Below are 56,716 nucleotides of genomic sequence, written 5' to 3'. Positions count from 1 at the left end.
CAGAACGAAACCAAGTAAGTCCAGTTGCATAAGAGTTTTCTCCATGCCATAAAGTGTTGCAAATTCGAACTATAAAAGCTATTTGTGAAATACAAAACCCGTTACAAACTATAAACAATGTCAGTGATTAAAGTTTAAATTGACATTTTTGAACATTCTATAATTTAAGTATTAGTTTAATTTCAAATGTTCGTAGTATAAGTTAATTTGTTTGAAAAACGTTTAAAATAATGATAATTGGTTAACCAAACATTTTCTCAATTATGATAGGTAGAATAAGGCATTTCTCAGACAATTATTCATGTAAAAGTATATAAAGAAAATTTTAGTTTCTGTGTTCATCAAAAGGATTGTTTGAAATTGAAAGAAAAATAAGTAATAAATGTCATCTTGTGTAAATCTTTCAAATTTTGCTTTTATTCAATGCTTCCTACCAAAAATTAAATAGTAAAGGTTAATTAAAAGAGCATAGAACCGCCCCTATGAGGTAAGGACTCATGCTATTGATAAAATAAAGTGTTTTTTCTTGAGGGACAGTGTAGAAAATGAACATTCCTATCTACACTAATAAAATCCTGTCTACACTGTGAACATTATTTATACAAAGTAAAGCTGCCGGAGGCGATGTTAGCAATGATAAGGTAAGAAAGTCTAGTTCGTCTATGTTTGTCATTATTATTATTAAAATTTCTTATCAGAACCTACACTCAATGGAAAATTAGATATAAATACACCCAAATGACATTTTACATAAAAAAGGCGCCCAAACGGATAATTAATTCTTATACACACACAAAATTTACACACCAGAAACAAAATTAATCACCAAATTAAATAATAATTATAATATAATAAAAATAAATAAATAAATATCAAAATAATAAATACACCGCTACCAATCAAAAATTACATAATAATACATATATAATGTAATATCAAGTTTAGTTAAACTATTCAAAATATCTTTTTACTTACACTAATTTGGCTAACCCGGTATGGTTTTCCCCCTACGACCGTTATAGGTAGCGAAGGATTCTCTGGATATTGAGCAGTCGGATCTAAAATAAAATATAATTTATGGTCTTGGTATCATTTCAACATTCAAAACAATGGTAAAAAAAGTGTGCAAGGCGTTGCAATATTCCACCGCTAATATTGTTTTCAGGTGATTCGCTAATGAGGAATTGAGAAAAAAGTTAATATCAATGTAAGTCTCCAAACGCTTTATTTTCGGTATATATAATAGGGCCAAGTTTAATTACTGTCTTTAAGTTACTCTCATTTGTTTTACTGGTAGATGAACTGGACAATTGACACCATGTTCTGAACGTTATATCAACAACCATACAAAAATACTTCACTCCAAAATATTGAATGTGTGGAATTTGAAATGATTATCTTAAGGAAACACGTAAATAAAATAAAAATAATATAAAAAATAATAAAACTACATCTCAAAAACGAAGCATCTAAGAAGTAACGAATCGACACGTTTTTAAAAAGTGGAAGCTTTTTTGAAAAGAAGTTATATTGGATATGACTAAACAAATTGAAAGCATTGTTAGAGACATAAGTAGGTACATAGATCTCGTGTATTTTTTCATGTTGAATTCGAATCCGCAGGCCAAAAATCAAATAACGCATGTTAATGCAAAACAATGTGAAAAACCAAAGATAGAAATGTGGGTTGATAGACAAATATACCAAAGAATATAAAGGGTTGGAAACTATCTACAAATCCAGGGTCCTACTAAGTCACACATTTTCCTATTGAATACTTTTGCCTGAATTTTGTTACCGCGGGTTTTTGGGATCGCGAATCCGAAAATTGCTGAATAAAAGATAGGGGATCCAATATGATGGATGTAAAAATCAATTTAAAATTTGATTATGGCTGAAACTTATTACTTTATGGTTTTCCAAAGTCGTCAGTCATGAATATACGGTTTTAATACGGAAATTTTTAAATCCAAAATAGCAGACCCATAATTGCAGAAAAGAAAACTATAGAAATTGGTATTTACAACAGAAAGAAATGTATCGTGAGTATTTAAAAAATTGAGATCATTTGAGTAATAATAGGCCAAGGTCCAAGAATGAGAAACAAAGAATATAAATTTGGTTTGTGTTGTCTCTTTCAAATAATCATACTAATCCAGGCAGGGAAATATAAGATGAACAAAATGAGTAAGATTTTATAGCTAAAAATATAAATTTGATAATTGAAGTAGCAAACAAATCGAATTTATATTCTTTGATTGTTGCTTTTCATTATAAAGCCATACCTTATCCTTACTGTTTCATCCTATTATAGGGGATATTTTAGCGGTTTACTAAAAAATGGGCATACGAGTGCCTGTAGATCGGTTTTTCGGCTGTGGATTCGGATTCAGTATAAAAAATACACGAGAGCTATGTACTAGTATCTCTGGTACAGAACTTTGTTTTGTGGGACTGTGTTATCAGTTGAAATGCTTTCAAATTCATGAAAAACACTTATAATTTATATATCATTGTAACAACTACACACAATTAACAGTATTCCTTGTTCCTTCTTATAATTTTTTATTAAGTACAAAATAATGCGGAAAAGCATATCTGTGATTATTTTATCGATCCAGTTCAGAAAATTGGGAGACTATTTTTAGTTCATTTAAATCAAGGCATTAAATTTTGGAAATGTCTTTTATTACTAGATAATATGCTGAGTCTTCAACAAGAAATTCATCAACTTACGAACTTCAACGGTAGTTGTATGCGAAGCAACAGGAGCTGTTGGTTGAGTAACTGGTCCAGGTCCTAATGGTGGTAAAAGAGGTATTATGCGATCGTTCCTCTCACAAATAAAGTAAAGTAGATTAGTACAAGTTAAATCGTTCCATAATAATCCCTCCTCTTTCTTTTGCACGAGTTCAAGGCACTGTTCGTTCACGTTATCTGGTTGGCCAGACAGCCAGTGTGTGTATTCTACTTTTATCCCGTATGACAGCCAAACCCAAGTTTTTCCGTCGATGGCTTTGGAACCTGACGACCAAAAGCTGTCTACAACACCTGAAATTCATCATTTTTCTGGTAATATGTAAATCTGATATGCGTTGTCCTTTACTTACCGGTATCTCGAAGATATTTATGTATTCTACTATTTTCTGCGTCTGAGGTAATTGAAACTAGTTTCATGTTAATAATTTCACAGAACTGAAATGCTTGCAGATATGTGGCCTAACAAGAACAAAATAGGGTGTAAGAACTTAAGAGATTATGAACAATATTAAGTTGTATGTTAAAAATTTATCTGAACAAAGAATGCCTTATGAAAATATCTGTTATGTTTATGTAAACCCTTTATTGTTTTACTAAAAATGAAACGTTTTAGTTTTTATCAAAGATAAATTGTATATTCGAAAGTCTTAACCCAAAAAGCATAATATCTACTAGAAACTTTTAACTTGATTAGTGGAGTATGGGCGGGATAAGACAAATACAATGTATACATCTTAAGTTATCATTATTTAGTTATCTGCAGGTGCTATGAAAGAAATACCTATGCTCTACTTAACGACTGTTTAATTAACAATGTTGAGGAAAACAACTACTCTGCTGACTAGTGTTCTAGTGACTACATCAAAATAGCTAGATTATTTTTTTATTATACAGATGAGAACTGAGATCGAAACCGGTATATGTTTGGTCGTGCTACTGACGAATAATAATTTTTTGTGAAACATTACTGGTGCAGTTTAATGCGATCGGGAGATTAATCTGCAGAGTAGTTGTTTTCTAGAATATCATTTATTAAGCTCATTAATATACATGCGGCTAAAGTGTATAGATATAGTACGCAATAATAAGTACTAGCAAAAGTTAACAAAACAATCTTATTCATAAGGAAAGCGGTTCTAGAAAATAATTAACAGTTGTCCGCGGCTAATAGTCTTCAGCGATCGGTAAGTACCAATTTCAAAAGTTTTTAATAGATATTAGTTTTTCTAATTCTAGTAATCGCACTATCTGCGTCATTGTACAGTAATAATATGTACATGTCTGCCTTTGATCTGAGGCTTCGCATCGATCAATTTATTCGATACGTATCCAGCAGCATCCTGGCATATTCCAGGTTTTTTGCTGAAGGACGTTGGCCGTGCATTTCGTTGTCATTTGTGACTGAGTTTGACGCTTTACTTGGTCGAGCATATGGCACGTGTTTTTATGTCAGTCAGTAGCATTTCGTATTGTGAGCATAGAGCGGTATACGGCTTGACCACAGATTTGGCCTATTTAAATACACATTTAAAAATATTTTTTGTTTCTCCCAATTACTATGCAGTTTAGTAGGGTTTTGTTTCTGTGCTGTATTCCACATATTTGTTGTAATACATCTGATACAACTTCTGTTTTAAAACATTGATTTTGTCATTTTCAACAAATGTGTTACTAAATGTTGCATTGAAGTGGAAATAAATGTTTACAGTCAAAAATAGATTTTTTTAAATGTGTTGCGGAGTTTATGCAAAGCATATTAATGATACATGATGAGTCATTAATAATGGTACACAGCTCAATGGCAGATTGTCAAAATATAGTGATTGAGCCAAACATGCCTTAATCAATTGCTGCTTCTTTTCGTTCTACAGGGTGTTAAAGTTGAAAAAATATTTTCGATTCTTTGCTATATTTTAAGTACGTTATGGTTTTAAAAATTTGTAGTTTTACGTTTTTTGAGGTGGCAAACACGAATATACATATAGTGTTGGGGTCACGTCTAGGGGGCGCTAGTTGTACTATCCTGTCAATGTAAAAATATGTCTAACTCACCCTGTATATACCGGAATATAGAACTGGCTTTTAATTATGGAAATATGTCACATTAGGACCGAAACAAATCAAATTCCTATTCATCTGAATATATAGTGATGGATTTTACATATACAGTTTTAATTAATTATGTCCACAAACAGCGATTCTTTATGTGATTTTAAGCCAGAAAGATATACAAATAATTAGTTTTGGAAATACACGGTGTTGAAATAAAAAAGTATCTTTTCCAAATATCTCTGATACAGAATGACAAAACGAAGGCTTATTACCTACCTAATTATTGGTAAAATATCACAGAATTCAGAAATAAATTCGTGTATCAGCGGAGGAGATGTCTCTCTCACTGACAATCAGAAATCTGATTTATTAGGCACTTTTTTAAATTTTCATTAACGTTGCCAAACACTCCACAAACTGTAAAAACTTTAAAATTACTTTTTTCTTTAAAAATATTTAAGGAATATTTTACTAGAAATATAATTTTAAATATATACAAATTAATCACAACAAATTCACAAAAAAATCAGTGTGGAGTGACATTTTGCATTTTCGTTAGAAAATATAAAACATCAGATAAACTTTTTTGCGAAACGGTTGATTTTGGAAAAGGATATTTTTGTTTTAGTTAACTCTGTATCTCAAAACCTACTGATTTGCGGACTAGTGCTTACATAATTTTTTTTTGTATAAAAATCGTACAAAATTTTATAGGTGTGATATAACCTGCAAAGTATGTCATATGCTATTGACACAAAACACTGCTGGCAAAGATCAACTTACTTATCTGTAGATACTACAGAAACATGACATGATCATACAAGGCTCCGGAACCGCTCAAATTGAAGAGAATAAAATTACCAAAAAAAAATTTTTAAGAAATACAAAAATTTACTTTTACTCAAAAACTGTCGCTAAAAGAATAAACGTCAGATCCGAAAACTAGACACTTGAAGTTTCAATTTCCTTTTTTTGATTCCCTCTACGACCATTCCCTCCAATTAACAGCTCTTTGAAAATCACCCAAAATTTTGGGACTTTTTTAATATCTAAATGCCATATGCACGACATTTAGTCTCTAAAAGTGTTAATCTTTGTAGGTTATATACCTCTAGATTTTAATACATTTTAGCGACATTAAAACGGTTAGTTTAAATAAACTTTCCAGGTTTTTGCACCAAAGTTCTTTTAAATTTTCGTTAAAACCGTTATATTTTTATTTGAGAAATCTCCCATTAAGCTTGTCTCTTATGTTTAATCAAGTACATTGTATTACAATAATTGCTAGCCTACCTTAAAGTTCGTTCCAAAGTAGTAACTCTTCCCTTCAAAGTGTAGCAGGTTAATATTTGGCGACACACTTGGATTTTGAAAAACTGCTGGCCAGTCTGCAATATTTGCAAGTAATCAATAATAGTGGATTAAGAAAAAAATCACTCCTTACTGGAATTACTTCCATGGGAAGACCCATTTTGCTGATGCTTGTTTTTTTCACAAATAAAAGGAAACTTTACGTTGCAGTCCCTGTCATTAAAATACAACCCTTTGCCTTTAAACAGCCATAGTTCAAGGCACAATTCAGTATTTGGGTTATCTGGTTGTCCACTACCCCAATTGGTGTAGTCTATTATCTCTCCAGTGGTCATCCAAATCCAGTTTTTCTTGTCCAATAACTTGGAACCAGCAGTCCAGAAGTGATCTTGCTTAGCTGAAAAATTGAAAAAGTTGCTGTAACCATTGCCAAAAGAGATAGTTGCTACGATGTCGATAACTTCCTTATTAATATTTCTTGTATATGGAATTGCCATGAATATTTGGCCGACTAATATTGGAAAAAGGTCTTCATAAAAAAAAGAATAAGGTTTAAAGATCACCGCTAAAACGATATAAGCGTACTATCTTATGGTACGAATATAAATGCAGTTATTTCGGTTACAATGTCACCACTACACCAACACTAGCGTACCAAGTTTCATGTAATTCAAAAATAGAGATATAGCACCACTGCCTCAGTGCTTGAGCTTATTGTAAATGATCCTGGTACTAATACGAGAAGAATTTCTGTACATATTGGACAAAGTAGGTCGGCTGTGCAAGACACTTTGCGTGAAAACGAACTGCATCTCTATCATTACCAACCGGTACAAGAAAGTCTTCTCTCGGATCTTCCCCAAAGAGTTCGTCTGTGTGAATGATGAAGCAGTCATCTGGATACTCTTTCAAGAACGCTTTTCTGTGACGAGGCTACATTGACAAGAGAAGGAATCAACAATTTCCACAACGATCATGTGTGGGCAATAGAAAACCCTCATGCTATTCGAGAAACCCATTTTCTTGGGCTGGAATAATGAAGTTACCGGACCACATTTCTTCGACAGAAATTGAACAGCGACATGTACCGAGTTTTTTTGGAGAACGACACTAACCTATTAAATGGGAGCCTAAATGCAAGGATCAACTCATTGAGAAGATTCATGCAGCGTTTGATGAGGTGAAAAGCAATATAACTAAAAGTGGTAACGAGAGCTTCGACAGAGGAATGAGTTATGCACTGCACAAGGCGGTGGTCACATTGAGCTGCTTTAATAATTAGGTTTTTATTAAAATAAACCTCATTTTTTTCTAAGCCCTCTAGTCGCAACAATGTAATTGACTCTTTAGCAACTACTCATACGACCTAGAAACCTCAAATTCCGATATTTCTAGAATCATTGGGGAAATGTGAATAGACTAATTTTTGCTTAAAATTTGTCATAGAATTTACATATGAAGTACGTGATATTTCGGCGACCTGCATACTGAATGTACTGTTCATATATATTTTTTTATTAAAACAAAGTGTCGTTCTTTATTTAACCCAACCGATGACTACGCACTCTTGAAACAACACGTTTTGAGTTACTCATGGAGCAAGTTTGAAAGTAATTAAAAAAAAAAGATAATATAGAATGATTCGTTTGTGTTGATTCTTCCTACAGCTCAACGAAATATCTTAGATAGGTACAAATGAATGTAAAAACTAATCTTAAACTTCCAATGAATCTGAAAAACTACTATTCGATTATAATATATGAAACCAAATTATTTGTGAAAATCATATGTAATTCTGATGACAGACAATTCCATTATACGAAAATGATATTATATTGTTACTTACTTTGTTCTTGGACATATTTATAAAGTTTGTCATTTTCTTCGGAAGTCTGCACTCTTACCAAGTCCATATTAATGTCTCTACAAAACTGATCTGCTTCCAAATATGTGGCCTAAAAATATGTTGTTATATAAGTCTGATAAAAGCGTACCTATATGTAATTGCGTTTTAACGGTATATTAGGCACTGATATTGAAATCCATAAAAAGTTAAAATTCCAGCAAGTGCTATTTCCTACGATATCGTTAAAATGCAATTTTATGTTTGTTGTAAGCATAAAATGTTTGCATATTTTATTGATTACCTACTTCTTCAATATTAAAAAGTACATTTTAAAATTAAATATTCTGACAAAAAAACAATGATTTTGGGGATAGTTTAATTAATAGAGACTTTACAACAAGTGAAGAAAATGCCGTTGAGTGAGACAAATTCGAGAACGAAAAGAAATATTTCATCTCGAATACAAAATGCTATTTCCTTTTCTAGTTACACGGTGGTCCCGAGATAATGGGCCAAAATTCATGGGTAGATTCCCCAAGTAAAAATATTGCAATTTAGCCGAACTTAGTCCACAAGTTGATAGTTAAAGAGATACAGGGTGTTAAATGTAAAATATTATTTCTGTTTTTTTTTTAATTTATTCCTTAAAAAATTCAAATATCCTCACAAAATTTTGGGGACTGGAGTTCTTTGAGTAGAGGAATTGAAATCTGTTCACATTTTGGTTAAAGTTCATAGAGGGCGCTAGCTACAGTAGATTGAATGTATTAAAAACGACATAACTTTTTTGTACTTTAAGGTATCTCATCTTTGGTAGCAAATTCTTATTTTTCAACTTTTTTTACACAAAAAAGGTATACTTTATTAAATTATCTATCTCGCACCGTTTTCGAGATATTTGGCTTTGAAACTTCCAATGCTGTTGCATTAAATTATAATTAAGTACCTACAGGTATTATTAATTTAGCGATAAGTTTCTTAAGTAGGATTTGGACGAAAATCAAATAATTAATGTCTTCCACTTGTCTTATTGCTGTCATTTGTATGCTAATTTCTATTAAGTATTATTCGTATCTACTTAAAATTACATCTTAGCTTACAAATTAAATTGTATACTCGTATACATAAATGTGAGATAGAATGCCGAGGTTATCGTTTTTGGAGTTACATGAAATCAGTTGTTTATGGAGAAACTATAAACACTTGAAAATAACTTTAGTAGCAGGTTCTAAATGCTGCAGTCATTTCGCATTAAGGATTTATACTTTAAAATAAGACAATCTTTTAATAAACGTGTTGATAAATATATTGAAATTAGAGGTGGACATTTTGAGCAATTATTGTCAAAAAGGCATATTTTTTTACTAATGTTTACTATTTTACTGTGCATTACAATTTTTAATTCTAAATAAACCGTTGTTTTTTACATTTGTAAATTATTTTAATTATTTCAACTATTAGCATTGGAAGTTTCAAAGCCAAATATCTCGGAAACGGTGCGAGATAGCTACTTTTATAAAGTCTACCTGTTTTGTGTAAAAAAAGTTGAAAAATAAGAATTTGATACCAAAGATGAGATACCTTTAAGTATAAAAAAGTTATGTCGTTTCCAACATCTTCAATCTATGGCAGCTGGCGCCCTCTATGAACTATAACTAAAATGTGAACAAATTTCAATTCCTTTATCCAAAGAACCCCAAACCTCAAAATTTTGTGTAGATATTTTCATTTACTAAGAAATAAATGGAAATAAACTAAAATAATATTTTACATTTAACACCCTGTATCTCTTTAACTATCAACTTTTGGACTAAGGTAAGTTCGGCTAAATCGCAAGATTTTTGCTTCGGGAATCTACCCATGAATTTTGGCCCATTACATCGGGACCACCCTGTATAAGTTTGTATTCAGTTTACTTCTAAATGAACACAACAAACTATTAATTTTATTATTAATTATACACACAAAAAAGTGCATTTTCACTTCAAAAAACCGAATCTGCTATTGGAAATGTTTTTAGTTGTTGGAAGAACCCCTAAAATCTAAAACTTTGCCAAAACTCTGTATTCTTTAAGTTTTTCTTTGGATACACTACAGTTTGTGTGTTCAGAGACTCAATTAGCCCTTGCAATTTTTCAGAGAGTTTATTTAAGAGACCATGAGTCTAAATTCCTAACCTACAGAAACTCAAAGCTCCAAATTCTGCTAATGGATGAAAAGCCTAATGAATGCAGAGAGGTTTGGCTGCTTTAAAGATTATTTAAAAGATCAAAAAGTAATGGAACATTTAATCCCAGATCTGTTTTATGGGATTCAAATAGGATGGTATGGGTCTCATCCGTGCAACAGGCCAAATTTTTAAGTATTACAGTGGCAGTTTTTTCTAATCGCTTCCATAGTAAACCATGCCTTCCTTTCAAATATCGCTGTTGCCACATAGAAAACATACACATATATGTTAACTGAAATATTATGATGTTATTTTATTTTTAAATATTTTATTATGTACAAAAAACATAATTAACATTATATAAATTTATTAAAAAATCCTTCCAGATTTAGTTCATAAAGATCATTTGTTTTAAGAGAGAAAAATCAAGATCAATCCATGGTAAAATCCTTAGTTTCACATATACCATTTTGTCGTGGGTAAACAACTTCTCAAGTTCACAAATGAAAAAATTATAATAATGAATTAATGCTATTATTGAATTTGAAAACACAAGTGGACCAAATAATGTCCAGCTGTTTATAGAAACTTTAATGAAATTATTTATATTCTTCTAATCAAAGCCTACTGTGATGAAGTTTCGTTATACATTAAGAATTTATTTTAGGGCAAGGGTACAAATAATTATGAATACAGAAAGAATAGGGTATTTAAAAACTCTTGCCATATTTTACAGAATTACAATTATTTTTATTTCAGTATTCTTTTAAAAAAAACTTAAATTGACTTGGATTGTTCCATTGTGTAAGGTATTAATTCGAAACTCAAAAATACGCGTTTGTGCCTTACGGACGGAAGAGCCTGAAACTATATATTAAGTTTTTGAAAAATAGTCATTTGACAAAAATTGTTTAGAATTGATCGTATCGGATAAACCTTGTAACAAAGTTCCTGCCAACGAAAAATTTTTTTTCGACTTCAACGCCATCTCCAATTTGCTCTGAAAGAAATCAAGTTGCACTCCTTGACGAAACCAAAGGAGCTCTATCATCTGTTTTTGAAAAAATCAACATATCTCTTTCCGCTGCCGAGAAACGTGGCTGAAGACTTTTATGTGGAACGCCCGGCATACTTATATACATAATATATACCATACCGTAAAATATATTCCAAAATAGTAACTCTTTCCTCCAAGATTAACTAGTGGAATCAAAGAAGACTCATTTGAAGAAGCATTTTCCCAACCTTAAAGTAATAATAACATTATATGATTATTATATCCTTCCAATTTCTTTTTTTTTTTAATGTAATTAATTATACCTGCTACATTGTATAAGGAAAGTGTCAGAATGTGGTTTTCTTATCCAAATTTAAGAATAGAGTTCTTGACGGTATGTGGCCTATTAAACGTTTCAGAGGAATCAAAGACAATATTACTCTGAAATTTTGTTTACGGGAGTTACCAGATATGTTCGCTTCAATGAAAATAATGCCATCAAGGTAGCACTTCCGGTTATACCGGAAGTATATATCAACTTCGTTATTTTAAATGGAACACCCTATATGTTATTGCATTATCGATAAGATAAATTAAAAATAAGTCAAAATTGTTAAAGCTTCTCTGTACCCATCATTTTCTAGATAATCAACATTTTATAAAAAAATTGATGATAATAATAATAATAAATGACTATTCACATTATTATTTGTACAAAAGAAAGAAAAAATATTAAATAGTAGCGGCGTTCGATTCCTCGCTCTTCCACGCAACCATATAAAGAAAAGAAAAATAGTTACAAAAATTTACAAAGAATATTAGAAATATAAAAATAATATTTCATCAAATATATAATATAATTTTTTATTGACTCTGTGTGCCTATAGATTATAATAAGATGATAAGTGCAGACAAAAATAGTATGATAAACCATAACGAGAGAAAATTTAAAAAACTGGACAGAGGGACAGAAGTAATTAACTAAAAGATACAGATTATACTATATATGTGCACGCCTATAAATCTCTTCGTGATACGAGGAGCCTACGGAACGACAAAATACTTGGTGCTCCTTTTATATTGTTAGGGATTTTGTTAAAAATCTTCGCAGCGTTATACGAAAAAGAACCTTGAAATTGAGCAGATTTGTGTTCTGGAACCAAGTGCAGGTGTTGGTATCGGCTGGTACGGTTGTGTACTTCACTGCCTTTTACTAGTTTGTTGCACAGATAAACAGGAGATTTAAATGTTTCAGTTTTATAAACTATGCAAGACAAATGTAGCTCATACATTTGTTTTAAATATAACCATCTGGATTCCAGAAACTTTTGAGTTATGTGATCAAATTTTCTTAAGTCAAAGCAATATCTGATGCAACTGTTCTGTATTTTCTGCAGGGTATATGTATCTGATTCTAATAGACAAGGCCAAAAAACACTATCACAGTAATGTAGTAGAGATAAAATTAGCGAATCACATAACTTTAGTTTCACATCAGTACTGAGTGAATCTTTATGAATATTACGCAGTTTTAATTTCCCGTACGATTTTTGTACTAAATAGTTGACATGCTTTTGAAATCTTTAATCTTAAATCTTGATAGATGCAAGCGTTTCGAAAATTCCTTATACCTTTCTTCATTCTGGGAGCTTTCACTTGCTTTTCAGAAGGCACAAAGAACATAAGATGCATTACCTTCCACTATCAAAATTTCCTGAAAAAGATTATATTAAGTGTCTCATTTTTCGCGTTGTTCTTTGTGTATTCAGAAAAGCAAGAAAGATATAACGAATTTTCGAAACGCTTAGTCTGTCAATTTTTTTTTGTAAAATGACGATTATCTCGACAACGGTTAGATTTAGGTACAGGGAAGCTTTGAAAATTTTCTTATTTTTAATTTATCTTGTCGATAATGCAATAATATATAGGATGTTCCATTTAAAATAACGAAGCTACTTCCGGTATAATCCGAAGTACTACGTTGATGGCATTATTTTCATTGAAGAGAACATATCTGATAACCCTAGTAAACAAAATTTCAGAGCCATATTGTCTTTGGTTCCTCTGAAACGTCTAAAAGGCCACTTACCGTGAAGAACCCTGTATAAATATTTGTCTCTGTAGCCCCAATTTTTGAAATGTTCTCAAAAAATGTATCTCAATATCTTCAGAGTAAATGGACTAATTTTTTTAATGCACGATACATTAACAAAGTAGCATTAATGAAAAAATGAAGTTTCAACTGAAACCGGACAGGTATAAAATATTCTCTACTTCTTAAGATGCTCTTATAACCTATTTTTCGGGACCCTTAACACTTTATCAAGGGCTTCAATAATAAAAAATATTTAAGTAATAAAACATTCCTCCATATTTGGTACATTGTAGCATGAACTCCGTATATAGAAATTACAAACAGAAGCTTTTTTGGATTCCAATTTCCTGCTGATATACCTACTAAAACTTGTGATTTTTTAATTGGAGTAAAAAATAATGAAAAACTCCAAACTAGTAAAAATATTGTACAAAAGAATATTTTCCTTTTTCTTGTTTTATAAAATTAAATTGTTGTACCTAGAATTCAATCTAGACAATTTTTTACCGAAGTTGAATCACTGTCTCTCAGTTCAAAGCAATTTTTTAATTATATCTCTTACGTTTTAGAGAAAACAAATAATACTTACCCTCTACTCTGTTCTTTATTTTTTTTCTCGAGGAGGTGGCTGCTTCTAGGTTGCCATACAAATAAGCCGAGAATACTAGTAAGTAATTGAAAAAATGCATCGTTCTTTCAGAACACTACGAAAATATTTATTTGTAGTATAATCTGTTTTTCACTTACCTTTATACTTATTGTAGATATGTGTGAAATTTATTGTAATCAGCATATAAATAGATTTTTATAATTAGTTAGTCGTTAATGCAAATATATACATACTTCAAAAGTACTATGTGCGACATGACAGATTATACTATCACTAAATTCATGGTTATAGAAACCGGAACTATTTTTTGTGCGGTATGTACAAATTGACATTGTTATTTATTGCAGAAAAACTATGCGTCAGAAGTGTATATAAGCATGTGAATTATTTTTACTAATTATAATGAAATTTTAATTTTGATAACATAAACAATGAAAGTAAATTTTGTATTTCCACAGTCGTCCGCAAATTTCTTAGGAAAAAAACTGTAGATAATTATTGAGAACTTGTGATGAGTTTGTGAGGTTGTTGAAGTAAATATAAACTTTATATTAATATATCTGATGGTAACTTACTTTGCAATGTTGATGTTGTTGTAGACATTTAAAGTTACTTTGAGCATCGCATATATTCACCACAATGAACAAGATTTCATATTTTTGCTCAATTAAGAAAAATATACCAATAGCACATTTTCTGAAAAAGACATAATGTTATTCGCATATATTTTCTTCGATTTTTCTGGTAATAAATTACACTCTGTTTGCATTGCTGATTCAATAAGTTATTTTATGGATTTAAATAGGAACAATATGGAGATTACTCTGTACCTAAGTTATATACTTAATAACGCTTGCCTCATAGCAACCACGGAAGACCTGATGGAATTATTACTCGGTGAAAATATTGTATGTTTAACTTGGAAGTAATAGTATATTAAGTATTAAGAACGGTAAGGGTAATTTACCGTTCGAAGATGTTTGGAGGCTGAGCGAAGCGAAGCCTCCAATTTTGTCTGAAAACGGTATAACTCTTAACGTTCGTGATGCTTATACTATTTTTTGCACGATCGCAATAAATGAAAACGAAATTATATATACGTATTTAATTTTTTATGTAACTTCAAAAATGATGTTTCTGAATAAATTTGCGAAGCAGGTTTTTTGTAATCTACTGATGTTTATTGTTGTCACGGCTTTCTTAATTGACGAAATTGACAGTTCTAGAACCGGTAGCTATGGTGTTATTTATTAATAATTGATAGTTCTCAAATGGTAAAATGAGCGATTCGTCTTTAGATGCAAAGTTAGAAGAAGCGTGGAGTGTTGGACGTTCCACATTAATTCCTGAGAAATCAAGGGAGCGCTATGAAAATACATACAAGATTTTCAAGAAATGGTGTGAGACAAAAAACCAACATATTACCGAGAAAGTTATGGTGGCGTACTTTGTCCAAAGGAACGAAAAATTAAAAGCTCCATGAAGCTTATGGGCAGAGTATTCAATGTTAAAAAGGACAATTTTTGTTCATGACTCGCTTGACATTTCCAAATTTTCGACATTAATTGGCTACCTCAAACGGAAAAATGTTGGTTACAGACCAAAAAAAGCCAGTGTGTTTACTAAGAAAGACGTGTCGCAATTCCTAATTGAGGCACCAGATGACAGATATTTAATTCATAAGGTAAATTTGGATGATTTTAGATGAATAGGTGCTAAGTATCGCTTTGCATTTTATGTAGCATTGATATTAGGAATATCGGGAGCATGTAGAAGGGAATAGTTATACAATATGACCATTCAGGATATTGACGACCAAGGAACATATATACTTAGTTGTAAAAATTCAGCAAACAAAAACAAATATTCTACGAATATTTACTGTTACAAACAGACACGATGAAAATATCCATTATTTAGAAATTTACCGCAAGTATATCAACTTGCGGCCAACAAACACAAAATCTTCGCATGCATTTTTGAATTATCGCAATGGAAGGTGCTACAACCAGGTAGTGGGAAAAGGAACAATTGGGCAGTGGTCGTCGAAGATAGCCGAGTATTTAAAATTACAAAATCTTACAAATTATACAGGTCATTCGTTTCGCCGTACTTCAGCCACCCTCCTAGCAAATAGAGGTATGGATGTGCTCGGGTTAAAAAGGCATGGGGGATGGAAATCCCCAACCGTTGCCGAAAGCTACGTCGAAGATTCCCTTCAAAATAAACTACAGTGTGCAGATAAAATTCTTCACGATAATGACAACACATCATCCTGCAATACTTCTGAATCCTGTGCTGAACCATTATCTGCTACTATAGCTTCGACTTCACTGGCCTCGATAGCTAATTTTACTTTAAATAAAAATATAACTGAAACCGAAATTGAAAAAACATGTACTGCTCCAATTTCTGTAAGCAATTGTACAAACTGTACATTTAATTTCAACATTAATAAATATATTTAAAATACATCTTTCTTTTATATCAATTACCCACATTTAAAACTGAATTCTAGAAAACTCATTCCAAATCAATGCGATGTTGAAAATGTCTATTTTGACAGTTATTCACTTACCGTTCTAGACCGGTAAGTGAATTACTTACCGTTTTGTTAGCCTTAGTAACCAATAAGCGCATCGTACTGTCGTAGAAACAAACATGGTAAATGAACTAAAAAAGCTTGATCGTGCAAAAAGTATATTTAATGCCTTGGCTGCTTTAATAGATTCGGTGCGCCTCGTCTATCAAATACCAACCGCGGCATTAAATTTGTACTTTACTGCCTAGTTGAACAAATAACTTAAAATAGAGGTATAACGGTAAACATGCATTAAAGGCAAATAGACTACAGTCAGTTACTTTAATAATTTAATATTTCAACTGTAGCAGATTTTATTTCAGATATGTAAACTGTATTGCCATAGTAGGATATACATTTTTTAATTGTGGTAGTTAGTATTATTAGAAGTATTAAAAAAATTGCCTGTCGGAGTTCAGGTGGACTTAGTCAAACTAAGGAAAAACCCACTATTCAACCCAGTAATGCTGTGGCATGGCAAGTAAGTTATGAAATACGCAGAAATGATTCTATATGTTGAGAGTTTTTTACTGGACACCATGGATGCTCATTGACTACTTACTCTTTGCACAATACATGACCTAAATTCCCACATAAATATAAAAAAAATAGTTCAAGTTCAAGGGATATCAACTTCCAAACCATTTTTTCTAGGGGACTCTGTATATGTCTACAATTTTAACTTTTACATTTACAACCCCATTCTTGCATACTTGAACACCAGTAGAATTTTTGAAATAGAACATTTTCTCATGAAATCTTCAGTGTATTCGTTCCAAAATTATCTAAATTTGAAAATGTGGAAGACTTTAAATTTTTAAATGAAAACTCCCAATTTTTTAACGTATTCACATTCTGTACTAAAATAGAGTGTAACTCTTTTAATATTTCCCTATACGTAAACCCGGTCGTTTTCATTTTATTTACGAATAAACATCCCCTTTTTCTAAAATGGTGTTTCCATTTGTTTCGCACATTAGATTGACCGTGACAGGTAAGTAACAATCAACATGACAACTGTCACGGGTTTTTAATTGTCAAATTTATTTTAATAAGTGTTCAAAATATCTTTCTTCAACTTCTAAACATTTTTCACACCTTCGGATTAGTTCTTTGTGGGTCGCTGCTCTAATAGAATTCGGTGATAGGTATTCAAATGCTTGCCTTACTCTATGCATACCTTTTTCCTTTGTTGTTACTGGAGTAGGTACTATACACACTATTTACTATTTTTTATTGTCCCCCAAATAAAATAATCCAACACAGGTAAGTCTGGTGACCGAGGCGACCATAAAAACGGTCCATTGTTGGCAATCCACTGTTCATCAAATAGTTGTTGCTAAAAATTGCTAACAATGTAACTGTTGTGAGGAGGGACATTGTTATCTTGATAAAATACTATCTAAATAGTTATTTCAAAATTTTGTAAAATATTTAAATACCTACAAAAAGAAAAGTTTGAAATTTAAAAAATACGTTCCTGACAGCACAATAAACGATGAATTGCCAGTTGTCTTGAAAATTTCGTACTTTAAATCTATGTGGGTTCAAGTCACTCCAATAATGAGAATTACGTCTATTGAAAAGTCCATTTCTGGAGAAGTTCATCTCATCGGTCTAAATAATATTATTCAAAAATGATTTATTTTATTAAAACCGTATCAAAATAAATACACAAAAGCAAATTCTTTTTATAAAATCTGTATATTTTAATTACTGAACTACTGAATACAAATAGGGCTTTAATTTGTGCTTTGAAAGTATTTTCTGTATTAAACTCTTATTAATTCTTGACTCCAATTCAGCTTGTCTCAAAGACAATTTGGGATTTTCAGCAAAATAAACCAAAATAGCTATTTCTATGTTTTCATGGTTAACAATTGATTTTTGTGGCAATTTATCTTAACAGACCCGAAATTTTTTAAATTCTCTATTATCTCTTTCACAGTTTTTTTGAGATGGTTTCTCTTTTACTGGATATCGAGTAGCAAACGTGTCACAAGTTTTTGAAATACTAATGAACAAATTTAAATAATCTTCATGAATATAATGTAATCTCTCTGGCATTTTTAAAGGTGAAGGCTATTATTGTCATGTTGTTTGTTACTTACCTGTCACGGCCAAAAAAATGTGCGAAACAAATGGAAACACCATTTAGGAAAAGATATTTATTCGTAAAGAAAATTAAAACGACTGGGTTTCGATATGGGGAAACTTTAACAAAGTTACACTCAATTTTAGTGCAGAATGGGAATACGTTAAAAAAATTATTGGTTTTCATTTAAAAATTTCGAGTTTTCCACATTTTCTGAACTTCATATTCGATCTTTGTTTTTTTGACCACCTTGTATAAAAATTGGAAAATTTTCATGTCAAATCCGATAAATAAGGTCTTAAGCTACAAAATATGTATAAAAAAATTAACCTGTTTCTGGGAAAATTAAATCTGTCAATTTTTGCCTAAAAATCAAATATCTCGGAAACGGTCAATCCTAAGTATGGAGTGTAGGTACTATATGTTTTCAACTTAGAAATAATAAATGCTCTTCCCAAAAATAGGCAATAACATACAGGGGGTTCAATTTAAAATAAGAAAGTTGATATTGACTTCCGGTGTAACCGGGAGTACGATGACCATGAACATATTTTAGCTTGGTAGACCCCACGTCCCGTATCACACCACCACAATTAAAAAAAATCGTTTCCCATATACCCGTCGATGGAGTTCGTGGTGAGACCCTTTATAGTTGTTTCTCATAATATCATTAGTTAAAAACTATAGAATTGTTAAAATCACTTCTGCAATGTTACTGAATAAATACAAGAATGTTATAAATATAAAATATGAGAATTTATTTTAAAATATATACAAAGTATTCAAAACGTATTAAATAACAAAGTTACACTGTAACACCATACATATAACCAAGAATGATTTTTTTAATTTTAGATAAAATTTTACTGCAAATTGTTAATTACATACTGTTTCAATATATCACAATATCCATCTCAAATATCAGTTCAAAACAATATCGTTATAAATGTTTTGTAACAAAAACACGTTTGGTGCCGATTAGCTACTATTGGTCACGTTGATACCTTCACAGATAAAATACTGTTCTGTGTCACATGGTTTAGCACTCCATTCGCCAGAAGGAAGCAACTGTAGACACAATTGACCCTTCTCGGAGTTGCTAGGTTGCCCAATATCCCAATTGAAGTAAGTTACAGGTAATTTGTACCACCATATCCATTTTCCATTGGGTATCTTTCTTCCAGATGTCCAATATCTCTCACCTATATGTAAAAAATTGCTAATAGAACAATGAAAGAGTTCAGTGAAGGATCGTGATCTAGTCACAAATGGAAGCTTTAATACTAGCTGTGTTGATTCTTGCCTGAATCATGAGAACCTGCCTTGACTGAGGACTTGAAATGTGGTTAATTTATTTAAAATTACTTATATTTTTTTCTATGGTAAGTTTATGGAAAGTCCCTTTACCTGAACTAAGAATCAAATTTGTGATGATACCATTCTTGTTTGCATCTGGTATGCTGACAAGTTCCGTTCCAAAAATTTTACATACTGCAGAAGCTTTCTCTTGAGTAGCCTAAAACAAAAATTGTTATATATATTATATGAGTTTAACTTTCGAACAGTGGAATAAGTTCTGATATATTTGTTTTTTATTTAATTTATGACGTATATACCAAACGTAAGGAGTGAACTTAAATTCTTAGATTTTCTTACATATTTCCACAGACAATATAGCTTCGCTCCAGACTGCTACTGGAATAGGACAGAAGTTTTAAATTTCCGAATTGCTGATAGAGTACACGACCAGTAGAATTTTAGAAAGAATCAAATGCAGCGGCCCGCATTTCTACGCGTATCCTAGCAACATATAAACAACAGTTTGGCAATGTTGTCACGCGTACTTACGAATTTATTTTGTACACTTCTTTATCAATGCCTATTTTTTGCCTTGCTGTATTTACTTAAATGTTTGATGTAGGTATTTATAAAAATGTTTTAAAGAGTCAACGAATACCTATGTAGTTTCATATGATATTCTGCAGCGGTGTCATAGTTAGGTTATTTAATCATAATTTCGTTAATTAAAAAAATAAAAAATATAAATATATTTCCAAAGAAACAATATTCGTAATGATATTTTAAACATAATAATTTATAATATAATAATATAATTTTTTTAATATTTGATGATGATAAATTTATTTAATATACAAGGTGGGTTATTAGTACGTCGCGGAATGTAGATATAGGGTTTTTTGTATTTTGTCATCCATTTATAGGTTTAATAATTAAAGATAGAAAAAACTTTAAATACAAATGTACGACTTTTCCTTTATTTCTTTTGACATTATCAAAATGCTGAAATAAAATATATGTTTAAAATAAAAAAATCATTAAAAAATTAAAATAAATCCTTATTGAAATAACAAACAGTGATTTTTATAACTAACATTTACAACAAGATAAGAAGAATACCTAAAAACGAAATAACATTAAAATACCTACCCATTTTGACAAATTTTCAACATGCAAGTAATTGTGATGATACAGTTCAAAATATGCTTTAATTTACTATTTATTGCAAACAAATTCACAATTATCAAACAGTTCGTCCTGTATTTTTTCTTTCAATACTTAAAATTTTGAGGTCTTTAATAATATATTTTGTTGAAGTGTCCCCACAAAAATGGAATGTCTAAAAGACTGAGACCGGGGCTGCTTTCTAGCCATGTAGGGTTTCTAATAATATATTTTTTACAGTGTTCATTGATGGAATTCGTCCTCCAAAATAAATTTGCCGAAATTCCTGAAGAACTTTTGCACATTATTGTTATTTGAATAATACAGTTTAATTGTTTTATTTTTATAAATAAACGGTTTTTGATCGTAACTCGGAAATGGTTGGAAATATAAACAAATCTCCCCTTGGTTCTGAGTAGAGCACTCGGTGGGTGAGGCAGAGCGGGGTGTCACAAAATATGAAAAAAAAAAAAACAGTATTATTTGCTTGTACCTCAGAAATGACTCGAAATATCAAAAAATCTCCCATAGTTCTGATTGGTGATCGAGTGAAAAACGTCCAAAGTCCGCAAGTCTTATTAATATATTTTGTTGCAGCATCACCACAAAAAAATGTCCAAAGGACTAAGATCAGGACTATTTTCTGGAAACCTAAGGTTTCTAATAATATCTTTTACAGTGTTCGTTTACTGAATTCGTTCTCCAAAATAAATTTGCCGATATTCCTTAAGAACTTTTGCACATTATTGTTATTTGAATAATACAGTTTAAAAATCTCCCTTTGGTTCTGAGTAGAACACTCATTGGGCGAAGCAGGGCGGTGCCTCACAATATTTAAAAGAAAAAAAAAGTTTTTGCTTGTACCTCGGAAATGTTTCGAAATATCAAAAAATCTCCCATGATTCTGATTAGTGATCAAGTGAAAACGCCCGAAATCTGCATGTCGAAAAAAACAAAATTCGGGACCAACGGTGTGTGACATCATATAATAGAAAAGTGGTTATAACTCGGAAACGGTGCGTTAAATCGAAAAAATAATTTAAAAAATCTCCCCACACCTCCGGCTCTGATTATCCGTTCTGCGTTGAATGCATATGGTCCGAAGTTCGTATGTCGAAAATAAATTTTGGAAACAAGAGGTGTGTGACGTCATATAGTAAAAAGGCTGTATACCTCGGAAACGGTGCGTTGAATCGAAAAAATAATTTAAAAAGTCTCCCCAACAGTCCTGGTTCAGATTGTCCGTTCTGTGTTAAATGCAAATCGTCCGAAGTCCGAATGTCGAAAATAAATTTTGGAAACAAGAGGTGTGTGACGTCATATAGTAAAACGGTGCGTTGAATCGAAAAAATAAAAAAAATCTCCCCACATCCTTTGTTCTGATTGTCCGTTCTGCGTTGATTGGGATAGATCCATATGACGAAAAACAAAAAAGTTTGTCAAAAATTGGAACAGCAGTAGCGAACGCATTATCTCTGTAAGGGAACATTGATTGATGATTTGTTTTTTTTTTTTAAATAAAATTCGTAATCCACCCCTTGAGGTTCCAACAATTTCATTCATTAAATAAAAAAAGGTACTGTTCTTAGGGAAATTTTACATTTTTTAATTCTTTTGAAATAATATATTAATTAGGTAAATTCATAGTTTTAATTCTAACTTGATTTATTTTATGTAACATTTAACACAAACATTTCCAAGCAAAAGATAAGTTCTATATAACTCTTCAATTGCACAATAACTAAATGCATTAAATTTATTTAGCAGTTATTATTTGGCAGCAAAGCCACCGCTAGAATTGCCTCCTGTTACCGAGTGGAAGAGTTACCACGCTAAATTTTATTGCTGGATGCCGGCTAACAAGACCCTGCATCCTTTTTGCCAATTTCCAGCATTTAACGCGTGGTCTGAAGCGATAAGCTGTATTTTCTGTAATATTTTGCGCCTAAAACCTGTGACAAATATAATTCTACATAAAAAGCTTTTTTGTATAATAACACATAAAGTGTATTTTATTGAATTCTGCAATTTATACATATGTACCTCTGCATTTTTAGTAGGTAATAGTATAATATTGTGAACATATTTACAAAAACATATTTAACACAATTAGTTATGTGTATCCTATAGCAAAATGGAAAATGAATATGCATAGTGTTTCAGAAAGACCTCCCGTAAAAACAGGGAGTGATAGTATATAAATAAGAATATTGTCTTATGAACTATACGCCTACCTCCTCTTGTTTTCGAGATACAGAGTGACAAAATAAAATGTTTAAAATAGAATTTTATGAAAATTTCTAAACGGTGAGAAATATTGTTCTGAAATTTGATATTCGGGGGATTTTAAGGACACCAAATACGCTGGTCTATTATTTTTTGGATATTACATAGAGTGCGCCAGTTATGCTACATTCCTATTACATTATAAGTTCAAATTTTTTTAAGGTTAGGCGTCCTGAAGAACCCCGGAATACTAAATTTTATAAAAATGTTTCTCACCGTTTAGAAATTTTCGTAAAAATTCCATATTAAAAATTTTATTTTGTTACTCTGTATCTCGAAAACAAAAAGAGACAGACATATAGTTTATAAGACAAGAAATTCCTTTTTTTATGTATTATCACCCCCCGTATATCTGTAATACAATGTATTTAACAAAATTCTAGTAAAGTTAAATATGAAATTTTATGTACAATTTGTTAAAAATATGTTACACAAATTTCGCCTTTTCTATATATAAACATAGTCAACAGTACTACTATTATGTACATTTATAATACAATATTTTCCAGTGTATACAGGGTGTCTCACGGCCTATTAGAATTATTTCAGAGACTACTTCGATTTGAATTTTGAAAATTTGGGATATCGGGTTTTCGGGCATGACCTTCTCAACTAAAAGAATGGCATCCACGTACCACTTCTGGTTATACCGAAAGTCGCCATCAACTTGCTTATTTTAAATGTAACACCCTTTATATTATTGCAATTTTGGATTCTACGTGTTATTTTAGGTGCACTTTTATGAAGTTTCCCTATTCCTAAAATTAACCGTTTTCAAGATATTTAATTTTTTAGAAACAGTGACCAGCTTCAAACCATGTATATTTTATAGTAAGAAAGATAAAGCAACAATATTTATAGGGGGCATAGCTAGACCCTGTTGCCTTATGAATGGACAGAAGCAATATTATGTCCCATATATAAGAAAGGAGATAGAAGTTATTGTCACAACTATAGGGGAATATCATTACTTAATGTAGCATACAAGATCCTAGCAATACACATAAAAATTAAGTTAACGGAACAAATGGAGGATATTGTAGGACAATACCAGTGTGGCTTTAGAAGAGGAAGAAGTACGATTGACCAAATATTTACTTTAAGGGAGATACAAGCTGAGAGTTTCGAATGCAAAAAACCAACATTGGCATTATTTGTAGATTTCAAACAGGCGTATGACAGAATAAAAACACTGGATAGATCAGAAAATAGAGTACGAATAAACAATAAATTATCTGGTAAATTTGAAGTTATGGAGGGAGTAAGACAAGGTGGTCCGTTGTCGTCAGTTTTATTTAGTCTATGTCTTGAAAAAATTATAAGGGATGCAAAAATTAATAGGTCGGGTCTGATATATCAGAAAAAACACCAATGCCTGACCTTGGCTGACGATATAGTTATACTGGCAAGAAGTAGGAACGAAATAAAAGAAGTGGCAAAGAGATTGGAAGAGGAAGCTGGAAAAATGGGTTTGGTAATTAACGAGGACAAAACTAAGTTTATGAATTGGATGGATCAGGATTAAACACAAATAGTCATTTAACAGTGATAACAAATAGGAATAAGTTATATAGATTTGAAGAAGTTGAGAAGTACACATACCTTGGCACTGTGTTTACACGAAAATCAGAAGTAGCAGTGGAAATAAAAAATAGATTAATGGCAGGAAACCGATGTACGTGTGCTCTAAATAAATTACTAACAAATAAAATCATATCCAGAAAAGCGAAGGTGAGAATATATAAAACTGTTATTAGGCCGATTGTCATATATGGTAGTGAAGTTTGGACTCTAAGCAAAATGGAGCAAAAAATGATGGAAGTGTGGAAAAGAAAGATATTGCGTAAAATATATGGAGGAGTTAAGGAAGGGGATATATGGAGAAGGCGGACAAATAAAGAATTACAGGAGTGTTACAACGAACCAAATATAGGAGGTATAATTAAAGTACAAATATTACGATGGCTGGGACATGTCCAAAGGATGTCGGAGAATAGAACCCCAAAAATGATATTAACATGGACCTTCTAGGTCTGTAGAGCTACTATATATATTGTATTGTTATTTTTTATTAGTCGTGTTATTTAATTTGTTTATATAATTTATGTTTATGTATCTTTGGATATCTCATCTTCTCAAATGGGAATATCTACTTACCTTCAATTGCTTAAGAAAATAGACACTAGTCTCAGTGAAATTTATATTTCTCTTTATCACAATTATTCTTGAATATAATTTTGGTTAATATGAATATCTAGTTATTTTTGAAAATAAAATTCTTCAAAACAAAATAAATTTTAAAGTAATTTTTTTCTATAGAATGTAAACAAAAATTATTCTATTATCTCTAGGGGTGGTTCTTTAGAAGAAACTATCACTGAATGAAATCCTTCTTTTCAAAAATTTTATATTAATTTTAAACTGATTTTTTTTTATTTGACACAATTTAAATAAAATTATAATTTTCCTACGCCCAATACTATTTACTAATTACCTTATTTCTAATTATAATTATCGATCAAATGTCTTACAATAATTTTCCAATTTTGGACAGTTTCTATCCTTCCGTTCACTTTTTGTGCTCCTGTTTCAATTTTTCTATACCTATTTCTACTTCAATCATTGTACTGACTGCTATGCTCCACACTTGCTACCATCTATCGGCTCCTCTATATTACATTTGGTACTCGGTTTGATCTTGGGTATCTGGTCTTCCACCGAAGACTATCCTCTGGGAAATATTGAAATATTAATGTTTGTCAATGCTTTACCTTTTTCAATTCCTGTTAATGTATCAATTTCTGTCTTCTTTATTTATTTCGGAACCTTTTTATTATTTAAATGCTCCTTTCTTAGTATTTCTCTCAACTTTATGATTCTAATTCTCCTTCCTTCAAATTTTCGAAAATCAACTAACTCCTTTTTTTTTCTTTTTTGGTCTCCTAGAAAACAGAAGTGCGGTACTTCTGTTTTCACATTTTAATTTTTCATTGCTCACTATTTTTTTTACTTAATACTATTTTACAATACTTTCACATTAAAAAAAAATCAATTCAATTTTATCATTACATTTTAATTTTATAACAAGCGACTTCTGTCAGATATTTCCTTCTTTCAATTATACCCCTTTCTCATATGCAATTTTTAATGCAATCATAAGTTGGTTTTTTTAATTGAAACACCCTGTATGTTTTTCTATATTCTGATACACAATTTTATTCTCTTTCGAAAGGTATCAGAGTTCATTAGACCCCTATCTCTTCTAGTTTTTAAGTTATATACTATTTTTTGTGTAATCACCTAAAATCATGTAATTTCTTGCGAGTACAGCTGTGGAATTTTTAGCAAAACTTCAAAACAAACAACTAAACTGTCAATTTGTCTCTTGCAATGTTTAATTTAGTGCTTATAAGAAATGGAAAACAATACATATTCAAATAATGATATTTTAATTTTATTATTCATTCACGGACGTTGCTATGAGATGATAAGCAGAACATGTATAGTTTTTAATGAGACTTATCCAAATTTGCCACCAATGAGCAGAAAAAAGTTAAGAAGAATTTTAGCAAATCAACTTGAGTATGGTCGAATTTGTGCAGAAAGAATGTTACCAAATCCTATAATCTCAAATGAAGAGAATGTAATAAATGTGCTAGCCTATTTTAATGTTCATCCAGAATCCTTAACTCGTGCCACAGAGTATGATTTAGGCATTTCACGAGCGTCCGTTCACAGGATGCTAAGAACTAATGATACGCATCCATACAAATTTAAGCTACTTTCTGCTCTTCATCCGGGTGACGCCGTGCAACGTGTACAATTTTGTGAAACGATGTCCACAATTTTTGCAACACATTATATGGACAGACGAGTCAAAATTTACGAGAGAAGATATTTTTAATAGACATAATACTCATTTGCGGTCATCTGAAAATTCTCATTTTATCCGGGAAAGAAACTTTCAAAATAAATTTAGCGTAAATGTTTTTTGTCTAATTAAAGATAACCAAATTCTTACCATATCTACGAAGAAAACTTAAATGCCGACAGATATCTCAATATTTTGCAAATGGTTGTGGCAGATTTTCTAGATGATATACCTTTAGACCAACTAAGGAAGTGTTGGTATCAATTAGACGGGGCTCTACCTCATTGTCACAATCAAATCGATCAACAGCTGACTGAAATGTTTGAAGATAGATGGATGAGATGCCTAGGACCGTGGAATTGGCCAGTAAGGTATCCCGACCTCACTCCATTAGATTTTTATGTTTGGAGAGTAATAAAGCAAAAAGTTTATTGTACACCCGTTGCTTCAAAAGAGGATTTGTTTCCTCGAATATGAAGAGCGTTCCATGAATTGCCTGCAGCTGAAATAGCAGAAAAGGTGACTGATGGTGTTATATCTAGAATCCACAAGTTCTTAGCTGTTAATGGGGGTCATATTGAACAGTTATGACTTGTTAAGTATTTTTTTATTTTAGTGCATTATTATTATCAACATACATAATTAAAATTGTGTATTACGATGTATTGTTCATTTTTAGAATTCTTCTTAACTTTATTCTGCTCATTGGTGGAAAATTGGAATATGTCTCATCAGAAACTGTAAATGTTCTGCTTAGAATCCCATTGCAACGTCTGTGAATAAATAATAATAAATAACTGGTGACAGTTTAGTTGTTTGTTTTGAAGTTTTGCTAAAAATTCCACAGCTATCCTCGCAAGAAATTAGGTACATGATTTTTGGTGATTACATAAAAATAGTAGATAACTTAAAAACTAGAAGAGATAGGTATAGGGAAACCTAATACCGTTCGAAAGAGAATAAAATTATGTATCAGGATATAGAAAGACATACAGGGTGTTCCATTTAAAAAACCGACTAATGAAGGTTTGAAGTTAACTAAATTTGGCATTAAATTTCTAGCACCCTGTATGCAATTAAGCCACTTTAAAAGTATGGATGGGAATCTTAGCGGTCTAGCTATCCCCCTACTAAATATTGTTGCTTTATCTTTCTTACTATAAAATACACATGGTTTGAAACTAGTCACTGTTTCTCTCCATTTTTTTTTTTTAATTAAATATCTCGAAAACGGTTAGTTTTAGGAATAGGGAAACTTCATAAAAGTCCACCTAAAATAACACGTAGAATCCAAAATTGCAATAATATATGGGTGTTCCAATTAAAATAAGCAAGTTGATGGCGACTTCCGGTATAACCGGAAGTGGTACGTGACGCCATTATTTTAGTTGAGAAGGGCATGCCCGAAAACCCGGTATCCCAAATTTTCAAAATTTAAATCGAAGTAGTCTCTGAAATAATTCTAATTAGCCGCCACCGTGAGACACCCTGTATAAACAAATAAACATAGTCAACTACTATTATGTAAATTTTTAATACAACAATATTTTCCACTGTATATGTCTCCAGTGTAGTATTTTTCATAGATTCATTTACTGTAACATATTGAAGAAAGTTCATACCTATGTATTAAAATTAAAAGCTCTTACTTACCTTTAATTGGACAACATAGTATTTCATTTCTGGTAAAGCAATTGTTAGGTCAGCTACATCTGTGAGTAAAAAGACATATTAATTTAGCATAGCCAAAGACTTTTATTATAGAGGGTGGTTAAATGATAATGTCAATAGTTTTAAGGGAACAAGGGGAAAAATGAGTAGAATACGAATAAGCAATTAAAAAAAATTTTAAATGCATATTTACACTGACAAAAAATATTTTCAAATCATTATTTAAACCCCTTTTTGGACCGCTCTTAACCGCTGGCAGCGTTGATGATGATTCATTTAAAGTAGGTATGGCGGCGGTTTGGATCGATCTGGGGTCGCTGGGCCTTGATCGGCTGGCAAGTACAAAGAAGTCGGAACTTGAGATTGGTGTAAGGTAAATTTATAAACATAAGACAATTAATTCATTTTGCTCGATCATAATTAACATATACCCGGCACATGATTATTTATAATTAATATAAAGACACACAGGTAGTAGAATAATATTTCACGAATTGAAAATAGTTATTTATTCTTAATAATTTCATAGCTACCCACATTACGCCTTAATATATACGGGTATACGTTAACAATTATTTTTACAATGCCCAAGTCAACTTGATGTCGGCCTGATGTGACGTTGCCAAATTTCAACATTTTCCTAGTATCATCACCATAAATAAAGGTTTTATTGACTATTTTAGAAAGTTTTAGGTTTTTTCTTGCTCACTTCAGCCACTAATAATTTAAAATGTTAAAATATGTAATAAATGATATAAATTATTTTTTAAAAGTGTGCAACTAACATATCAAATTGCCATGTTTGCCCAGCAAGGACCTCGAGGAGGTATAAGTATGCCTTGCCAAAAAAAAAAACAGTTTTTGTTAGCATACTAATGTTAATTTTCAGGCAATGGCGGCTGGTGAGATTTCAGGTATGCCATATCTCAATAACCAAACATACGACATAGAGAACTTTTGTAGAAGGAAACAGCAACAACACGAATATGTGATTAAAATTAAAATGACTGAATCACCTTGTATGCACACAATGTATTTCTGAGTCAAACCATTTTCCCATTATATCTAAATTCTGATCTCATTTTTTGCACGCAAAAATATAAGGCAAAAACCAACTTAAATTTACATTTAGGACAATGTCTTCAAGTACCTATACAGGGTATAACTTGAAGTAGAGGTTATATTTACACATAGGCTACGTTTGACCTTTAAAAATATGTATAAATAGTTTATTTTTTCAAATTCCGTTGTGAAAACTTGATTTTTTAACCTTTTTTAAATAATTTTCCTACCCGCCTCTGTATAAACTAGTGTGATTTCAAACAACGGCACGTATTAGTAGCAGCGTATGCCCAATTGACATCTGGGCTATGCATTGTTGTCAAATCTCATAATTTAAAGAAAATATTATTAAAAAGCAAAATTCACGTCACCCGCCGTGAGGTACTGCTTCTTAATGGTTTTTCAAAATATCACTTAATATCACCGTCGCTAAACACTGAAATAAATAACTTTATAAGGTTATACATTTACTCCACACAAAGGTACTATACGAACAGCTTTTCACAAAAAAATATAGTCGAATACTAAATAAGAATGTAAGAGACGATATATTTGGCCAATCCCGTTCCGCCGTGTTAACGTCGCAGTTTGTTTTTAAGGCATTTACTCGTCATATCAGAACACCTACAACATGTAAACAGAACCGCGGAGTTATATTGGTTAGAACGTAATCACGTAAAAATTAAATAAAAGTTTAATACTATTTTTTTGATGATTGGCGCTTCATAATCATTAACATCAAAAAAAAAAAAAATAATTGTGACTAAAATAACACGTCGTTATCAGAGAAAAACAATCTGTTCTCACAAAATTATTTCGCCGTGCCGCAGTTGATTAAAAAAAATTACAAACCAATATTAATATTTAATAAATCACGTAAATCTTTATTTCTTTAGAAATAGATTTTTTCGGCCCTTCTACCACAATGATATCAAAAAATGTGATGACTTTAAAATAACAAGTCCGTAAATTATACAAAAACAATCTGATTTGCTAAATTATTTTTTAATTTCGCACAATGTAGTTGGTATAAGAGCGTTTGACATCGTCGGCAGTGAACAATACAACTGCATACGTAAATTCCGGTTTATTCTGTTCAGTGGCGGCGTACACAATGCAGTTTAAAAAACTAATTATAACTCGAGTATTTATTTGAATAAAAAAAAAGGATTTACTACTATTATGCCCGTAAAAAACTGACCTCCACTTAAAATACACCCTGTATAGAGTAAGTTCAGGACATATTTAGATTTCTTAGGCTAAACTTTTTAAAATCATCACTTTTTTAATTGTTAAAATATTATAATAATCTAAAATATCACAGAAGTGAACGAAGAATAATAAGTGCATTTTTAAATAACTTTTTTTACTGTGTCTTGTTGTTAGATTTTGTTCTAAATAGAGTACCTTCATTGTGCGACAATGGAGGTGCCCTATAAATTATATCTCCTTCTTCACCTTCTATTTTATCACATTTTCTTTTCCTGTTCTTTATTTTTGACAACACAATAAGACGACAAGAGTAGCATTCTTCTGTTGCGTTTTCCTTTTACCATTGTAAACTTTTATTTTTACAAAAATTAATATATACCTTTTAAGAAGAAGTAGGAACTGTTTAGTCGATATCTGGTATTTATAAGTAGTACAAGAATGGTTATCTATCCCCACGGATTTCTTAAGTTAAACTGGATCGCTAATAGTATAGGGTGGGGGAAATAATAACTCCAACTACGTGGTCGCCATACTGTGCTATAGTTTAGGGATTATAATTATGATGATTGGTATACCTGTGAAAATAACTAAATATAAAGCATTCAACACATTCAGCAGAATGTTACCGTTATGAATTTGCTATATCGATTTGATTAAAATCGATGTGCTCTAGTGTGATAGGACATCGTTTTATCAATATTTTATTTGACTGCTAACTGCTTATTCTGATGGCAATTGTAATTCTATTCTGTTTGAAAAATGTTTTTGTAGATCAAAATGTCATATAATAACGTTTTGGTTGTAATTTTGAATCTAATACCAGTGCCAGAAATCCATTAGACCTAGTTTTTATTTGAACGCATCTAAATTCCTACATAACTACATGATATGTGTACAATGTACATGTTATGGGCATTTAAAAATTTGCTATATGATTTCAATAGCTAGTCACAATTATTTTTGTAGAAGAAGTATTCACAGGAAACAGGAAAGTAGGAAAAATATTGCGCAATATGTATTTAACTGTTTACGCCATAAATAATTTCATAATTTCCCGCGGTAATCACACTATTGTTATTGGATAAAAGTCCACCAATTGAGTTTTAGCACAGTATGTCTGCCACCTGGAAAGTGACAGAAATGCTATTAAGAAACGGAGATCCAGTTTACTTTAAGAAATCCGTGTCTATCCCGAACTTTCCCTAATAACAAAAGACTAAACACAACAGAGTACTGTTTCATTTGCAGGGTAGGTACGTACCCATTGTAGTGCCGGGAGTCACAGCTGCTTGCAAATATCCCCATATGCAAGACGAAAGAAATAATAAACTTATAACGAGACACATCGTCACTAATGTAGTACATTAATAATCCTGATATAAAGTCTTAAATATCTTATTGTTATCACTCGATTCTGTGAAGAACTGTTTCATAACAGGGAAATTTTGCTATAAATGTAATGTACTTCATTATTATCCTACAGTTATAATTATTAACAGAGTACAGATAACGATTTCTGACTTTAATGGGGTTAAAGGCTATGTTAAAATAATACGGAAAGTGAATAAATAGTGAATCTTAATTTATTAAGTGCTCAATATAAACATTTTTGATATTTCTTTATATTTTTCTTTATTATATTTTTTAACATTTTTACGTTCTGAATTGGCAAGGAACAAGCACAAGATTAGCTGTGAAAATTCAGAGGGGCAGTGGGTTATTTTGAAACCTGAGATTGTATAGGTAAAGGCGCTAGGCGCCACTATATCTATTAGACGTAGACATAGACATTTGTTCGATAGATATTATTTTGAGTTTTGAGACAAGAGGACAGTTCAATTAAATAGAGCAAATCTATAAAACAATTTAATACAGAATGTTTAAAAGAGTTAACTTTTACAACGCTCAGATAGTCTTTATAATATTTAGGTCAGGAGAATCACATTAACTTTCAACTGAACTGTACAATTTAAAGAGTCTTACCAAGGATAATGATGGTAAACGGGTCTTACGTAACTCAAGCGATGCTGAGGATTCGAAGAGACGCAGAGTTGTCGAATGGAGGTTGCCTTGTTGGCCTTTTTGTCCTGCTGCTGTATGTGACGGTAGGAGATGATCCTCTGTCCGCCAAAACAGTATCGGCTTGGCTGGAAAGTCCAACAAAGACTAGGTTGAGTTGTCCTGAAGGGGTGTCCTGGAGAGTTGCTTGAAAAAATTGTCTTGAAGAGATGCCCTGAAGAGCTGCTGTAAAACATACCTTCGTAGTTTGATTTGATTTTCTATATCTTTGTTACCTTTTAATTTGTGGTGATTTTAAAGTACACCTGACACCAAAATTGTAATGTGTGGTGCAAAACACCTGACACCAAAATATATATGCACAAACCACCTTGTGACCAAATTTCTACATTCCAATCTACAACCGTCGGACAGCTGCTTACCCAAGGACTATTCCCCCTCGGGCACCAATAAGGTCGCGGCTCCCGGTTTTCGACTACTGTGCGTACCTTCGCCCCGGCTTCCTCCTGGTTGGTTGTCGAGCGGCTGACAGACACCCGGATTCGGCTCTGGCTAAAGTCGAAGCAGAAAACTTCTCGCAGAGACTTCTAACTAGCGGGAATGAGTCAGGCGGTTGTGAGAAATCAAACCTCGCATTGAATTAATACTAACTATATATATTGAATAATAATAATCAGACAGACAGTCTACACGCTGCCGCTCTGTCTAGAAAAATGTTACAAGCAAAACAAAGAAAAACCAAAATTTGCTAATTGGTACTTAAATTGAATATTGTTCAGAAAGACAGTCTGATCGCTGCCGTTCCGTCTAGAAAAGTGTTACAGACCAAAACAAAGAACAACAAAAAAAAATACTATTTGGTACACTTACCAAAATTTCCTAAACAGAACTGGTGTTAATCCACTGAGAAAACAGGACACTAAATGGCACCCACCGTGCACTATACGCTCCGTTGCGGTCACCACAATTTTTCTAACATCAAATAGTTCCAAAAAAAAAACAATCCCGGTTGACTTGTAACGACTCTGGAAAAATACCGTTCAAATCAAGACCTAGTGCCCGGCACTAGAAAATAAACTTCCAATTCCGCGAGCCCCCGTACGACTTTAGACTCCCGGAGTCCTGCAACTACTTTTGGATCCCGGATCCTCGCAACACTCTCTCGATTCCCGGAGCCCCGCAACGACTCTGTAGTCCCCGCAACGACTCTGTAGTCCCCGCAACGACTCTGTAGTCCCCGCAACGACTCTGTAGTCCCCGCAACGACTCTGTAGTCCCCGCAACGACTGACTAGTCCTCCTTCAAAGTCTTAAGCTCCCGATTTTTCCGATGCTTTAATCCCGCCCTGTATGCTAAAGCTCTCCTAATTAAAATATGGCCGAATCGATCCCACCAATCAATTGTTTTATTTTTCAATAAATTATTCCCACTTAAGAGTGTTGCCTTTTATCATAAAAAGAGGGTGTAAACTATACCGTCGACCATTACTAAAAAGGCGTAATGGCTCCTTTCTGCAACCGTAGCTTTTTCCCGCGGCACGAAAGTTCCCATGAACAGTTATTTTTCAAAAAAAGTGTTAAATTGACAGTTTTCAAAAGGAGTCATGTTAGAGATAAAATTTATCACCTTCATATCCGGCGAGATCCCGTAACTTTGGAGCTTTGTTTATTTTAAATCACAACGAACTACTTTACAATGCCGCGCCTTTCATCCAAGTCCGTGGGAACGGCTTCTTTCTCAGCGAACTATACCATCGCCTGTTTTCTAATCCTTGGTTTAACTTAACTAGGTACCTACTATACAGTATGTCTATATCTACTAGATTTGCGATTTACTACACTGCCCTTGTGCACTTAGTGATTACAATGGAGAAACAGAGTAAAATCAGTTGACGCCAACTATCTGGTGAGTGATGAGAGTAAAAGCTTAAACTGGATATGTTTTTATATTCAGAAGTTGCAAAATTTAAACTTCTACAAAATTAATAACTAAAAATTGACTTAGTAAGTAAATAACTGAACTGATTAAACAATAATTATAATAATGTACATTATTCACAATGTGCTGAAAATTATGTAAAATGCAAAAGATTTACAATAAACAAAGAAAAAAATTACTAACAAAATAGCATTCCTTATGGAAAATTGCTAATCAATTAGCCAAAAACTCGAAAGAGTGCTGATAGCACTTGGAAATGCAAATTTTTTTATAACCTACTTCCACACGTGGTGTGATTAGGTTTACAGCAAAGAAAACGTCTATTACCGAAACCTAAATAAATTTTAATAAAACTGTTAAATAATCAAAAGTAGAAAAAAATTCAATATAATAAAAATGACGGATATTTACAGTTTAACAATTTTCTATAGAAAAACACATGTAACACTCACGTTCTCGAGTACTACATTTCAAAAATATTTTTTGTGCCCAAACCGCTTATTTAATCAAAATTCTACAAGAGGCCCAAAAACTTCCAAATGGTATCACCTATCAAATAACAAATAGTTGTCATTATTGCCCAAAAGAGGACAAAGTTATGAACGGATATTAACACCATACATCAAATTTGTAGGAGTGCTAAGTTTTCAAAAAACACTCTGTATAACACCTAAATATGTAGATTGAAAGCAAAAGTTCACATACCAAAAATAATCAAAATCGATGAATACATATTCCAGTTATTTACAAAATTCAAAAATTTTTCACTAACTTTGAGGCCATCTAGCGTCCAAACGAAGCGATTTCGCCTAAATCTGCCTATTTTGTCCACAAAGTTGTGGTCTTCCGTTGTACACGTTATTCTGTGACACCCTGTATAGGAATTTAATTAAAATTCAACTCAATTCAGATGGATACTAATTCCATTTTAAAAACGAAAGATCCCTTAGAAAATGCCGAGTCTGCAGACTTCCTCAGAATAAACTTTGAAACCGGGGATTAATTCCTCTGGCCGGTATTTGCATTTGAAGTGTACTGACCTGTGACCTTCCTGACCTTGACTTTTAATATGAGTCCTTTCCAAATTCCGAGTAGCTCCAAACTCTGATCTCGGTTGGCATTATTTAATCCCGATTTATATTGCTTCTGAATGTTGGCCGAATTCTAATATTATTTGCTTTGTGATTGTTTAGATGCATGCTGTATTTTATTTATTTATTTACATAACAACTATAGGAAATAAACAAAAGAATAATATTAATAGAAATCCATCTGAGTATTTCCAATGTCTATTTTTTTACAAATTGACTTTATAATAAGATAGACGAACAAAATGAATGAAACTTATTTTTTATTACATTATTATAACTCTTGTTATACACAATCATACAATATATGTACATTCAATAAACTAGTAAATGTGATGTTAAATCTATGCTTGATATTGAGAATTAAAACATATTATTGCTTATGGTAACATTTGTCAAATCGAAACATCAATTCTGACAGAGCAAGACGCTCAACTAAACTGTTATATAAGTAACTTGTAAAGCATGATTTACGAATGCGTGGTAAATTTATTTAAAATGAAACAGTAAAGGCCCGAGACAGGAACCCTGTGGGGTAGCAACATCGAACTTTGACGAACTGTAAACACTCAGGATTGTAGGATGTTAATAAACAAAACAAGTTATCAAAGACACCAGTCGTATCCAGTTTATTAAGCAGAATACCTACCGTATTGCAGTGTAAAATACTTTACTGAAATCGTTATAGATGACATTGGCTTGATTGCCGAACTCTAAAGCAATACAGAGATGCTGAGTTAGACATAAAACCCTTCATGAAACCATGTTGAATTGGTGTAATTTTTCGATGAATGTTACTATAAATTATTATACAAGGTGTCTGCAAACTTTATCGTCAACGTTTGATTGCATATTCACGATAAATTTGTGTAATATTATCTTGGTTTTATAATTTTTGATATGAACTTGTGGATTTATTTTATGAAAAAACTACAGAAATAAAAAAAATTTTTTGTTAAAAATGTTTTATCCAAATTGGTATTTTTTTTATTAGTCGCTATACAGTTGTGCTAATTACGTTAATGATGTTACGTTTGTAAATTCTTTGAAAGTAGGGATTACATTTAATTAAATTGTATTAATCCGCTATATAAGGAAATAAAATATTTGATTAGGCCTTACAAACAATCGCATCGCCACATAGAAAGCCATAAAATTTGATTAAACTTTATAATCAACCGCACAGCTGGAAAAGGAAATGTAATAAGTCCGTGATAAACTTAACTGGTAATAAAAGGAGAACACACCGGAAAGGCTAGTAATTTTAAGAATATACTTTTTATGAATATATTTATAAATGCATTAAAATAAATCCCAAAATTATGTTAATGCACAGAAACAACAGTGCTTTCATCATTTTAAACAAGCAACACGTATTAATAATAAGAAGATATCGTAATACTTAATAATAGTTATTATCATTTAGCTGGGCCTTTTAAATAAATAATCAAGTACCTATTTTCAAAGAGCTTACTAGTCTCATGCTAGAAAATTATTTATTTCCTGGGATACTGATAAAAAACACTTTGTTTATAAAACTATTTTTCATCCAAAATTTTTTTATTACGATCGTTTCAGATTTTACCCCATCTTCAAATAAAAGTATCAAAACGTGAATTATTATAAAATTTCTTTTACAATTGTTATTATCTAATAAAATAAAAAATTTTACACGTACAACTTAGGTTAAAATATTGTTTAAAACCTTTAAACATATTATGCCAAAAATAGTATTAATAAATTTACGATTCTATTGTATTGTTAAACAACCAATATAATTTAACTAAGTCGGAGGCAAAATGATATGTGAAACAGAATATTTTCACAATTTATTATTTTTTATTATTTTGACCTATGTAAGTTTTAAAGTGTTTTACTTTATTTTATATATTTTTAGGTATAAATTGGCCCATTCGCTGCCCCGTTCGAGCTTGCGTTACCACCACCTGATTTTTTATTGTGGAGCTACTAAAAAAAATATTATTTATAAGGAAATATCCAATACCATTGAAGAATTGATGAACAGAACAAGAGACGCTACTCAAACAATAACACCTTTAATGATTAGAAATTCTACTGCTATGGTTACAAAACGTCGTCAGAGTTGCATTGCAGAAGAAGACAGACAATTTTAATATCTAAGACAACCCGTGTCAATTTTCAAATATCAAACATTTTACTAAAAAAATTTTCATTTTTTCAAGAACTTTAGTACCATATTTTGTGTAACACCACTATTTACTTTTATTTGTCTAGTTGATCTAATTAGGACCTTGGCTATAGAGCATCATTTTCTTACTCTTCCCCATATAGAGATGCGGTTTGTGCTGTTGTTTATATTTTCTCGAAAAAAGGGCTATAGACTCGTCTATCAGATTTGCTGTATCTATGACAGATTCGCAGTGACCCTTGGAAACAAACAAATTTCTACTACTATCAAAACGTTTTACGTGAAAAATTTCGCAAAAAGAGACAGAATTGTGGCGACATAAATAATGGCAATCATAACAATGCGTCCGCACACTCAGCTTTGTCAATTCATCAGTTTGGTGCCAAAAGTCAGGTTACTGTCTTCTCTCAGCCTTCTTACTCGCCAGATCTGGCTCCTTGCGATTTTTTCTATTTTCGAAATTAAAATCAGTTCTGAAAGGACGTCATTTTCAGATTATTGATGATATGAAAGCAAATTTGTGACAGACTTTAAAGGTCATTTCAAATGAAACTATCCAGGACTGTTTCGCGAAATGGAAACAGTACTTTGAAGGAAACAAATACCAATAATGTATAAAATTAATATAGTTTAAACAAATAAAGTTCGTTTATTTTGTTAACAGACCTCGTATATTTAAAACGATGCGTATCATATGCGTAAAATTCAGTCATAAACATTAAAGGCTATTCCTTGGTTATAAATTTATATAATACGCAAGTGCAAACACATACATTCTTTAGATAATTTGATGACATTTTTTTATCCATATCTTTAAGAATATAATCAACCAAGAGACTGTAAAACAGTGTAGTTTCTGCTCATCAGTCATCACTAATCATTTACTTGACAAAATTAAGATTTGCAAGGCAAGCTATATAATAGAAATTAAATACTTTCTTAAACAAAAATTCCTACAAAACTGAAGAAAATCTGAACATGTAAAAATATTAATAATTACTGACCATTATTAACAACTCGTTCAATATGGTGGTTATTTCAATATTTTTCAGTCAAACTAAAAACTAAGTAATCTGAAGGAATATTGAAAAACCTTAAAAATTTTCCACTATGTCCAACAATGTAGACGGCAGAAATATTAAGATCCTTTTCCAATAAAATTATCGCAGTAATTTTATATTCGTTAGTTCGTGCCAACAAACAAAGTTAATCTTGATTTTTTATTAACTTACACACCTATAAAAGAATAATGTTTAACAGAGGTTTGCAGAAGGGTGTTACCAGTGATTGGTTTGACAGTTATAGTGCCCAAAAGGTTGATATTTGTTATACAAAACAATAACTTCCTTGATATGTTGCTAATTCATTAAAGTTTAATTCAAGATAGGATAGTTTTGAATTTCTTTCAAAGTGAACCATTTATGCAGGGGAAAATTTGTATAAAATATATTCTTTCAACTTCACCAATATGAAGCATTTCTTCTACTATGTTATGTTTTCCTGTTGTTTGTGGAAATTCTTAGAAGCATTATATTATAAAAATGAAGGTAAGTGCATTATTTATATTCATGGAGATACGTTTATTATTATTTATAATACATACAGTGTGTACAAAGCAAATATATGTACATAATATAGAGAAATAAACAGTTTACATGTCAAAAGTCAAACTTAAGTTTGAAATATAAAAAAATGAAATAATAATGTATAGTTTTTTTAGTTTTGGAAAACACATATACAAATGAAGCTGCATTTATTCCTATCTTTAAATTTGGAGAGAAAAGTTATTATGTTGGAGAGTTAAAGGTATGAATATTGATATAAAGCAATTTCAAAAAACGTAAAGTTATTTAAAATATCTTAAAAGCTTTAGGATCTTGAGTGTTCAAGTTTTTATATTCTTGGAAACAAAAAAATGGAAATATTACGGATTTAATCTTTTTTAGCTGACTTATTTCGAAGCAGATCAATTTTGCAGAATCATCGACATGACATTAGTAGCAGTTCACTCAGGTGAAGAGTTAGAAGCATTGTGGGACTATATTAAAAATTCGTGTAAGTGCCATAGTATATTTAAAAATATTTTATTGTAAAGTCGTGCAGCATGTGTGAATCGTGCTGTCGTCATTTGAGTAAAATTAATCAATTATTTAAAAACAACTATATCGTTACTTTTTATGAGCAATAGTCATAAAGCGACACTGAAGATTGTGTTAAATATTATAAAAAATCGTGCTTTATTTCTTTTTCAACATGACATGTATTAAAAGTAAAAAATGAAGGTAGGTAATACTGATAATATTCAAACCGAAAAGTTAGTTAGTTTTTAATAGTGCTTTTTAATTTGTCTGTGAACTCATTTAACTATTCAGTGAATATGTTTATAAAAGAAGTTTCCGTATAATCTAACTATTTCTAAAATTTATTAATACTTTACTAATGACATGCAAAATACATTAAAATTCGTGTCCAAAGAGTAGTAGTACTGGATAAAAACAGAACAAATTACACAGGCACACACAAAAAAGTACAAACCCAAGAGACCCACATATTGTTTCCGAAGGAATTCGATATACTGAACACGATCCTGTAGTCAAAATTCATTACTTGCCCATGAATTTCGGAGAAAAATTAAATTATCGGGTGAAAACTCCCATGTATGGGTCAAAACTGATTGTTTCCTAAATTTTGTCCAAATATATTATTTTATAGGTATTTTGAGGCGCTGAACACGATGCCATTAGTAAAATTTACCCATGACCTCAGAAAATCCACTATTTGGGTGAAAACTGGCCAGTATACTACGAAAATGATTTATTTGGACAAAATTTAGGAAAAAATCAGTTTCGACCCATATTTGGGCCTGTTTTCACCCAAATAGTGCATCTTATGAGAAATTTCGAGGTTATGAGTAAATCCCTAATGGCATCGTGTTCAGTGCCTCAAAGTACTATGAGAATGATATACATACACAATATCTAGAAAAAAATCAGTTTTGACCCATATTTGGGCGTTATCAACCAAATAGTGGATTATCTGAGAAATAGAGAGGTCAACGCTGCAAAATACTACGAAAATGATAAAATTTTATACATAATTTAGGAAAAAAACACCCAAAAATTTCACTTTTCTCCGAAATTCATCGGCAGGTCATGAATATACAAGATCTTGTTCAGCCCATCGAGTTCTTTCTGATATGAAATGTGGGTCTTGGGTCTTTTTTTGTGTGCTTGTGTTATTAACGTGTAAATCTAATCAGAAATTTCTAGGTAGCGAAAGGAAATTCTGGACTTCCGGTTCAAAGCTACTAGATGAGAACAACTGGATTTGGATGTCGACTTTGGAAGTTGTGGAATTTACCAAATGGAAAATTGGAAAACCTAATAATCAATATAATGAAAAGTGTCTCGAGTTATCGAGTTTTGAAAACAAAAGGTTTCTATTTAACGACAAAAATTGCAAAGAAAAGCTTGCCTTTATTTGTGAAAAGGATGGCAGCAGAAAATTGGTACAGGAAAACAAATCAAGTAAATATTATTATATATGTAATAAAGAATTATATCGGGCTAAAGGCAAACTGGAAAATTAAGGAATTACGTCAATTCATCGTCGTGACAAAATACTGCATTAAATAAACATTTGTAAAATTAAAAGGCATCACATATATATTTACTACATGCCAGAGCAAAGCCGTCAATTCTTTTTGTATATTTTTGTGTATATCAACTTAAATTTAAACTTAAACTTAAACTTTTCATCATCAGTTTATTAAAACTGTTTTGCGAACAGAACCGAACATCTAAATTTGTCCTTTTTAGCATTATGATCTATTTAATGGAATATGATGTTTAAATTATGCTGAATATTAAGTAGACAGGCGGCTTGATAGAATTTCCCATAGCGGTGAAAAAATAATAAACCATTTTCCTTTGCAGAACAGACATACCTTTTTCAAAACTCCTACGTATCACCTAATATTAATTTACTACATTTCGGCAAGAAGAATTATTATATTGGCAACAATTTTAAGGTAAGTAAAGGCAATACCTAAGTAAATTGCTTAAAATAAAACTAATCAGTTTGAGAGTACCACATTTTGGAATTATCAAAACAATATAAGTACACTCGCATCAAGATTGTCCTCAACCTCAAAATTGACTTTCTCTCCTAAAACAGCTTGTACTTGAATGATATTTTAATAATATATTTTCTGAATAATTTGTTTTCTGTTTCACATAATTATTTCTATTATTAATTGAAATATCCAGTTGAATTAAAGCGCATTAGTTTAGTATAAAAAATATTAAAAACGTAAAACATAGTAGTATTAATAATACCACATGTCCCATTTAATCCATACACGTGAATATCTCGTCAGTGAAGCCTCTGGTCCAAAGATGACCTAAATGAAGGTTGTTCAGTTTATGGGGGAAAGCGATTGCTGATCTAGAATTTGATCTTAACCGTGATATTGAAGGTCAGTTGAAGGTCAATTTCATAATTTTAAATGACACCCTCTATTTTTTATCCTAGGAATGGATTTGGCAGAAAATGTTACAGCCGGATGTGTCTCGACTTTGACCTTGCGGTCATGATCAAGGTTACAGCGAGTTCAAATGATTCATCACCCCCGAAACAATCTCGGAATAGGATGTTTGCCCCCAGAGTGATCTTGACCTCCACCTTCGAAATCATTTGAGGTCGACTACAGAAATCCACTTTGATGACTTCTACAAATGTTTTTAGGGATATTCGGGACCATGGATCGGTGATTTTAGATTTAATCTTTAAGGTCATTTGAAGGTTGACATTGTTTATCTTTATATAGGTATTGGTATTTCAGTTTTGCTTGAACATGTAATTTTCATCGCACCAGAAACATATCCAGCTTTTCCCAACTTCTCAATTATCTCTTTCTTTTGCCAGTACTTTCTTTTACTCTTTAATCTCATGCTGTGTGTTTTTTGTTCCCTTGATATAATAATGTTTACATTACGGACACGAATTCAAACAGTTGCGTTTCCCTCATTTTCCAATAATCCAACTTTAGTTGCATCGTCCCATTTTTCGAGTCTTTATAGATCCATCTAGTACCATTGATAACAATCAAACACTTAGAATATATCCCTGTTCGACACCTGTCTTTATCTTAAATTCTTTTGATTTCTTATTGTTTATCTTATACATACTCTTTATTATCTTTATCGTCCTTACGTTTTCTTTTTCATTTTTCCAATACTTCTTTCTTAAACCCTGCTGGTCAAAAACTTCCTCAAGGTCTATGAAGCATATATAACCTGCTTTTGTTTAGAAAATTTTCTTCTCTTATGAGAAAACATTAGCTCTTTTATCCAGTTTAAAGCGACATTTCTTCAATCGTTTTCACTTATCGTCCTTTTCAATATTTTAATATCTTTTCCGGTAATCTAGATTATTTTTCGGTAATATGATTCAATATTCCAAACTTTTGGTATCTGTGTATAATAATGTGTTTATTATTTCATTTAAAAATGTCTTCGTATGTGCAATTCCTTCTGGATCCATATACCTCATGATTTCCAAAGTTATTTTATCTCTTCCTGATACTTCTTTAGTCCTCGCTTTATTGAATCAATTAACTCAAATTATCAAGGTCAAGAGAAAAATTTTGCAAAATCATTTTTTTAAAGTGGCAGGTTACAACTTTTGGTCGTCTGGCACCAAGGCTGTAGACGGAAAGAATTGGATGTGGCTGTCGACAGGAACAACCATAGGATATACTAATTGGCAAAAGAATCAGCCCGACCATTCTGATGAACAATGTCTGGAACTCATACAAAATAACTATGATGGATTATTTTGGAATGATGCGGAATGCAGCAAACAGTTTTATTTTATTTGTGAGAACTACGGTGACAATTCGATTTACGAAATTGAACCTTCTTATTCCTCAAGTCATATTGTGACTAAATCTGCTGATGGACATACTTATTCATATCAATACGGTTAGTACCAATCAAATTTTTTTATAATAATTATATAAAAACAATTCAATTCAATTCAATGTGAATGTAATTTTTATTTGTGACACTTTTATTTTAAATCAAGATTAGTAGGAAGTCTTTATAACATTATGATACTATATGGGATTACTTAAAATTGGACGTATTGTCCTTACATACCTGTCTCTTACTTCTCTCGAAAAAGTGATTTCACATCTTCGGACCATTGTTGGTAATGTCAAGTTGACAAATTCTCTGTATTAAAAGTTGTTTAAGATGTTTTCCCATATTCTCTTAGATGGTTTGCCCTTTCCTGTTTAATATCAATTCTTGTAACGTCTAGAAATAATTAAGAATGAAATAGGTTCCTTGGTCAGCAGTTTCCTTAATTTTTGTTTAAGGATGGAAACTGATGCACCCCTGGTTGCCTATATTATACCGAAAAGTAGTAGAAAAGAACCCTTTTTTATTCCAATATATCTTTTTAAAGCAATGGAAGAAAGTAGTAAAATTTCATATCACATTTGGCAAAGTATAAACGAAGACAGTAAAGCAAAAATTAATTGGGATAGGTAAATAATTCGTGAGAAATTAATTTCTAAATATAAAGTTTTTTTGGACTTACAAACAAACGATTATTTCTTGTTCAACACTTTATTATTTAAAAAGTTATATTGGAATAAAATTATTAAAAAATATTCAATCATAAATCACATTATCACATTATATACTTTTTGTGGATGATGTCGCAGTAACGGAAACGTTGTGTAATCTACTAAGATTAGAGTAGTATGATCTTTTGTTTGTAACAGAACAGTTGTGTAAATTGTATGGTGATAATTGGGAGAATAAATAACGTCTTAACAAGTTCGCGAGTGTATCATTTGCAAAACTAGGAATTAGATTTTATCAGAAGTGGGATACTAAATCCGGAATCTGCGTGTTATTTCTGGGTGGAATTGGTGAAGGCATTATGGGAAAAAACAGAAGGAAACAAAAACATCAGCGTTGCCGTGGGAGCAGCTGCAGTTCTACGGAGAGTACTATCGACTCCAAAAGAAAAAAAACAGAGTCAGAGAAAGCCCGTGAACGTTCGTTTACTCCACCTCTACTGATATCAAATGGAGATGCTATCAACCGCGAACCAGGTTTGCTAGATATAGTTAATTTACTAAAAAACGAACAAAGGGCTAAAATAGGCATGTCTGTTAAAGATATTGATATAACTGAGTTTAATCCTATGTTGCACGATATTAACGAGTGGATAGCAAAAACTGACGAACAGGCAGCAATTTACAACTGGGACGATATCAATATTTGCCATTTAGCTATAAATAAGTTAAAGGGGCCTGCTGAAACATGGTACAAAAGCCTACCAGCTATTCCAAGAACGTGATTCGAATGGAAGTCCTTACTGGTGGCTACGTTTCCTTCCATCCGTGATCTACACACCTTGATGACTAATATGTTAGCATGCAAGCCAAAAGTAAATCAAAATTTGTATGAATATTGTTTCGAAAAGTTAGCGCTCATTCGTAAAATGAACCTAAATTTAAGCGGTTGTGACGAAGTCGATCTTATCGTGGGCAGCTTAGGAAATTCAAATGTTAAGTTTGCAGTTAGAGCGGCTAACATAACCGACTCATCTAGATTAGCAACTTACCCGAACTCGTTCGAACCTGGCACATTTTCTGAAACTACTTCAACGCTGAATCGTACACTACCCCCAAAGAAGAATAATAAATTACCCTTAAATGAAACCAAGCATGTTAGCGTATGTTTTAAATGAAGACAGCCAGGTCATAAGCGGTATAATTGCCCCCTGAATGTACCATATGTCGATCGTAGTAAACTACATTGCAATTATTGTCGTAACGAGGGGCACACGGTTGATAATTGCTTCAAGAAAAATAAAAGGACACATGGTGTTCTTCTGATAACAAGAGCCGGTGCGTAAAATAAATTTTATAAATCTATAAAAATCAACGATGACGTTATAAATCGTTGCTTCATCGACTTCGGAAGTGAATGTTCGCTTATCACCGAACGGTTAGCGGAGCAAAAAAAAAATGGACATAGAGCACTGCCAAGTCGGGTCATCTTAACTGTTTTTGGTGGAACTGAGATCGAAGTTTCTAGTATGGTGTCCTGTTGGGTTACTGTTGACACAGTCTGTTTACCCATCGATCTATTAGTCGTAGAGAAATGCATCCCGGGGAGCGAGATAGTGATTGGACAAAATTTTACTGAAGATCTTCGGATCAGATATTGTCGTGTAGGGCATGCATTGCTGTTCAGTAGTTCATCATTGTCTGTTATTGCTATACAACCTGTGCAGCGTACCGTAGACAACCAAATTATTAGAGTGGGAATTGATGATCAAGTAGTCCAGGAACGAATTAAAGGATTGATTGAAGACTTCGCAGAGTGCTTTCCAAACAAAACTTCACAATTGGGTTGTATCGCTGGAATTGAAATGACCATCATGTTAAAGTCCGACGTTCCCATCGTTCAACGACCGTACCGACTATCAGAAGTTAATCATGAACTCCTGTAGAATGGGACCATCCGCCCTTCGCAATCGCCATTTACTAGTCCCGTCATAATGGGTAAATAAACAAACAGTTAAAGAAAACTATCCACTACCCATAATAGAAGACTTGATAGACAGACTAGCTGGTCGAAAATATTTCACAACCTTGGACTACCGATCAGGTTAAAGTAGCCAACGAATCCATCTCTATAACCGCCTTCATTACCCCCGATTCAAAATATGAATACTTAAGGGTGCCATTTGGCCTAACCAATGCACCTTATGTCTTTCAACGCGCAATGGACATGATTTAGGCTGATTTGAGACACAACAAGGTTCTAGTCTACCTAGACGATATTCTAATTCCGTCAACGACCATTGACGTTACGCCTTGAGACGTTAAGAATGATCTTAACCCAACTAAATAAAAATGGCGTTGGCCTCAACCTCGAAAAGTGCCATTTCCTCTGCGAAGAAGCTGAGTATCTAGGATACCTAGTTAAAGATGGTCAAGTGAAACCAAGTCCCGGTAAATTGACAGCGATCGAGAAATTTCCAATTCCTAAGGACGTGCATCAAGTGAGACAGTTTCTAGGGCTAGCAGGACACTTCCGAAAGTTTGTGCCACAATTTACACATAGAACTAAGCCTTTGACGCAACTGTTGAAAAATCAGCAGTGGACATGGTCATCAGAACAACAAAATGCATACGAGTATCTTAAAGTATATATGACTGCAGCCCTCATACCCACTTTGTTCGACAGTCGAAGGGAAACCATCTTATATACCGATGCCAGTCGGATAGGACTAGCGGGGATATTGGTCCAGATAGAAGAGAAAGGGTGATTGGCTATTATAGCAAAACAACGTCCCCGGCTGAACAACGATATCATTCATTCGAGTTGGAGACTTTGGCCATCGTAAGATCCGTAAAACGGTTTAGCCATTATCTGTTTGGAGTAAATTTTACCATTTATACTGACTGCTCTGCTGTGAAAAACGCCATGACAAAAAATATCTCAATCGCAGAATAGGAAGATGGATCCTCGAGCTCCAAGAGTACGATTACCAGATTCTCCAGACCGGGAATTCGAATGAGTCACGTAGACGCTCTAAGTCGAAACCCGGTTATGGATCCCTCTCGAGGGGTATTTGCTACGGTCCTCCGTTAAAACGACTGGTTATTATCAGCTCAGGGGTCAGATAAAGAAATTACGAATATTAAAAATGTATTACAGTCAGGGGATCGACAGTTGAACAAATCTATATTTAATGACTTTGACCTGCGCAGAGGACTAGTACCGACGGACGGTGCATGGAAATCGAGCATTACTTCCCAAAGCATGTAGGTGGAAAGTTCTGAGATATAATCATGATGATATTGGCCACTTCGCTTTCAACAAAACTTTTGAAAGGATATCTAGCAGCTTTTGGTTTCCCAAGATGAGAAAATTTATACAAAAATATTTAAACGCCTGTATTAGCTGTATGTAGCATAAAATTCTACTAGTGAAAATATCGTCTATTGTTAGCACCGGCAAAAGTCGCAAGCTGGTTCCTAAATGGAAGGGGCCATTCAGGATTTCTAAGGTGCTAGAAAATGACCGATATGAAGTCACGGGTATTTCAGGATCGAGTAGATTGAAAGTCCCTTACACTGGCGTGTACGCGGCGGAGCATATCAAAAGGTGGATTACCTTCGCCAGTGTTCAGTCAGGTAATGGAGAGGAAAGTTACAGGCCGTCGAGATCCTTGATCTCTGGGCGCAGTTAAAATGCCGTCGAGATCTTTGATCTCTGGGCGCAGTTAAAATGCCGTCGAGATCTTTAATCTCTGGGCCCAGTTAGAATGCCTTCGAGATCTTTGATCTCTGGGCTTAATTAGAATGCCGTCGGGATCTTTAATTCCTGGGCGTTATCAGAAACCGTTGGAGATCCGGGTCTCAGGGCGTGATTAACAAACTGTCGAGATCGCTGGTCTCTGGACGTTATCAAAGCCACTAGAATTCTTGATCCCTGTGCATAATCTAGAGCCGCTGGGAGTTCAGAACTCCCTGTGCTGTGTATTGTTGTGCTATTGTTGTTTTCAACTGTATAGCCACAAGTCGACGATCATCCAGTCAGGTTGGCCGAATGTGAGCGCCTGCTACGCGCGCTAACCACAACGGGCGCCCGCCCCTGGGTTGGCCGGATACTTTTTGTGGATGATGTCGCAGTAACGGAAACGTGTAACGTATTAAGATTAGAGTAGTATGATCTTTTGTTTGTAACATTTGTGTAAATTGTATGGTGATAATTGGGAGAATAAATAAAAACGTCTTAACAAGTTCGCGAGTGTATCATTTGCAAAACTAGGAATTAGATTTTATGTCTGACATTTAATTCGCTTGATTTGTAATAGATGTCGCACTAGTAAAAATTAATTTTTGAATGGACTCGGGTTATTTTTAACGAACAGCTGTTGTATTGTGGTCAATTTGGTATAACCTGATTCTGAATTGGTAGTCATGGTTTCTGTTAATTGATACGTAAATATTTAAAGAAAGTCATGATCATTTTAGATATATTATTGTATAAAAGTATATAACTAAGGGTCGAATAACACTATACTAAAATGAGAATTAATTTCAGTAATTGATTAAGAACTTTTTAATCTTGCATAGTATCATACACAAATTGCAACAAAAATGTTGCAGTTTTTGTATGATACTATGCAAGATTAAAAAGTTCTTAGTTAATTAATGAAATTAATTATAATTTTAGCATAGTGTCATACGACCCTAACAGTGGAAATCTATACTATTTTATAATTTTAGGAAATATGAAATATAAACAATTTTTTTTTAGTTTATTTAAAACAATAATTTATAATTAATATACCTATATTAGTATGTCTACGGTTAAAGTGGATAAGAGGGAAAACATTTTTATTTTCAATTTTACTGGGAAAAGTAATTCGTAACAAAAAATATTTTGCTTTTTAATTGAATATGGTTGTTATGAAGAACTTTAATTTTATATATATACACGGTGATCAGAAATTAATAACATTGAAGAATAAACTGCTTCTGTTTTTGATAATATAAAAAAATGTTAATAAGAAAAATTGTTCATAACGGAAAGTTATGTTATAATTACGATTTGTGAATAAAGTGGCTTACTTTGGTATAAACAGAAATGAAAAAAAAATTTTTTAATAATTAAAATTAAGTAATTCTTGATAAAAAAAAGTCGCGGTTGTAAATATAAATAGAATTTTAACTGTGAATATACATAATAATGACAAAATATAAAAAATATGTACGATATACTTATTTTGTCCAAAAATTGTGTAAAGAATTATGTACAAAAGGACGATTTGAGACTACATTTTTTTTATGAGAAATATTCAGTTCACTTCACTTGAAAAAATAGTTGTAGGTACTTTAGTACCTCCAATATAAACAGAAATTCTATGGAACAGTGTAGTTTAATAAATATGTAAATAAACAAAAGTAATAAAGAAATAAATAGAATAGGTACTGTAAAACGAAAAAAATTAAAAAATCATAAAATAAAATTATTTATTTTTATTAATTTGTGCTTCTATAATTTATTGTGGATCCATACATCTTTTTCCCTGTGGAATATTTTTGTATATTATTTCAGGTTGTATACAATTTTTAAAAATTGTTCCAAATTTGTTGCCATTGATTTTTTCCATAATTCTTCATCTTTCTTAATTTGTTCTACATAGAGCGGGTTGTTTTCACCACTATAGGTATATTACGAAATAACATATATACTTCTTCCGGTTATATTTAACTGTCTCTCTATCTGAAAGTAAGAAATGAATTTTACCAGATAATATTTGTTATAAACATTAAATATAGATAATATAATTATACATTTTTACCTATTACGCTTTTGATTTACCATAATGATATATCTAGTCATATATAGGGTGCCACAATAATGCGATAAAGTTTAGTATACAGGGCTGGAAAATCCACATGGTCCATCTGCCTCTGCATGAGAGCGACAAAGTAAAGATATCCGTGCGATAGACAAGATGGCTATAGTGAAGACGTTTCCTAATCTGAATAGTCACCGCCCGTTTCGGGCTAAAAGTGGGAGTGACTATTCAGATTATGAAACTCGTCAATGTAACCATCCTTGTCTATCGCACGGATTTCTATTACTTACTTTATCGCTCTCACGTAACGGCAGATGTACCGTGGGGACTTTCCGAACCTGTATATACTAACTGCCTGTAGTAGCGATACGAAAAAATTTATTTGCTCACATTCACATTTTATTATTATTTCCATTATTCATTATTTTCAGACCGAATTAAACATTCAGAAAATCTTGTTTTAGGCCTGAAGATTTTGCCCTATACAACTATAACTGAAAATAATTATAAACTTTGTCACACTATTGGAACAGCCTGTATGTGCATTGCAACAACAATGTCATATTTTATATTACGTCTAAGTAAGCGGAAAGTCCATTGTCGCATAAGTAATTTTTGTTTTCAAATAATCAAATACAATACCTACATATTTATTTTAATACCTATTATTTACTTGAATTTATTACTAAATACAACTATGCCTAGCAAATTGTAATACTTACTCTGTTAATGTTTTTTCTTTCATAAAAAATAGTAAAGTCCACAAATAAAATATTTCGCAGCAACAACGCAGCAATAAAAGATAAAGATCCACACAAGAAATAACTACATTCGCACCTGCTCTAGTCCGAATCCATATAAGTACTAAAATGTAGAATATAATATGAAATAAAACTTTTAGTTGGTTGCAAATGTTATAAAGTACAACCACTTGCCATCCTCCTCTTATGTAAATATGTACATAATAATATGTAGAGGATAGAAAATAGAAATATTTTCAGAACAAAAAACCGGCGACCGCAAATTGGAGTTTTTATTATTTTATTACCCTTCTCTTATCGTATGCAATTATGCGATAGCAAGAGAGTGGGATGGACGTATAGGCCGGCCAACTGATCATCGTGCACGTGCACGTGCACCTGACGTACCGTCATTTTCTCATTTTTTTTAGGTGTATTTTGCCGGAATTTGAATGAATGAAATAATCGTACTATTTTTACTATAAACCTATTTCCTGTAGCGACATCTATACGAATATTGTAGTACTTTGTTAGATGAAACGGGACTTCAATTTCCGTTCTTAAATCACATCGTTTTCAGGGCAATATCAAGAAAGTGAGCAAGTGAAAGCCAAAGAGGAGGCGGAAAAGAAAGCAAAACAGGAAGCAGAGAAGAAAGAGAAAGAAGAAGCAGAAAAGAAAGCTAAAGAAGGGGCGGAAAAGAAAGCAAGAGAGGAGGCAGAAAAGAAAGCGAAAGAAGAAACAGAAAAGAAGGCAAAAAAGGAAGCAAAAAAAAGGCAAAAGAAGAAGCAGAGAGAAAAGAAAAAGAAGCGAAGAAGGAAAAAAAGGAGAAAGAAGAGAAGAAAGATGCGTTGAGATATGAAATAACATTAGACGGAGGACGGTACCGATTCAGCAACATAAAGGTAAGTAACCAAAACCTTTTTTGTTTTTAGTACTGGATAATCATTGCTCCTTTTAGGTAAATCACGAAGAGGCCTCTAAGATATGTAAGCAGTATGGACTCGAACTTATTACTATACCAAACAAAGAAAGGAATAATTTCATCTATAATTTAATTGAACTATATGGTAAATCTGGTAAGTAGCTATATCGGAATTACTTGTACAAATTAAAGGTATATTTTATATGTATCACATTACACCAGGACTTAAATGTTTATCAAATGTTTAGATGGCAAGTACTGGACGTCAGGAACAAAAAGGTCCGACGACCTGTGGATATGGGGGGATCTTCGGCCTATAACTTATTTCAATTGGGCCCCTAGTGAACCTGATAAGGATCAGTACTGCCTCCAAGTGCGAGCTACTGGCCTGTGGCATGATCAGGACTGTGACAGCAATTCTTTATTCATCTGTGAATACTCTATTCCCAGTTACAGTAATACGTATAATACATACCAGACATATCAAGCATATGTAGAACCGTATTACTCGAAATAAAAGGGTTGCTTAAACAAAGCAAAACATGTATCTAAAAGTTGAAATAAATTGTATAAAATAAAATTTCAGCGTAGTTAAATACTTTTTCCAGATTATCCCATCATTATTGGCATAAGCATTAGTTTAGTGTTGATCAAAATGTTTGCTCACATATGTTCGAAGTGCATACCATTATTTGGTGGCCTAGTTACAATAAAGGCTGCCGAGAAGTCGTAATTTGACCATCATGACTCTTGCATTTATGGTTATGTTAAGGATCAGTTATACACAAGGCGATACGACAATGCGGAAGAATTGAGAATAAATATTTCAAGTGATATACTCAATACATCCTGACATGATCAATCTAGTATTCTGCTTTTGTTTTTATATAATTAAACCATACTTCCCCTCTACAAAGTTAGTAGCCAGCGCCTTCCGGTCAATAAAAAAATGGAAACACACAACGTAGGTATTCCTTATGACGATCACATATTTTTGGCCACAACTACGTTTGTTTATATTTTTTGATCGAACCCGGGTATGTTATACTACAAACCCATAGTACTCAAGCTAAGGTCACATCGTTTAGATTTAATTCTAAAGCTTTCAAATAATCCCACACTAAGTTGTAAAATATTAAACGTATAGTATTCCATAACAGAAATAATTAACGTTTTCAGCCATAAATTTGGAGAAGCTCTTAAAATTGGAACGCTGTTATGGGTATCCACGAAATTTGTAGCGTAGCAAAAGATGTGGCATCGTATTTGAAGCTTCCAAATTGGGAAGAGTATACAGAAATTTATTAGAAACATTATCTACTAAGTTATCAAATATATTAGATTGATTTGTTTTACAAAACGCATTCAAGAATTTCTGTGAATTCGAACACCATCTGTGCAATTTTAATTTTAATAATTATAACATTTCCATAAATTCATTTTAAACTTTTACCAATGTTTCAAGCCGAATTAGTACCTAAGTTACTGTTTGTAACTCTATACATACTAATTCCTCATTGGGATGATCTCAGCACAATATGTTTTGTAAAAATAATTCACATGGATTAATTTTTTGTCGGTATATTTTCTCTATGTCCGTTATTGCCACAAATATCAAATAGTTCGGGTTGAACTGTGAGATCTTTCAACATAATATCATTTAAAGAATAACAAGTTTTTAAAGTTTTAATTGAAGTCTGAGTTTAGTAGTAGTTATTGCTTCTTTGATTACACAATGGTGAGGTACGATTTTTTTTTATCTCCTACGGTACATATTTACCGTGATTTAAAGAAATAGATTCATCTATAAATTCTTTATATTGGGAGAACAGTCTTTTCTCCCATTTTTCATCTTTTGGAGATAAAATATGTTTACTTCCAATTTCCCTTGTTGCCAGTATGAGATCATTTAAATTACAAATTACCTTTGGTAATATTTTACATGAAACGTTAAAGTTTTTATTTATCATGCATTTTAGAAATACTTGTATATTAGAAACACCTGAAATGTGAATATTTGTTTTATACGGTTTTTTATGTAGTTTAGTTTGTTAACTAAATCTTGAAATATAAATGAGGTTTAACTTCCGTTGTATAAGAGAGCTTTTGCTTGTGTTCCGTCTATTGCTATGTTACATTAGCTATCGCTAACAGTACCTGTATTCCTCTTGTATAGAGACTTGAGTCAGTACTAACGGATGAAGTTTGCGAAACTTCTTGAGACTTATTGTTTGGATTAACTTTAGGGGCTGAATTTTGTCCCACTTGATTGAGTGACATTATCTGACTTTTTTGAGTGTTCATCATCAGGGTGTAAGTGAGAATGATGGTTACCTCGACAAATTGCACATTTTCTTGACGCACAATTTTCTAGGGAATACCTTGAACCAAAACAATTTAAGCTTTTTCGAATAAACTCATATGCTTTGCGTATATCAAAATCTAGTTTTTGACCAAAGCTATTGATAAGTAATAGATCCCACTCTTTTGTATTGACTTTTAATGCTTCTAATGAATTTAAAAGTTGATTTATGTGAGTTAATAATTATCTTGTTTTAATAAGCTTATTTATTATTATTAGTTTATTATCACATCTCTCATATAATATGCCCAATGCTCTTTCATAGTTTTCCTTAACCAGTTGAAGTTTATTTATTAAATTTAATGGTTTAGCTTGTAAAGCCGATTTCAAATATACAACCTCCTGAATATCTGTTAATTGAGAATTGTTATGAACTTGTGCCGTAAATAAATCTATGAATGATTTCCATACTATTTATATTTGAGTTTTGTTCTTGGACATCAGAATATTTTTCAAAAGCTTTAATTAATGCGGTTTCTCGTATAACATATTTGTTCACATCGATATTTTGATTTTTGTTTATATTTAAAAATGTTTCGATTCTACTCTACTCTTTGGTTAATTTAAGCTTCTATATTTAGTATTTAGACTAACAAACTATTAGCTATTTAATAATTTGATAACTAGATGACAGAATTTTCTGACATTGAAATTGTCTTATTATTCAAAGGGAGCGTTTGATCTTGAGTATGAAATTATTGCACATGCGAATTCTGCAATATGGGTAACGTGAATATGCGAAAAGTGCGGAAACCTCGGGATTCCTGGATTTGAATATGAGAGAATGAAATTTTCTTTATTCATTTTAAAATAATGACTAGAAAGGTCGGCAAATTCCGCTGACACGGAGTTGACTTCGCCGATTCGTAAATATAACATTTTTTGAAACACCCTATATATAAAAGTCATCAACATCGTAACTTCATAATTATCTCTAAACCGTTCGAAATTCAACGCAATATTTTTAGAAATTCTGTGTATAAAAAGTATTTGAAAAGTTATATTTTGTTCTTATGGAAAGATTTAAAAAGAAAACTCCATAATGAAGGTATAATACGGCAATAAGTAAAAAAAAAAATTCTTAGGGACCCCGTGCGAGGTTCGAACCGTCGACCTTCAGCTTGCAATGCGTCTCTTTTACCGCTGAGCCATCATCGTCTCTAGATAGAATTTGACCGCATCGGTATTTAAACCTCCGTTCATAGGCGAAGTAAATAAAAATATTCGTAATATTAAATATTGCATTTTTCTGCCGTAAAATTTTCCGCAAAGAACTCGGAACGATATAAAACATAAAAATAATCGCCCATCGCTGTACTGGCGCCGCGGGGACGGTCGGAATCGGAAAAGTTTAATCAGTTTTGACAATTCTGACGTTTCTATAGCGGTGACAGTTTGTGTCAAAATATTCTTAATCCCGTCTTAAATTACATTTCGTAATACAAGTTGAGGGCGATATAGATGAGAGATAACGATGCCACGCGATACCTGTAAGGTGTCCCGGTAGCGTATAGGGGACGTCGTTGGGTAGAGGGAGCGGCTCGTACGCATAGAGACTCCCGACTCCCTCTCGAAACAAAGCGCAGATGCCGGCCGTACCCATCAAGGAAAATATGACTCCGCGGAAATAGCGTTTTGGGCGACATCATCCCGGCTTTACGAAAATATTGGGGTTTCGCGAGAGAGAGATGCAAAGTGCATAATCTTTTTAAAAAGCAAATTTCGGCATCAAAGAGTAAAAAATACCCTTTGAAAACGTCCCGTGGCGACGAAGAAGGGACGAAACTCGCGCATAAAAGCTGAGCAAACCCTCGATCGGTCCTCGGAAAAAAGCCTTTAGTATTTTCGACCATCAGAACGTCCGACGGTGGGCGTTCCCGTCGGGTTCTGTCTCTCTCCCACAGCGAAAATTTGCCGTTTTCGTCGAGGAGCCTCGGGAATGCGAAATTTTTTTAATTAACTTATGGAGTGACGACAATAATAA

The 56,716-nt window shown here is 32.3% G+C and overlaps 2 protein-coding genes and 1 long non-coding RNA gene across 3 annotated transcripts in view; 1 reads left to right on the top strand and 2 right to left on the bottom strand.

The window, feature by feature from the left end:
* LOC108912359 (macrophage mannose receptor 1-like) overlaps nt 1–13,939 on the bottom strand; it is a 19,860-nt gene extending 5,921 nt beyond the window's left edge. Inside the window, exons 1-8 of the mRNA XM_018717567.1 lie at nt 13,821–13,939; nt 11,296–11,384; nt 7,970–8,078; nt 6,257–6,520; nt 6,106–6,200; nt 3,111–3,219; nt 2,737–3,051; nt 976–1,058 (exon numbers count right to left, since the gene is read on the bottom strand). Coding sequence (XP_018573083.1) covers nt 976–1,058; nt 2,737–3,051; nt 3,111–3,219; nt 6,106–6,200; nt 6,257–6,520; nt 7,970–8,078; nt 11,296–11,384; nt 13,821–13,920 — 1,164 coding nt within the window. The 5' untranslated portion in view covers nt 13,921–13,939. The remainder of the gene's footprint in view (nt 1–975; nt 1,059–2,736; nt 3,052–3,110; nt 3,220–6,105; nt 6,201–6,256; nt 6,521–7,969; nt 8,079–11,295; nt 11,385–13,820) is intronic.
* Nucleotides 13,940–19,288: 5,349 nt separating this feature from the next.
* On the bottom strand, nt 19,289–32,518 carry LOC108912361 (mannose-binding protein C-like). Its single transcript, XM_018717568.1, has 4 exons — nt 32,344–32,518; nt 28,791–28,849; nt 19,925–20,033; nt 19,289–19,719 (listed from the first exon to the last, which is right to left on the bottom strand). Exons 1-4 carry the CDS (start codon nt 32,426–32,428, stop codon nt 19,496–19,498), a joined length of 477 nt encoding a protein of 158 aa, XP_018573084.1. The 5' UTR covers nt 32,429–32,518; the 3' UTR covers nt 19,289–19,495.
* A 19,731-nt stretch (nt 32,519–52,249) lies between these two features.
* LOC108912370 lies at nt 52,250–52,861 on the top strand. The gene is made up of 3 exons (XR_001964543.2): nt 52,250–52,350; nt 52,407–52,524; nt 52,619–52,861. It is a non-coding gene; the product is annotated as an uncharacterized LOC108912370 (long non-coding RNA).
* Nucleotides 52,862–56,716: the final 3,855 nt, after the last annotated feature.

This window comes from Anoplophora glabripennis, unplaced genomic scaffold (genome assembly GCF_000390285.2).
Source record: "Anoplophora glabripennis isolate ALB-LARVAE unplaced genomic scaffold, Agla_2.0 scaffold454, whole genome shotgun sequence".
NCBI classification, from domain to species: domain Eukaryota; kingdom Metazoa; phylum Arthropoda; class Insecta; order Coleoptera; family Cerambycidae; genus Anoplophora; species Anoplophora glabripennis.
Note: the sequence above shows the minus strand (reverse complement) of the source record. Positions and strands in the feature narration are given on the sequence as shown.

Bases quoted from the DNA above. Each gene is read 5' to 3' on its own strand.
- LOC108912361 (XM_018717568.1), bottom strand. From the start codon at position 32,428: ATGTGTCTCGTTATAAGTTTATTATTTCTTTCGTCTTGCATATGGGGA. The intron at 28,850-32,343 runs GTACGTACCTAC...TTTTACTCACAG, and splicing joins GACTCCCGGCACTACAATGG to ATGTAGCTGACCTAACAATT. The intron at 19,720-19,924 runs GTAAAGGGACTT...TTTTACATATAG, and splicing joins AAATTTGATTCTTAGTTCAG to GTGAGAGATATTGGACATCT.